A 61,137-nucleotide genomic window follows, 5' to 3' on the forward strand; every position below is an offset into this window, starting at 1 on the left:
ACTCTTAGATCAGATCAAACATCAGCGTCTTCTGCTCTATAATCTCAGCATCTCTTCCTGTAGTTAATGTGGCAAAAGTGAACATCAGCGATCAATCATCAGGGTCATCTACTGTACGCTGACTCGTCATTTGTTCACGCCATCTTTCCTCTCCACTGCCAGATAATCATGTTTGAGCGCAAAATACAAAATTGCAAGTTTATAAACACTTTGTAACAATTATAAATAAGCTTAATGTCAATTTCAGGCTCTTTCATCCTCATCTGTTTAACTTCAAAACAATATTTAGGCCTAAATGTCATATTCTCAGCCATACAACAATGCAATTTGCATTTAAATAAAATCAAATAGATGCATATAGTTAATAATAAACTATGGCATTTTTTTGTGGTTTTGTTTTATTTATGTTTGACTGACAAATATGCATCACATTAAGTTTATTAGGTTTATGTTTAAACTAATCCGGAAGGAAATTTTATATGCAAATCAAATGCATGAATGTCAAATGTGATGCATTTTGCATTTTATCCTTGATAAGCTGGAGAGAGGTGTGTGTGTGTGTGTGTGTGTGTGTGTGTGTGTGTGTGTGTGTGTGTGTGTGTGTGTGTGTGTGCCAGCTATTGATTGCCAAGCTGATATGATGGTGTAAATGTGAGTTTCAGATTCCTAAAACAACGACCAACTGTTATATTTATCATTTTTAGAGTTTGATACTGTTGTTTAGGTTTTTTCAGAGATGGGGTAAGTTATTATATTTTGATTAAAGATTATGACGACCATTTTTTAATAACATGCACTGAATCAGATCGTGTTAAGAAACTCACTAGAGTCAGTTTTGATGAGATTCTGCATCTCAAACGCTTCTTTGGCTCCTTCAGTACATCCATATGCAGGAGTCATAAATCTGTAATAGCCTCTGCCAGAATTACAAGCACATATTTCATTCATTAGCTTCCTCCTTTATGAGTTCTCTCCATCTCTATTTCTGTTTCTCAGGCAGATCGGCCACGTCACACACGCTCTTGTGTCTCACACTGATTCTCCCTGAAAGCAAACGTGAAGCTTCAGGTGTGTTTGCAGGAAATGATGCGTCTCACTCACACACACACACACACACACAATCATGATAGTGTGATAGAGTTCATGATAGAGCTGCGATTAAAGGGTTTAAGCGTTACACCTGACAGAAATACACACATTAATTGCTGAGTGAGTGAGTGGGAGAGAGTGAGAGTGAGTGTGTGTGAGAGTGAGAGTGTGAGAGGGAGAGTGAGTGAGAGTGTGTGACTGTGTGTGTGTGTGTGAGAGTGAGTGTGAGAGTATGTGAGAGTGAATGTGAGAGAAAGTGTGTGTTAGTGAGAGTGAGAGATTTAGAGTGAGTGAGACTGAGTGTGTGTGAGAGTGTGTGTGAGAGTGTGTGAGTGAGTGTGAGAGTGAGTGTGTGTGAGAGTGTGAGTGTGAGAGAATTAGAGTGAGTGAGTGTGTGTCTGTGAGAGTGAGTGAGTGAGTGTGTGTGTGTGAGAGTGAGTGTGAGAGTGAGAGAGTGTGTGTGAGAGTGAGTGAGTGTGTGAGTGCGAGAGTAAGAGTGCGAGAGTGTGTGAGTGAGTGAATGTGAGAGAGAGTGTGTGTTAGTGAGAGTGAGTGTGAGAGTGAGTGTGTGTGTGATGGATGGTTTAGGGGTTGGGTTAGTGCGTGTGTGTGTGTGTGAGTCACCTGTCTGTGGCCGAAGCTGTTGAGTATGTCCTTGATCTTCCTCCTGCTGTGTGTGTGTGTGTGGAGTCTGTCAGGGTTCGGGTCCCTCCAGTCGACGGAGAGCCGGTGGAGCCACATGTGTTCCTCCTGTAGATGAGCTGATCTGAGACTCGGGTCGAAGCAGTGAACCTCACAGCCGGATCCGGCTAGCATCCGCTCCAGCCTGTCGTCATCCACTGCCAGCCTACGCACACACACATTTTTTACATAATTGAAATGGCTCAACACAACAAATGTTTCTAGTGGTTTCCCCAAATTGAACTGAAAATGCAACTTTTAATGACTTCTGCAGTTTCAAAAATGTTCAACCACCTGAACAGAATCCCTCACAACAGCACAAATCTGCAGAACAGGTGTTGTCTTGCTAATCAAGGGCTTCATTAGTTGCACCAGGTGTGCTAGAGCTAGAACACATGAAATATCTGAACTGACTGGGTTTGTTGAGTGTCACGTTTGACTGCATGCTAGAAATATTGTGACGTGCCTCTGGGCCCGTATTATTATAATGAGTGTTGGGGGAGTGTTGAGCTAATTATGTGAAATACCTGCAGAGAATGATAAAAGGTGAGGGATCCCAGACTTCAGCCTTTTTTCATCCCGGACGAGCCCCCATATTTGTCACGGCCGGCTCTGAGCCGCGACAAATGAGGGAGGCCACGAGAACGAAAGCGAATTAAAAATATTTATTTAAACAAACATAACAAAATAAACACCACTACGGAAAACATTCCGTTCAGAAAATCAACACAAATAAAGAACAAACTACATAACTAACACAAGAAATACACTCCAAAAATACAGGCCTGCAAACTACCCAAACTTAAACTAATACATAAAGCAAACGAAGAATAAATAAATAAAGCAGCAACCCAAATACCAGACGACCAAGGGGTAACCAAAAAAAGGCTGAAGTCTGTGATCCCTCACCTTTTATCATTCTCTGCAGGTGTTTCACATAATTAGCTCAACACTCCCCCAACACTCATAATAATACGGGCCCAGAGGCACGTCACAATATGGATAAGTCAAAAGAATGAGTTAAGAGAAGATCTCATCACCCTTCACAAACAAGGAACAGGATACTAAAAGATAGCAAAAGCACTAAATGTTCCTAGAGACACAGTTGGAAGCTCAAAGTTTAAGGAACAGTGGTTTCACTACCTGGACGAGGCAGAAAAAGGAAGCTTTCAACGGATCAGAAAAACCCTCGAGTGACTGCAAAAAACTGAGACACACACTGAGGTTTCAGCTCGAACAATAAGGCTCGTAGTAAACGCATGCCAGAACTCCAAGACTACACCACTACTGACCCAGAAGCACAAGAAAAAGTCAGCTCCAATTTGCTCAAAATCATATAAATAAGCCACAGAAGTTTTGGGATTCTGTTCAGTGGAGCGATGAAACAAAACTGGATATTTCCGGCCCTCTGGATCAGCGGTGTGTCTGGAGGATGAAGAATGAAGCATCAGCTGTGAGGAACTCTGTCTACAGTTCAGCATGGTGGATCAGGGATGCTCTGCGGCTGATTTATATCCTCTGGAGAACTGCAGTGTGAGGAAGGAGAGATGGTTCACTGAAGTATCAGGAAATCCTAGGAGAAAACGCCATGCCGTCAGTGAGGAAGCTGAAGCTTGGACCTTCAACAGGACAGTGATCACAAACAAACCTCAGATTCCACCAAGGCTTGGTTTCAGGGATTTGAAGGCGGTTGCAGAAGCAAACTCAGGAATATTCCTGAACTGGAGGCCGTTGCTCATGAGGAACGGCTCAGATTCCTCAGAAACAGAAGCTGAGTCTGCTTATACATCTCGTTTACAGCAGATCATACAGCAAAAGGATGAGTACTAAAGATGCTTGAATAATTTTGAGACTGCAGAAGTCATTAAAAGTTGCATTTTCAGCTGAATTTGTGGAAACCACTAGAAACACTTGTTGTGTTGAGCTATTTCAATTACTTTTGTTTGATTTGTTCATTGCAAACAGCTGAAAGTCTGTAAAGTTTGCCAATAAACCTGATTTGCAATAGGGGTTGAATAATTTCATATATATATATATATATATATATATATATATATATATATAATTTAAATTATTCTTTTAATTCAGTTTTAGTTGTAGTTATTTTAGTATATGACTTTAACCTAATAAAATGATAAATGTTTGCCTGCCAGCTATAGCTGAAATAAAATTAAGTTTTTTTTTATGTATTATTTTATTTCAGTTAAAGATCAAATAACTTTTTTTATTAGTTTTTTTTGTTAACTTTTTTAAAAAAAAAAAAAGCAAAATATATTTTTATATGATAATAATTATAAAAAATATGTTTGGCAAATTATCCTAATAGAGTTTGATTATATAGCGACTTGATGCATTAATACATATAGACATATTCAAAATAGAATACTAGCATACAGCATAGAGTATACTAAACACTAGCTGCTATTTTTAATAGTATGTATAGATAATGATTATCATTTCAAACAGTCATCTCGAAAATAAAGCTGCAGGTATTTCCATCCTATAATCCTTACTTTCTCTAAAAACGTCTTAAATTCGGACAATCGGATCTGTGAATTCAGCAACAGTTTACTCTGCGTGCATATTTTGTGCAAATGTAGTCTTATATGAATGCACAAAATTTGCACACTATGTTGATTATATATATATACTGTATATTACAAAAAGAGTAAGAGTAGGAGGTTGCATGCTATTGTGAATTTATTTGATGTGCATAATGACTATTTAATCAGGTTTTATAAATCATGTTAAAGAGCACTGGAGTGTTTGGAGAAGAGCGTCAGACTCACACTGAATTAAACAGCATAAGATCTGGAGTGTGTTTTAGCTGGAGGATCGTTCAGACGTGCCTGAGCAGCGACTCCTGCGTTCATGAGCGAGTGCTTTAACTCGCTGACCGTAATGAGGAGTGAGGGATGTTTGATGTCTCAGACTCTCCAGGAGTGGCTTTGGATGTTCAATTCATGCCTTTATTGAGATCCGGACCAAATTATGAACCCATTAAAAAGTGTCTGCTAAATGAATCTCACTCAGGGTCATATTTCATTTCAAAATCATAAAGAAAATTTTTATAAGGAAAATTAAGCCTTTGTACATCCTTTAATTAATTGTGTGTATATGTATGTATACACACACACACACACACACACATATATATATATATATATATATATATATATATATATATATATATATATATATATGAATATATAAAGGCTTGTCATGTCAGAAGTGTTTGCAGCCACTGGTCCGTATAAACGACTTTTGCTAATGAAGTTTGACTGTGTTATGAGGAGAAGCTGCAGGGCAGGAGTTTCACACGCATGGATTATAATGTTAGCGTTTTAGTTTGCAGAGCATCACACACACACACACACACAAACACTGAAATGTATATGTAGGCCTATAAATGCACAGAAAATACTCAGCAATGGTGTCGACTTATGAACTTACACATGGTTTGTCTTAAAGCAGATTAAAAACACCACATAGACACATAAACAACATTAAAAGCTGGATTTACACCACAGGGGGACTTTAAGAGTTGACAGAAATAGAAGAAGTGTTAGACTGACCTGAGAGAATAAACGCGGCAGTGTTTCGATGCGATTCGCTGGGCCAGACTGAACCTGCGGTCCAAACACAGAACCCACGACCCATGATCCTCTCTGTCGAATACGGGCGGCACTGACGCCGGTCTCTCACAGGACACCTTCAAACACACACTGAAGATACATCATTCATCATCCGGATTCCCTGTCATGTACTGTGTAAAAGAGCTGCAAAGTTTCAAAGTGCAGATAAATTAAGTTATGTTTATGAGTCGTCAGTAATTCAGTCTCACTTCCTGCTGAATCTGTAGTTTTGTAACTAATTTGCATAATGCCAGCCTCTGGTCTTAATTGGCTGAACAGCATCGCTTAGCCCCGCCCTCAAACACTAGTTTATCTGAGACTGGAAGAGTTTGGTTCGTGTTGTTCATGTCGAGAAGACGCTGTTTTCTGCCGACAAAGCAAATCCACTTTGATGAGATTGATACAGTAAAACCATAGACTGTATATAATATGGGCGTAGTGTTCGTGACGTCACCCGTAGTGTTTCTGAAGAGCATTTTTCAAATGCATCAAAGTGGGCGGAGCCGGCCGTCGCCATCTTGGCAGCGTCACTCCCAGATAACCGTAAAAGTGCAGCGAGGCGGATTAGCTGAGGTGACGTGATGCTAACACACAGCAGACAAACGGCTAGTAGTGACATCAGCAGCAATCCACCTGTCACTCAAGTGGCCACGCCCTTAATTATGCACAACTTTAAGGCTTAATATAATTTAAACAGATGAGTTATAAAAATATTCCTCCCGCTCACAGTCGTCATGAAGGGCAAAATTAGCCATATAGACCAAAACAACTTTTTGCACCAGACTCTAAACATGTTTTATTCTGCTGTAAAGTTGGGCATTTTAACATGGGGCTCTATGGGATTGAGTCTCTTCTGCAGCCGGCCTCTAGTGGCCAGTGGATGAACTGCAGTTTAACTCACTTCAGTGTTGGATTCACGAGAGAGACGGGGAGGTTGACATTTGGGCAAAACCCACACCATCTTTCCTGCTGAGATTCAGATATGATAATGAGTGTTTGATTTCTGACCAATCACAACAGACTGGGTGGAGTTTAGAGAGACTGAATCTTCGAACAAACCATTTTAGACACAGTGATGCTGCAATGTATATTATGAGTAAATTAAAGTGTTTTTTGATCTTGGATGAACGTAAACCTTAAAATAGCATAGGCTACAGTAATAGGGCACTTTAAATCCGGTACTGAGAACAGCTTGAAGTGTAGGGTTGCACCAACCCGATCTCATGGCAATGCATACGAATTTTACGAGGTGGCTAATTCGTACGAATTCATACGACCTCACTTGTACGTTTTTTGCTAAATCGTACATATTTTACGAGTTGCCAAATTCGTATGAATTCGTACGAATGACCTACAGCTGACCCCTCCCCTAAACCTACCCGTCACGTGGGTTTAGAGAAATTGTACGAGTGAGGACGTACAAATTAGCCACCTTTTAATCACTTGTACGAATACATGCGAATTGGTCGTGAGACAGCGTGAGCTTGTACCTGTGGTGTGGAGATGTATCTGAGGAACCGACGGGCTTCCTCCTGTAAACCGCGAGTCTCGGCGGCCCACGGCTCAAGGTCGATCTTCCATCGGGGAATCTGCACGGAGATAAACACAGAGAAACTGGTGAAAAGCCCTCAGCTTCCTCAGGTCGACCGCAGTGAAGACGAGCGCACAGACGTCTCTGAACACCGCGGTAATGAGGTCTGCTCTTATCTGAGATTCTGGAGCTCATTAATGTGTCCTGACACCTTTCTGTGAAGTGGAAGATTCATTAGTGAAGATCTGGAACTCGTTTATGACTGTCTGAGAGCTCAGCATTGTATTTTGTTTTAATTATAGGGTTTATTTTAATTGTACATTTTTATTACTTTTCTTTTTTTTTTTCTTTTTCTTTTTAGTTGTCTGTTTAGCTTGAATTCATTTTTTGTTTCAGTTTTAGTTTTTGTAATTTTAGTATTTTAACTTAAACATTTATTTATTTATTTCAAGTTTTAATATCTAATAGGCCGGGAGCCAGGTCTACTCCTCAGGATGTTTTTGCTACCTTTTTTTCACTATTATTTCCTATTATCTTATACCTAAATATAATATTTATATTTTATTTCAGCTTTATTTCAATCACCAAAAACTTTTTTTTTTTTTTTTTTAAATAACAACACCGGTCTTAAAACACTGTATAAAATATTGAACTAAACAGTTGAACTTTAATAATTTTATTGAGTAGATTTTTTTTCATGTTTCCAGTGCTGGACTAACTTACAAAGAAACACTAATTTATTCATTTGTTTATTTATTTATTCATATTAATAGATTAATTAATTAGATTAATGCATCCACTATAAAAGTTTAGAAATATATATATATATATATATACACACAAACTTTTATGTTGGATGCGATTAATCAGTTTGACCGCACTATTAATAATTAATTGTCATGAACAACTTTCATTTAGTTTAACTTGATGTAATATAACTAAAACTAAAGTAAAATTTATAAAAACTATATAGACAGCAAAAAACCTAGCTAATATAAATTATAAAAATACACAACAAAATTATTAAAACAAACTTGTATGTTAGAAGTGATTAATTGCGATTAATCGATTTGACAGGACTATATTCACTAGTTCGCCTGTCCGCTCAACCTCGAGGTTTATTGTAAACTAACTTGGCTTGTCCTTGGAGGAGGCTTGAATTCATTTTCATGAAAATAGTGTCATGAATTTGTCAAGATCCATGTTTCCAGGTGCTGCTCAAAAACTCTCAAATAAATAACTTATTTTAAATAATTTAAAAAGTTAATTTTAATCTTTATCTAACTGAAACCAAAACTGTTGTCTTGAGAATTTTGCTCAGATTGATAATCAGTTTACAATATCACTTTCCACAGCCAGTTCCTCAATGACATCATCATCCGCCAGGAAGTGACGTCGTTTTGGCGGGAAAACAGCAGCACAAACATCATATAAGCATCTGTTATCAATATTATCACAGATCTGTGATGCTGGTGTGTTTCACTGTAAATCGTCCCGCAAACTCTGTTAGAGATGCTCATGTTTTTTAGAGTTGGAAGGACAAGTTATTATACTTGTTTATTTCTATTTTTAGAGTTCGACTCTCTACAGCTGCATTTTTCCGTCCCTCTTAGGAATGCCAGAGTTCAGCATGAGTGCAACATCAGAAGAGGGTCACGTCTCCATCTTCATCATCTTCATCATCCTCTCAGGCTACTTCCTAAACATTAGTAAATATTTTCTCTCTTGTTCTTCTCTGTCTACCATGCCTTAAGGAGCAATTATATATATATATATATGATTTCAGTTAAAGTTCTAGTAATTCTTTTGTGTTATTGTCATTTTTATTAGTTATGTTTGAAAAATGTCTATAGTTTTATTAATTATTATTTTAGTTTTAGTTATTTTAGTACATCGAGTTAAATTAAATGAAAACAAGAAACACAGCTGAAATAAAATAAGTTGTTGTTTAAATGAAATTAATTTTTTTTTTATTTAACCTTTATTTCAAGCAGGGTTATTCTAAAAATGAAACTAAAACCATGAAAAAAATAAACAAAATAAACGTTAACTGAGATAAAATATTCTCAGTTGGTATTTGCCAAAGCAACATTTCTCATTTTAATTTAATTTCACTTTATACACTAAAATAACTAAAACTGAATTTTGTTTTATAAAAAAACCTATATATTAGACATATTTAAAAAAAAACGATTAAAAAAGACAAAAACATGCAAAATTAGTAAAACTACAATTGAAATGAAAATATAAAAATAAAAACAGAGTCAAAATATTAACTATAATAGTATCTCAATTATACTAAAGTAACACTGATTTTAAGTAACGGAAATGTATTTTATGGTTTTTAACCATAATGAAATGTATTAAAATCAATTTTAATGAAATTGACAATGAATAAACATTAACTGAAAAAAAAAAAATAGATTTAATAATTAATCATTTTTAATTTCAGCTAATTTTCATTTAGTTTAACGATGTAAAAATAACTAAAATAAAGTAAAAATTAATAAAAACTAATGTAGACATTAAAAAACCTAACTAACACATGACAAAAACACAACAAATCAAAATGAAATATATATATATATAATATAAAATTAGTATCTCAGTTTACTCTAATGATCCCGAACAGAACGCGCTCTTAGAGGGCCGACGGAGATCATGTGGATCCATGAACGTGTGTTTCTTGGCAGGATCTGGATCTGGATCTGCTCTGTTTGCACATCTGGATCCCATCAGTTCCTGAAGTCCTTCCTGCCCTGTGTCCTCGAGTTAGACAAACACTCGCTGGGAAACACACAAACTCATTCACTGCTGCTTTACATTTTTAAATGAAGAGTTTGATATCGTAGAGGAGAAGTGGGACAAGCCTGAGATATGAGGGAATATCATTCACCCAAATATCTCGCCTGGAAAAGATGATGATGCATTTCCATTCTGTTGCATGAGAAGTTCATCCAGCTCTGTTTGGGCTCTATGCATGCGCAAATTTGATCATAAATACAGTAAAAAATTCTAAATATTTTTACAATTTAAAGTAACTGTTGTCTATGTGAATATATAGTAAAGTGTAATTTATTCCTGTGATCAAAGCTGTATTTTCAGCATCATTACTCCAGTCTTCAGTGTCACATGATCCTTCAGAAATCACTCTAATATGATGGTCTGATGATTATCATCAGTGTTCACATTTTTGTGTAAACTATGATACATTTTATTTCTCAGGATCCTTTGATGAATAAAAGTTCTAAAAGAACAGCATTTATTTGAAATAGAATCTTTTGCAACATTATAAATGCCTTTAATGTCACTTTTGATCAATTTATTGCGTCCTTGATCATTTATTCTATAGTCTGATGATGGAATGTTTCTAAAAACGATTCTCTGAATCTGTTACTAATACCAACCAAAAACTCTGAACAGTGAGCTAGTTGTGAATATTTCCATTCTGTCTCAGTTATGTGTGTCACACCCTTCATATGGTCCCAATCCAGACTATAAACCCTTCCTTCAGAGTTATTTTCTACCTCAGTAATGTCAGATTAACGATCAGATGCAATGCATTATCATTTTCAACGAGTAAATGCAGGCGGTCATATGTTAATGAGCTCATGATTGTAACATTATAATCATGCATATTTATAGTGCAATGAAGGGGATCTGTGTGTGGTGTTAGACTCAGAGGTCAGAGGTCAGGCCCTGGATCTCTCTCTCTCTCTCTCTCTCTCTCTCTCTCTCTCTGAGTGTGAAAGTCTTCAGAAGAGCATGAATGCGCTTTTGTTCGCGAGTCTTCCTGACATGCACAGTCAGCAACATAAACAGGATACCAGGCAAAAATGGAGAACAGAAGCGCCTGAATATGAATCTGTGCATCTAAAGTTGCTTCATCTGAGAGTCTGATCGTGTTTTCTTTACGTAGATCAGTGCTTCTCCAATGAGAGGCTGCGAGAGTAATCAATATGTTAATAAATATATTAATACAAAAAAGAAACTTCTAGACCTGGAAAAGTCATGGAAATCAATAAAATCTTAAAAAGCCAATGGAATTTTTATAATAGTTTTTTTTGTGTGTGTTTGTTATATCATATCAAATTGCTATTTGTGAGTAAAAATAATTGTATTAAAAAATTAATAAAGTTGTGCAACTTCATCAGTAATAAATAGTGCAAACCCTGATGAACATTCAATAACTCAAACTTAAGGGATTTAATTATTTTAGTTATTTTATAAATTAATTATTTCATTATTTATAATTATTCTAGCTATTTTTTTAATTACTTATAATTATTTATAATTTAATTATTTTAATATAGTGTCACTCCTAGTTTATGAAAATAAAAAGTATAATTATTTTATTTGAATTAATTTAATCATTTAAAATTGCTTTATTTAAATATTTTAATATAATGCCACTCCTAGTTTATGTAAATAAAAAGTATTATTATTTTATTTGAATTAATTTAATTATTTATAATTGCTTTACTAAATTATTTTAATATAGTGCCACTCCTAGTTCATGTAAATAAAAAGTATAATTATTTTATTCTAATTAATTAAATTATAACTGTTTTAATTATTTTAATATAGTGCCATAAAAAAAGTTTTATTTAATTATTTTATTTGAATTCACTTAATTATGTATAATTGTTTTAAATGTTACTATCACTAATATGAGTTTCCTCACCCGTCTGTGATGCTTGAGCGTGGATGCAGCATCTGTTGCCATGGCAACGGCCTGTTTCTGGAGTCGAACCGGTGGAGTCAGACTCGAGCCCTTGAGCTCCACGTAGACACGAGCGCAGACACACAGCAGAGACAGCAGGAGACTCACGCGCAGCAGCAAACACCTGTTCATCCTCTACCTGTGGGTTCATACATACTGAGTCTGCTATACATTCTGGACTGGGTTACATATTCATGCAGCAGAAAGCACTGACTTATAATATTAAAGGGGTCATGGCATGGCATTATTCTTGAGGTTCACATGATTAATGGCATCCAAAATAAAATGTTGTATTTACATAATATATATGTGTGTTTACTTTGTATATTACATACACATGCATATATATTTTTAAGAAAGATTTGTTATTTATATAAAATATTTATATTTATATCTAATATAAATTGTATAAATATACATACAGTAAGTATACATGCAAATATTACTTAAATATATACATGCATATGTGTGTATTTATATTATACAAAATAATTATTGCTGTCAGATTCAATACAGTCGATGCTTCATCTGTCGACAAAAGTTTCTTTGTGAACTCTCTCCATTACAAAACAATCTGCAGTCAAACGATCAGTCAAAAACAAACATATAATCCTCAGACGTGATCAACTGTATCAGTGTATCAGCGTCAGTGATTATAATGACTTCTTTATGCCAGCCCTGACTGAACGCCGGTGGGCGGGGCCTATAATGACAGTGGGCGTGGCCTATGACGCGATGATGTATAACTATTGGTCGATGTCTTGCTCTGGAGGTCGGAATATGCAAATATATAGCCCGTGTGACATCATCACAGATCACCCAATATCAAAACAAGCTGTTTTTTGAGCTCTTATATGTCAAAAGATCAAGGCAAATTTAATTTCTCATGTCATGACCTCTTTAACACGTGATAGCGGCAAAGAACACGGAGTAAACTCAAAAATGTCAACTTTTGGTATTAACTGTTGCATGATGTGCATTTCAAGTGTGTTTATCAGAATCAGAGTCTAAACCGTTCAAATATGAGTTCATTTTTCATAATCTGAATCTATTATTACACAGATTCATTTATTTGATATGAATCATCTAATATTTTGATTCGATTCCATCAAGATCCAAAAAAAATAAAGTTAGATAAAGTACTTTTGTACAGTCTATCATTCTCTGGATTTACAAAAATAGACATTAATATGTTGAATAAATTGATTGTAAAATGTTAAATATTGTGACACACACACACACACACACACACCCCATTCCTGTGATCTAAAACTAAATGGAAACATTTTACAATAAGGTTTTATTAGTTAAAATCAGTTACCTTCATTAATTAACATAAACTAACAATAAAAATACTTCCAAAGCATTTATTAATCTTAGTTGATATTATCGCATCTGTTAATATTAGACTATTTAAGGGAGTATGATAACATGAACTAACAGTGGTTGTATTTGTATGAACTAATAGATCGCGCTCACCTGTTTTCTCTTCCTGGTCTTCTGTTCTTCATGTCTGAGCGGTTGTTTCATTCACTTCTGTCGTTCAGACGCTCAGAATGTCTTCGTCTGCAGACTCCAGTGTTGGTGAACATCTTCTTCTTCTTCAGCTGAGAGTGTGTGAGAGCAGAAGAGCTGGAGAAACTGAAGTCGTCACTCGAGGTCTGGAACTCCCCCTTTAGACCCGCCTCCCATAAACACACACACACACACACACACACACATACACACAAACACACACACACACACACACACACACACACACACACACACACACACACACATGTTTCAAGAGTCTCTCTCCACCCACATGCCTCTGGAACTCTAGACAAAGGCACACACACACACACACACACACACACATACACACACAATGTCGTATGTTCTTCCCAGTAGAGACACTGATTGTTTTCTCTTTCTAGGGATCTTGGAGATCAGTGAATCTCAACCTGCCTCACAAGAGACTTAAAGCTTTAAAATCAGCCAATAACCAATATGTAAGCTGACATCATAATTCTTATTTTAATTTATTCCCTTAACAACTTTTTTGTTTTGTTGTTGTTGTTGTAGTTTCATCACTTTCTAGGCATACTCCTATCTGGATTTCTGCTCAAGACTGACACTTGCTGGTGCCTTTAGGAATTAGATTTCAGGTAAAGTGCCATATATCCCAATCATATTAAATTATTATTATACATATTATTATTAAATAATGTCCTCTTTTTTATTTCCTCCTCTAATTCCTTCACTTTATTCTTATCCGTTTATCGCTGTCTCATGCTTTCTGGTTTGCTTTTTATCGCTCTAAATCTTTTTACTTTCAGAATGATGTCCTGTAAGCTCTGATGTGACCTGTGTTGAGAAGTACAGAAATACAGGCTTTATTTCTTCTCTGGAAAACCAAGTAAAGATGTTTATTAGGGCTACATGGTAAATGGATGGTAATTTACACTGAAGAGTAACAAAAAAGACCCCAAAAAAGCACCATAAAAATATAATAACAGTAATCCACATGACTTTTGCACTCCATAAAAGACCAAAAAGTTACTATCATCTGCTGCTCTCAGACCTGTTAAAAAACCATAGTTGTAACTTATTTCTCATAATTTAAAGTAAATATATTACCAGAGGGTAAAAGCTCGAATTCTAATATATATATATATATTAGAATTCGAGCTTTTACCCTCTGGCAGAAGATTCAGAGTTCCTAAATGCAGGCTAAACCGATACAAGCACTCATTTTTGCCTATGTCCATTAAAGGGATAGTTCACTTTGAAATTAAATTTTGGTATGTTTTAGCTTACCTGAAGGGCATCCAAGATGTAGGTGTCTTTTTTTCCGCAGTAGTTTCAATTTTTATATTTTTAGGTCAAACCATTCTTGTCTGTCAGTCATTTCATGCAGGTCTATGGTCACTGTCTCAAAGAGCATGCACAGAGTCCAAATTAAACAATTCCCCATCGTAAGTACACATTGATGGCCTAAGACACGAAACGAGCGGTTTGTGTGAGAAAACGAACAGTATTTATATCGTTGTTACCTCTTGAACACAACCACGTCCAAATGATCTGAGGGTGCGGGCGGGTATAGATATATACACTAGATGTCGCCTTGGCTACTGCAGTTCATTGGAACGAAACCGTAGCCAAGGCGACATCTAGTGTATATATATCTATGCACCAGTCTGCGTACACGTCACACAGCAGGAAGCGCCCGCGCCCTCAGATCACTTGGACGTGGTTGTGTTAAAAGAGGTAACAACGATATAAATACTGTTCGTTTTCTCACACAAACCGCTCGTTTCGTGTCTTAGGCCATCAGTGTGTACTTACGATGGGGAATTGTTTAATTTGGACGATGGGGAATTGTTTAATTTGGACGCTGGGGAATTGTTTAATTTGGACGCTGGGGAATTGTTTAATTTGGACGATGGGGAATTGTTTTATTTTGGACTTTGTGCATGCTCTTTGAGACAGTATCCATATACCTGCATGAAATGACTAACAGACAAGAACGGTTTGACCTAAAAATATCAAAATTGAAACTACTGCGGAAAAAAAGACACCTACATCTTGGATGCCCTTGAGGTAAGCTAAAACATACCAAAATTTTATTTCAAAGTGAACTATCCCTTTAAGCTTATTAATACTTATATGTAGGCTATGTCATCATGCAATACATAGGTTATTGGGGTAATGTAATATGTTAAGGGTGAATGCATGGGCTGTTGGATTGTTCATTATGTCATTATGTAATGTTTAGGTTGTGAAATGTGTCATCTGTGCAATTTGTAGGCTATTGGGGTGTGCAATATGTCAGTTGTGCAATCTGTAGGCCATTTGGGGAGCTGTGCATTAGGTCATTTGTGCAATATGTCTACCATCGGGGTTGTGCAATATGTATACCATCGGGGTTGTGGAATATGGGAGCTGTAATCAATAACGGTTGTAATTTTTAAAGGAACACTCCACCGTTTTTTCATATTTATCTACAACCCCAAATCAGAAAAAGTTGGGACACTGTACAAATTGTGAGTAAAAAAGGAATGGAATAATTTACAAATCTCATAAACTTATATTTTATTCACAATAGAATATAGATAAATCAAATGTTGAAAGTGAGACATTTTGAAATGTCATGCCAAATATTGGCTCATTTTGGATTTCATGAGAGCTACACATTCCAAAAAAGTTGGGACAGGTAGCAATAAGAGGCCGGAAAAGTTAAATGTACATATAAGGAACAGCTGGAGGACCAATTTGCAACTTATTAGGTCAATTGGCAACATGACTGGGTATAAAAAGAGCCTCTCAGAGTGGCAGTGTCTCTCAGAAGTCAAGATGGGCAGAGGATCACCAATTCCCCCAATGCTGCGGTGAAAAATAGTGGAGCAATATCAGAAAGGAGTTTCTCAGAGAAAAATTGCAAAGAGTTTGAAGTTATCATCATCTACAGTGCATAATATCATCCAAAGATTCAGAGAATCTGGAACAATCTCTGTGCGTAAGGGTCAAGGCCGGAAAACCATACTGGATGCCCGTGATCTTCAGGCCCTTAGATGGCACTGCATCACATACAGGAATGCTACTGTAATGGAAATCACAACATGGGCTCTGGATTACTTCCAGAAAACATTGTCGGTGAACACAATCCACCGTGCCATTCGCCGTTGCCAGCTAAAACTCTATGGGTCAAAAAAGAAGCCATATCTAAACAGGATCCAGAAGCGCAGGCGTTTTCTCTGGGCCAAGGCTCATTAAAAATGGACTGTGGCAAAGTGGAAAACTGTTCTGTGGTCAGACGAATCAAAATTTGAAGTTCTTTTTGGAAAACTGGGATGCCATGTCATCCGGACTAAAGAGGACAAGGACAACCCAAGTTGTTATCAGCGCTCAGTTCAGAAGCCTGCATCTCTGATGGTATGGGGTTGCATGAGTGTATGTGGCATGGGCACATCTGGAAAGGCATCATCAATGCTGAAACGTATATCCAAGTTCTAGAACAACATATGCGCCCATCCAGACGTCGTGTCTTTCAGGGAAGACCTTGCATTTTCCAACATGACAATGCCAGACCACATACTGCATCAATTACAATATCATGGCTGCGTAGAAGAAGGATCCAGGTACTGAAATGGCCAGCCTGCAGTCCAGATCTTTCACCTATAGAAACATTTGGTGCATCATAAAGAGTTATGATCTGCATCATAGTTGAGCAACTAGAAGCCTGTATTAGACAAGAATGGGACAACATTCCTATTCCTAAACTTGAGCAACTTGTCTCCTCAGTCCCCAGACGTTTGCAGACTGATATAAAAGAAGAGGGGACGCCACACAGTGGCAAACATGGCCTTGTCCCAACTTTTTTGAGATGTGTTGATGCCATGAAATTTAAAATCAACTTATTTTTCCCTTAAAATGATTTGTACAGTTGTACTTGGTCGTGTAACTACTCGTGTAACTATTTAAATAGGGAAAACGTGGAGGTGTTTGGTCGCTTCTAACTTCATCTCTGTTTGGTCCCTAATGAATGAACTGGGCTAGTATATTTTTTTCCTACTATGGAAGTCAATGGGACCCAGAAACTGTCTATATATAATAAAAGGTGACTTTTTTAAAGATGTACCAAAACAGAAGCTCAAATACTCTACACCAGAAATCAATATCAGTGTGTAGAAGTGTATTTTTGTGTCTAAAGTTCAGCGTACTGTAATTCATTGTCATTCAAAATTAGTTCAGGTCAGTGTTAAGAGTTCAGAGTCTATAATTGTGTCTCCTAAAATATAATCCATATCCACATTGAAGGAGTTATATGTAAAAATGTTCATTTCATGTTCAGCCAGATCTGTAGTCTATAGTCTCAAATAGACTTTAATCAAGTACTAATTATCAACCAGACTGTCAGAACAGTGTACATGTAAAGGGGTCCTATTATGCCCTTTTACAAAGTCTTGATTTTGTTTTTGGGGTGTACTAGAATAGGTTCTCATATGTTTTCATGCTTGCTTGATTGATTAAAAAAACTATAATTTTACATTATTACAGCTCCTCTCTCCCCAGTCAGGTTGAACGATGAAGCATCGTTTTCGATGAAGCTCCTCCTTCCGAAATATGAAATGTGCTGTGATTGGATAGCTGGCCCAGTGTGTTGTGATTGACAGCGGGAAATGTCCCGCCCCTTCATAACCGCAAGCTCTACTCTGATTTAAATATTAACTGTGGTGTCTATTTCAAACCATTTCGAGCCCGATTCAGACCCTGACAATGTTAACGAACAAGAGGATTGTGCTGAACGGATTTCAAGGACTGACTTTGCAAGCACTGATTTCACAGGACGTTTCAGAGTGGTATGTTTTTTTTCTCTTATGCTTTTTATACATGACGTAATAAACCATTTAATCATTGTACTTGTCGGAAAACGATGGTAATACAAACAGTAATCGATCACAAAACGATGGTTTATTTTCCTAAGGGGCGATGAACATTCTAACAAAATCAAGAGCTTACAAAAGCTACAGTGAAGACTACATCAATACTGTAATGTTAGTTAGCAGGCTAGCGGAGGCAAAGCTTTACATCATAGCTATCATAGCAAATACATTAAGCTTATAATTGGACCTGTTAATAGAAAACACAACTACAAATAATAATTGACGTTTATGTTTAGGAACAGTGTGAAAAATAAATTTTAACCTCTCTAAGTTTGTCAGCATTAGGACAAACTTTTTCGGGGGTGTAAAGTCAAAGACAACTCTTCCTCTTCTCTAAAGCAGCCCAACATGGCTTCACCCCCTTTGTTGCTGTTCCCGGGGGCGGGGTTTATGTTAATTTGTGGGTTTGTGATGTCACCAACCCGGGAAGAAGCTCATTGTAGTCCCTACCAGTCGTTTGTTGTAGTCCTTAAAAACTATTTCTGTAAAAGAAAATATCTCCTTTTGCATTGAACTTTGAGTGTCGTAACTTTGCAGATTTTGTTTATGCTCAGACAGCAACAGTACACACTAACTAAAGTAAAAAAAGTTAAATCATAATCAACCACCCCTTTAATGACCTCATCTGTCGACATGATGAATCGCAGAGCTGGTGCAAACATATCCGTCGCTCTCTGCAGCGTAGACGGCATCGGGATGTTCGTTTACAGTATATCACTGCAACGGTATTTTCAACTTTTTTTTACTTCTAAGAACAAAAATATGTGAGTATATTGGGGTTTTGAATCATGTTCATTATCATGTTCATTTATATGTGCACGAGTGTGAGCACGAGCAATAAGCTGCTACTGCAGTTCACTTAACGGCCACCGGTGTCACTTATAACAAGGGTTTCTGAATTCTAAATAGACTCTTTAATTTTTTTCCTGCAGCAGAATTTTCCTTGCATTAGTTCAGATCAGAATATGCACATCAGGAGTTTCTGTTTGTCACAAAGTCCTTGTTTATTTAAAACAAATTTTGCTGATCTAAACATGAACATATATATAGATTAAGCAAGACTGAGAAGTTGCACACACTGTGTAATTACATTTTTTTTTTTTTTTTTTTTTTTGTCCTCCGATTGTGTCAGTGCACTTAAATCGATACTGAAACAACAAACTGAGCAAATAAAAGGCAAGCCAAATATTTAGTAAACTATGTCTGTTTGTGCTCTTGGTCCCTTTGAGAAATCAATCTCAAACTTGGCTCGGTTTGAATTTTATTCTGCCACAGCCTATGAATGAACTTTGGAGTAAGGGCTGAAATGAACAAACACTCATTGCACACATGAGTTTGTTTTGCTATAAATGTTCTGAAAACTGAGGCTGTGAAGAGAAGAAATGTTCTGAAGTCATCATGGTCGACAATAAGTTCAGTCTTCTGCTGCTTTTGACCATCGCCATGTCCAGTAAGTATCTCTCCTGCCGCTCATTCTGAGTAGCACAAATCGAAATTTCACAATTAGTGATTTTCTTTCTCTGTATTATTTCCAGTACAAGTAATAAAATACATTTACTAAAGATGCAAAATTACATGTATATTAAAATTAAGTGAGGTTTGTCCTTAAAACACAAAAACTATGGTTTTGAGATTGAAAAGTAAAAATCATGACATAAAAAGTTGAAATTGACATAAGTCATAATAATAATTATACAGAATAATTATGCAAGTCATAATTATAAGAGAAAAGTTAATTTATCTAGTAATTATGTAAATTATGACCCAAGTCGAAGTTAGAACATAAAAAGTCGAAATTGACGTCATTATTATGAGATAAAAAAAAAAGAAAGAATAATTATGATGTGCTAAGCACTACGATCAGAACGTTTGAATTCATTTGACTTTTTTCACTTCATTGGCAGGTATTTCTTGTTTTTGAATGTCATTGCAATAAAGAACTTTACATTTACATTTAATCATTTAGCAGACGCTTTTAACCGAAGCATCTTATAAATGAGGAGAATAATAGAATCAATCAAGCAGCGATTGACCACCAGTGCAAATTCACGAGGAGAGGAGTTACGTGCGTCTCTTCGGCGCGATAAAGACACTCTTCTGGATTCTGGATCAGTTGCAGAGGTTTGACAGTGAAGCTGGAAGGAGAGAGCATTACAATAGTCCAGTCTGGAGAGAACAACAGCTTGGACCAGGAGTTGTATAGCTCCGATATGAAGGACCTGATCCTCCTCATGTTGTATAAGGCAAATCTTCAGGACAGAGCAGTTCTAGCAATGTGGTCTGTAAAGTTCAACTGATCATCAATCACAACTCCAAGGTTCCTGGCTGTCCTGAGAGGAGTTAAGGTTGATGAGCCTATAGCTGAATGGAGAAGTTGTGCTGAAGTGTTGGGTTGGCCGAGACTACTAGTAATTCTGTCTTCACAAGGTTGAGTTGAAGCTGGTGGTCCTTCATCCAGCAAGAAATGTCCGTCAGATCCTCTGGTTGGAATGAGAGAAAGAGTTGTGTGTTGTCAGCATAGTAGTGATGGGAAAAACCATGTTTCTGAATGAAAGATCCCAGTGATGACATGTAGATGCAGAAGAGAAGCGGTCCCAGCACTGAGCCCTGAGGCACCTCACCCCTCCACGACACCCTGAAGGACTCCTGAGTTCTGCGGTTCCTGAGATGCCCTTTATCCTGAGGATTGACTGGAGGATCTGGTTGTTTACCGTGTCAAAAGCAGCAGACAGATCCAGAAAGATGAGTACTAAGGATTTGGAAGCTACTCTTGCCAGTCTCAGAGCTTCAATAACTGAGAGCAGGGCAGACTCAGTTGAGTGTCCGCTTTTGAAATTAGACTTGTTGTTGTCCAAGCTCATTCAAATGACTTAGCAATGAATGGAAAAGCGTATACCAGTCTGTAGTTTTCTAGAAGTGCTGTATTTAGACTACTAAAGGATTACACATACATTCAAGTTGGTGTTTTTGAACATTTTCATCCCTGACTACAGATGTAACCACAGTGCAAACGCTCGAGTTTTATTTCAATCTAGTAATGTGCATTTGTTTTGTATATTGCAGAAGCTCAGGACGAAGAAGCGCCATGCTTGAGTATGTCTCAATTATTCTGCAGAATCTACTGTACATGCAAAACCTACAGTTGCAATGATCTTTGATTCAATATTAAATGTCAGCATGTATTCCTGCAGTTTCTCACTTGTGGATAATGTGTATTAAATGAGATGCTCTGCTTTGTCTAGTGGCCAAAAGATACAAGCCCTTCAACAAGTATGAATACTTCTATGAGACAGAGTCCTTGAATGCTTTGAACGGGGCTGTCAACGGTCCCAAGGCCAGCTGCAAGGTACAGTACGAGTTCATTTCACCACATCAAACTCTAAAGATACTACTGTTTTTTCAGCAACGCAGTGTGAATATCGTATTAGGTTGAGATTGCAGCTCCTGGTACATGCAGCTACATTGTGCGCACCACCGACTGCACACTGAGTGAAGTGATTGACGTCGATGCAGATGGAAAGCCTGTGTTTGGAGCAGCTGCTGGTGCGGAGGACTTCAAAACTGCCATGGAGAGGTAAAGGACTGTTCACACTTGTTAGGTTTATGAGTTAGTTTTGGCATCTAGAGGCCCTCATTGTGTTTCATTTCAGTTTCTCACCATTTGATCATGTGCTATTGTTCTCACCTGTGCCTCATTTCCTGTGAGTGTATTTAAGTTGCTCTGTTCCTCTGTTTAGTGTGTGTTATGTTGAGACCAACCTCTCCAGTCTTTTGGTAAATTCCTCTTGTGATTTTCTCTGGATTTATTTGCTCAGTTTGATTATCTGACTTTTTCATTTTGTTGTCCTTATTTTTTTCCCATTGAAGGTTTGGGATTTTTTTTATGAACTTTTTTGGGAAACATCATTTACCCTTTGATGTTTCTAGAATCTCTTTTGGATTTTTTTGTACCAACTCCTTGGGACAATTTGGAGTTTTTGTTTGGAATTACTTTATCATCTTTGTATTGACTCCTTGGAACATTTGGAGATTATGTTTTGGAATTACATTAAGGAGACATTAAGTATACTCTCTGACTGAGCTCTCGTTTCTGCAACTGGGTCCTCTACTTTCTCCTTCATTCAGCCCTCACAGATTTGTTCAAACCTTGGATCTGACAACACTAACAATAACTAGGGTGCATCTCAATCAGCACCCTAGGGCTTATAATTCAGTCACTGGTATCAGATGGTCATATTCAGCAGACTCGTCTCTCTTTGTTCAGACGCCCTCTGAAGTTCACCGTTGAGGGAGACGATGACATCAAGCTTTTCCCTGAGGAAGACGAGCTGATAAACATCCTCAACATCAAGAGGGGAATCATTTCTGCTCTTGCTGTCCCAGTGCTTGAGGAGGACAGGAACAAAGACATGGTTCGTTGCAGGGCTGCACGATTTATCAAAATGAAATCGGTATTGTGATATGGCTTATTGCGTTTGTCAAATCACACAGGCTGCAATTTAATTACGGTAAATATATAAATATGTGTTACTGGTTTCAGAGTGAAGTACGTAATCTACACCTGATCTCATGGGTTACAAGCATGTGAATGAACCAAATGCTGAGTTTCAATCTGAAACCAGAGGCGCATATTTTTATTTGCTCGTCAAAAAAAAAAAACCTTGGTGGGTGACTGTTTAAAAATGAAGAAATTAAGATGTAAATATTTGAATTTTAAATTGTATTAGTTGATTTTTATTTTATTTTACATTAGTTTTATCAATATATTTCTTATTGAAACACTGGGAATGTGGTCTATGAAAACTCAAGTAGAGAGATTTCTATTTTTGAGCACTTTTAAAAATATATATATATTTTTAACAGTGTAGAATTTACTTTGAAACAATTTTCACTCAGTAAATTTCACAAATAATAACAAAGAAACGTCTCGGTTACATATGGTAACCCTCGTTCCCTGAGGGAGGGAACGGAGACGTACGTCGTCTGGTGAAGGACGAATTGGAATCTCGCTAGAGAGGCCAATCTACTTCGAGTGAAACAAAAAAAAGCCAATACACATTGGCGTGCAATCATTTGCATTAGCTGTGCAGCCTCGCAGCGCGGGTAAAATAAGCAGCTGGTGATGATTGCACTTCAGTTTTTTGCTGAGGAGCCAAGCCTGAAAAGCTGGTCGCCCCGGCGGGCAGCAGCAGATGTGGCGACGGGACGTACGTCTCCGTTCCCTCCCTCAGGGAACGAGGATTACCATATTTAACCGAGACGTTCCCTATCGTCTGGTCACTACAACGTACGTCGTCTGGTGACGGACGAATAGGAATCCCTACCCTACCTGTGTAAGCCTCCATACCTTCTTGCCTGGAAGGATGATAGGAGAGGGCTTACACCGAGAGTATCTGACACTGTTGTTCCGTGATAACCCATACAGTGAGATTATTGGATAACACTGGGAAAGCGTGCCCGATCTGAGGGAGGGGAACGCTGTGGGAGCCACATTCTTAAAGAGAGTTATGTGGGAATATACATATGGACTAACCCGAGGGTTGTACTGCATATGAATAGTGGGTGACTTAGCCCAAGGGAAGACATGGGCTTCCATTAGGACCAGCCGTGGAGAATATACACACATGGGATCCCCATAGGGTCAACCATGTGGGACCCAGCCTAGACCCGGTTCTCAAGGATTCAGCGGATAAAGGCCTGGCACCGGACGCTCCGCCATGTCCGGGCCGAGGGTGATGGAGGACTCAACAGGTTTGACTCTGGAGCAATAAGGATGCACAGTAGGGTGCAGCAAGCCAACAAAGCTGGTACTCACAGTGCCTCTGCCCGTTTAGGGTGAGAACATGGGAGGACACGGGCTCTACACCTAGGCTATAGTATCTAGCGAACGTGTTAGGTGTCGCCCAGCCCGCAGCTCTACAGATATCTGTTAGTGAGGAGCCACGTGCCAGCACCCAGGAGGATGCAACGCCTCTCGTGGAGTGTGAACCTTGGGCACATAGCCAGGCCGGGGTCTCAGTACAACATGGTTGTCACCCGACCTGAACTGTAGGCACGATTCGTCGACCGAAAATGCTTGCAGGTCCCCTACCCTCTTGATCGAGGCCAGTGCAATCAGCAGCAAAGTCTTCAAGGAGAGAAGCTTTAAGTCTGCTGACTGCAAAGTCTCAAAGGGAGCATCCTGAAGTGCTCGAAGCACCAGGGAAAGGTCCCAAGAGGGTATGGAGGGGGGACGAGGAGGATTTAAACGTCTCGCCCCCCCAAGGAACCTGACGACCAGGTCGTGTTTTCCAGCTGTTTTGCCATCTATGTGGTCATGATATGCTGAAATAGCGGCAGCATGTACTTTGAGGGTGGAGGGAGACAGCCTTCGCTCCAACCCTTGCTGCAAGAAGGAAAGCACTGACCCTATCGGACATCTTCGGGGTCCTCTCTGCGAGAGGAACACCACTCGACGAACAGGTTCCACTTCAAGGTGTACGCACGTCTCGTAGACAGCGCTTGCGCAGAAGTGATGATGTTAACCCCCTGAGGTCGACGGTATCGCCGGCGATACCAGCTCGCTTTTTTTCAGTTCAGTTCAAAAGAAATTAATTTTGCTCTGTGGACTTTGATATTACAAGCAAGTTTCATACATCAATCGATTCTGTTAAATGTGTATTATTTTTGTGTATACTCACAATAAAAACAAAGTGTTGTGCTTTTTGCCAAATAAAGAAAAATAAACGTGATGCGAGTTCTGCCTTCTATCTGTCAGTGAAGACCATTCTGAAACGCGTCCGAAAATGAACAATAACTCAGCGAATACTCAGTCAAACAGGCAAACAGACATACAGGCATGAAGCTTGAATTCTCTTCTCTTAAATGAAGTAATTTATATAAAAAACAAATATTCTCATCTTGTGAAATCTGTATTAAAAGAGAGCGATTCCAGTCGACCTCATTACAACTAATTCAAATGTAATGTGACTCCGCCTACGGAGAGCGCGCGCTATTCAAACGCAAATGAATGAGGCAATCCCCGCAATCCTGTGAACGCCCCCATCAGCTCGAGAAAACATACAAGTTTATCAGATCATTACATGTTTACACCGTCTCGTAGCGCTGTGAGGAATAACAATAATGAAAAAAGTACCTCAGAAGTGCGGGTATATCGAGGAGCGAGCTGAGGAATACTGTAAGTTTTTTTTTCTTCTCACGTGAATCGGGTTTCTGTTTATGAATGAATGAACGGCAGAGATGCGCGCTGTTTACCACAGCTCGCAAAAAGACAGTTTAAATTTAAATTGCGTCTCTGTGTGAATGAATGATGATGTTTTAGCAAACTGTATTGCCGTACTGAGTTGAGTAAAAATCGACAGAAATATGTTGAAATAAAATGTAGGCTATTTGTATAAGCAACGTTTTAAACTGAAAATTAACATTTATATGCCCTAATATTTCATAAAAACAACTTACAGTCAGGCGTTTCTGTTTGTGTATGCATGTTTCGGTTTTAGCAAACTGTATTGCTATACTGAGTAAAAATCGACTGAAATATGTTGAAATAAAATGTATTTGTATAAGCAACGTATTAAACTGCAAATTAACATTTATATTTCTTATAATAAAAATGAAAGACCTATGTTACAGACATATGAAAGACAACATTTCGTTGATTAGTTTTGGATAGATTATACATTTTTAATGTAAAATATCTGCCACCTCAAATAAGCTTTCAAATAAGTTTGTTAAATATAATATGTTTTGTCAAAAATAAAGTTATCAAATAATCAATCAAATCCTTAACTTTGAAATATGTATGATAAAATGTATACTTTAGTTTTTACAAAGAAAGATTACACTTGAATTGTTGTAATTGTAACCTTTTTAATAAAAAAATATATTTACAAGGTAGATGTAAACAAACTATTAAAAGGTAAATATAAGCCTTTTCTTTAAATAACTTTTATTGTGTTTTATTATTGACAAATTTGGGGAGAGGATAAATATTCCAAAACTGAAAATACAGTATGAGAATTAACTGCACAATTACTAGACATGTTTTCCTTGGATATTATAGGCCAAATTGCAAGCACAATATGTGGAAAAATAAAAAAGAATTGAGATGCTTCCAACTGTTGCTCTTGCATTCTTGTGGCTCAGTGACTCACCTGAATGAATGGCTAATTAAGTATGCGGGCCCCATTGTCTCCTCAGGTGTGAACCACTATATATACATGACCGTTGACGCCCACTCCGCATATGGCCTTTCCAAACAGAAAGTGCTTTGCAAAATTCAAATCAATGTATTGTGTTATGTGAATGATAAGGCAGGGTGATTTTCACTTCATTTTGAAGAAAAAACACTAGGCAATGACATATTTTAGACAAAAGTCTTATTGGCACATATTTAGAATGTGTTTTATGGCCTTATTTCAGAAACTTTAGTTTTTAGTTTTTTCAATAACCACGCATAAACATTATTCTCTCAAAAATGCAGACATGTACATTCTTGTTGCTCACATTTCATGGTAGCCCTGTTTGTGCTAAATAGTGTGTAATTTTTTTTTGACATTAATATGTTTATAAGCAACTGAAAAAAGCAAAAATGTCAGGGCATGTCAGAACATCTCAAGGACCCCAAAAACACCTTAGACCCCAGAGGGTTAAGTACCTCTGGGGGTAAGTCACCTAGAACCTCCGCGTCCCGTCCAGGGACCAGATATGGAGTTTCCAGCGGTCCGGACACGGGTCTGTGCAAGTAGGCTCACTGGGGGAAATGCATATTTGCGGAGGCCCCGGGGCCAGCTGTGTGCCAGTGCGTCCATGCCGAGTGTTCCCTTGGTCAGGGAGTAAAACAACTGGCAGTCTACCTGAGCCTCCCCGAACCCTCTCCAGATCAGCTGAACCGCCTGGGGGTGGAGTCGCCATTCTCCCGGGAGCACAGCTCGTGACAGCTCGTTACTGCTGCTGCCGCTTCCATATGCCCCAGGAGCCTCTGAAAGAATTTCAGTGAGACCGCCGTCCTGCCCTTGAACATGTTCAAGCAGTTCAGCACCGACTGAGCGCGTTGCTCTGTGAGGCGCGCTGTCTGTGCGATCGAATCCAACTCCATACTGAGAAAAGAGATCCTCTGCACAGAGGTGACTTTGTTCTTTTCCCAGTTGACCTGAAGGCCCAGCTGGCTGAGGTGATGGTCTGGCACGAGGTCCCTGTGTTCACATAACTGATCTTGAGACAGGGACAGCCCGAAGGGCAGGACCTTGTATTGATATGCTTGACCCTCGAACACAAAGATCAAAAACGGCCTGTGTTGAGGAAGAATCGAGACATGAAAGTACGCGTCCTTCAGGTCGATCACTACAAACCAATCTTGGGGACGGATGCATTCGAAAATGCGCTTCTGCGTGAGCATTTTGAACGGTAGCTTGTGAAGGCTCTGATTCAAAACTCGCAGGTCCAAGATCGGTCGTAACCCACCACCTTTCTTGGGTACAATGAAGTAGGGACTGTAGTGCCCTGACCTCATATCGGCTGGAGGGACCGGTTCTATCGCATCCTTCACCAGTAGGACTGCGATCTCCGCGTGCAAGACATGGGCATCGGCTGCTCTCACTGTAGTGGAGTGGATGGCCCGAAACTGGGGGGGATACTGGGCGAACTGAATCGCATAGCCGAGCCTGATGGTCCGAATGAGCCAGCGAGACGGACTGGGGAGCGCTAACCAGGCTCGCAGAGACCATGCAAGCGGGACCAAAGGGACCGTAGGCGTACCAGGAGTGGGGCAGCGAGGTAGAACACAGGTACTCGACTCTGGAGGCTCTCTCTGGGAGGCGGCCCGTAGCGGAGTCTGAGCTTACCTGGTTCCACGAGGCCGGAGGTGCAGGAGGCGCCTTGGTTGCGTTCTCGAACTGCACACTGCTACCTGCTGGCGATAGAAGAGGCGGATGAGAGTGGTGAGGATTCTCTCCCCCACTGCTCTCTCTCTTCGGACCCAGAGATGGAAGAAACTGCTCTTTTATTGAAAATTTGGGTACCGCTGGTTTTGAGGCCAGCGGCGGAACAAAAACATAAGGAAAATTAAGCTTTTCCTTCTTCATATTCTTCCGGGGGATGGAGCGGGAGGCAGGAGCAGGAGGCCGCCCTCGGCGACGAGCAGACTGAGGAGCCGCAGGCGGTGGGGTGGAGGCAGCAGCTGGCCGTCGCGGCAGGATGTGTCTGATGGCCTCAGTCTGATTTTGTACAGCCGAGAACTGCTGGGCGAAGTTCTCGACCGAATCGCCGAAGAGGCCGGTCTGGGACATGGAGGAGTTAAGGGAATGGAGCTTGTCAGTCTCCCTCATGTCGGCCAGACACAGCCAGAGATGGCGTTCCTGGACCACCAAAGTGGACATCGCATGAACCACTGACCGAGCGGTCAATGCGAGGTTCATCGCGATGCGAAGTTCCTGAAGAACTTGGGGATCTTGACCACCCTCGTGCAGGTCCTTCAGTGCCTTGGCCTGATGGCCTTGCAGCAACGCCATGTCGTGCACGGCAGAGGCAGCTTCCCCACAGGCCTTGTAAGCCTTGCCGGTTAAATCCGACGAGTACTTACAGGCCCGGGAAGGAAGACACGGTTCTCCGCGCCAAGTGGAGTTAGGGCACAGTTGCATAGCAATGGCCCGTTCCACTGGCGGGATACGCGTGTATCCCTAAGCCGCCCAGCCATCAAGGGTGGTGAGGGAGGAGGAGCCACCGGAATGGTTTCTGGCAGTAAAAGGTGCCGTCTACGTCTCCGTAAGCTCCTCATGCAATTCCGGGAAGAAAGGCACTGGGGTGGGTTGCTGTGAACCAGCGCGCGCCACCCCGAGATACCAATCATCCAACCTCGAGGGTTCGGGAAACGGTGAAAAGTTTTTGAGCGCACTGATGGCGCACCTTACCAACTGTTACAACAGCTTCTTTTTTTTTTGCTCAATACACACAAAAAGAAAAAAGAAAGAGACGAGAAAGACTGTTCATGCTGCTGTGCTGTAACACCCGCACCGGGAAGGAGAGATCCAGAAAGGCTCGTTTTCTCTATAAAGTCACACTCTTTGTAGAAGCAACAAAGTGCTTGGCTCCGAAGCAAAAAGGTACTCCAATAACCTTTTATTTATAACTTCAAAATAAATTCCTAAATCATTCAGCATTCAGCAAATTCCTGCATTTTTAAATCGCAATATATATCACAGAAAACCAAAATGTCGCAATGCCAGTTTTCGGGATTGTGTAGCCCTGGTCCTTTGGTAAACTTCATTCTTGAATGGGAAGACGCTCATGTCAAATCCACCTCTAAAATTCAGACCGTTTCTATTCCAGCCCACCATCTATGGTCTGTGTAAGACTGACTATGTCGTGAACACCAGAGAGGACGTCGCCACCGAAGTCACCCTTAGAAGAGACTTGTCCGATTGTGACAAGTTCAGGCCAGTCGAAGACCACACCAGTCCCCTCGCCCTCATCACCGGCATGGTGAGTTCAGAGACCTAGAACTAAAGTGCCCCATTATGCTATTTTTATTTTGTTTTTGGGTTTTACTTTCATCCAATGCTTTGATTGGTCAGATGGCCCAGTCTGCTGTGATTGGTCGGAAACCATTAGCATATCTGAATTTCAGCTCTTTCTCAGCACTTGATACACAGTGATACAAACAGTAACAGTAACGAAGGCCAGCTGCAAACATTTATTTACTGCGTGTCTTGAAAATCATGAAAATGTTTTCTTTTAACACCAAAAGAGAGTTTGCGCTGGCGCAAGCTATTAGTAAATCTGGCCCAATAACTCCATTTATCTGCACTTTGCAGACCTTTTACATTCACAAACAACTATATTACACACTACATATGGATAATATTTTCAAAACATTTACTCACATGCAATAGCGAGTGGGCATTGATACTTTTTCCTATGCAATGATGTTAGCCAATCAGTGGTTCTTTACTGACAAGCCTAAAACTAACTTTTTGCCATACCTGCCAGTGACCGGTGACTTAAGAAAATTTACCAGCCATAAATATATATTCCCCCCACCCGGATTAATCCGTATTAAAGTTACAAAAGTTATTCAGTCATGAGCAGTGATTTTTTTTTCTTTGCCCATTGGAATATAAGGCTACTGTCACTTTCAGACATAATGCACGGATCCAATAAACTGATACTGTACACAAGCATTTTCTTTCTTTACTGTTTAAGTTCACTTAAGACATAACTGATTATGTTTACTTATGATAACTGCTTCCGATGTTTACACTTCCCTCACAGCACGTGAGTAACGAAAGGAGTCCCCTTTTGCTTCTTCTTGTGCCTGAATATTTAATTTGGCAAGGCTTAAACTTTTGTGACAATTAGTTATAGAGGGAACCTCAAGGAACATATTAAAATAATAAATATTAAAATAAATTAAAAAATCCATGTCATGACCCCTTTACCAGTGGAGACAAGTAGGTTGAGATGTCCAATGTTTGTCCTTCTCTCTTCCCAAGAAATATCCTCTTGCTCAGCTGATCAGAAGCAACCAGACCTGCATCTACAAGTTTAATAATGAGCAGCACCACATGACTTCTGGAACTTGTACCGAAAAACATGTTCTTGTGCTCTTTTCACATAAGTAAGTGAAATAATAAATTCCTGTAGCTCATGTAAATGTCTTAACATGAATTTCAGCACGTTACTTCCATTTTTTACATTCAAATAGTGTGAGGTAAGATCTAAGTACCTAAACAATATTCAACAGTGTCTTATCATAGAAATGTTAATAACAGTAAAATCCAGTGGTGCAAACTACTTGAATTCTGCTGTTTTTAATTGAAAATATACTAGTCTGAATCATTTAAGTGATTCATAACTTAATGTCATGAGACAAGAAATATTTAGCTGTTTTGGTTTTTGTCCATGGGGAACTGATTGGATGGTTGTGGTTTGCTATTGGCTGATCTCATGTGAGTGACAGGTTGCCCCGCCCTCGTCATCAGAGAAGAGAAGAGATGTCGCTACAAGAGGGAGAGGAAGTTCTGATTCAAGATTTCGAGGAACATGAATTTAACAAAATAATGATGTGCACAGATAAATCATTTATAATAAATACTGTGATATTCCATGAAAAATAAGAATTGTCCATTTTGACTTTCATGGTGACTTTAAATGCTTTGGATAAAAGCTTCTGCTAAATGTATAAATGTACATTAAGTATCTTGGATGCTCATACACTGATGTTTGTCTCTATGACTTTGACTCAACCAGGGGAGAATATGGAGTGGTCAGTACTGGCAAACAGGCCTTGACCCTTCTGGGAGTTGCTAAGTACAGTGACAGAGTCTTTGACCACAGTAAGAGAACATCTCTTTGGTATGAATGTTCATAATTTGCTTGCATGTCAAACTGAATGCAAAATGCACTGTTATTCCTCCAGATATGGCCAACATGAAACCCCTCCATCCAGACAGCAGTGTTGACATGAGCCCCATCCAGGATAAAGAAGACGCTCTTGTTGTTCTGAGGGAAATTGCTGGGCTTTCTAAGACCAACGATGGACGTAAGAGAGCCCACTTGGCCCACAAGCTCGTAGGCGTGATCCGCAAGATGGAAGCTGAAACCTTGACGGCTGTTGTTCCCGAGGCATTGGAAATCTCTCAGTCTTTGACGTACCAGGCTTTGCTACAGTGCGGTACACCAGAATGCAGCAGTGCTGTCATGCAGATATTCAGGACCTTTGACAAGTTCTCGGGTGAGATTGACGCTGCTGTATATGCCATGGGAATGATCCCCCAGTCCTCCCGCGTCATTGTGAAGGAAATGTTGGCGATGGCAAAGTTCAAGCCAAGCAAACCCATCTACTATGCTCTCAGCAATGCTGTGAGAAGGTGAGGGACTGCTGTAGTAATGTATTCCATTGAAAACTTTAGATTAAGGTAAAAATAAATCGTCAACTAACATATGAGTTGAATTTTACCAATTGGTAGTATTTCTGTCTATCTATCTATCTATTTCTGTAGTATTTTGGTAGAATTTCAAACAGTTAAGAATTGGCCAAGATCTTGGCTTCTATTCCAAGGGAATGGATGCACATTGTTATTATTCCAAAATTTTGATTGGTAATGTTTACCTTGAAATGCAAAATGGCAAATTATTCCAATTGTATAAATATAGTACTTTTTCATTTGCAACCATGTGAAAAGACACTTTCTGACAAATTACAGTTTTGTCTCACTGACTGTTGTCCATGTTTCACGCAAGTGAACTTTTCATCAAAACAACATCTTTATTCTTTGTGTGACCCAAGGCTCTTTGAGACGGATGGAGTCACCAGTGAGATCCAGGCAGTGGCTGATTACGCCCTTGAACAGATCGGTGATTGCACAGGTGACCAGGAACACGTCTTTCTATCCTTGAAGGTATGTTCACACAAATTCCTACATGCTAATAAATTCAACTTCAGACTCTACAACTAAAGCCCTATTCAGATGGTAATTGTTTCTCATGGGGACGCAACATTTATAGGAGTTAGACTGTGATTTTATTGCCGTCTGATTAAAGAATCTCTGTGTTTTTCTCCCACTATCTGCATAAAAATTCCCGGCTAAATTCCTGTCTGTTTTTTTACGAACACCAAGGTCGTTTTGGTAATTTTATTGCATCCTAATCCATAAGAAGGGATCAATCAAAAAGTCGTTCTTTTAATTATTTTCGACCAATGCCACGCACTGTACAGTAACTGTTGTGCTTCAGAGTAATGTAAGCATGCATTTAAGGAAAAACTTTGTAAATTATTTTTGATAGACCAAATCGTACTCATACTGTACAATGTATTAGACACGCCAAAATGAACATTAGGCTATAACTCTCCAATGCTTCAGCATATTGGGACGAAACTTGGTACATGTCATAATCATGACTCGATTGTACTTGCACATTTGTGGCACAACACCACCTACTGGTCAAGAGAAATGAAGAATTGAGTTCCCTTTCGTAGTCACTCCGAGTTACGTCGGATGACGACTGTTGTAAACTCAGAATCGAAGACCAGGAGACTTGGTTGTTTCTTCAGCAGGATTGTTTATTGAAAACACGAGCTGTCGGTAGCTGCAGTCACCAAGTCTGACTAAGTGAATGTTCTCTTACAGTTTATATACATTTAGGGGCAGGAACCAAAACTGTGTGATGAGACAGGTTTCAGAACCTGTTTTAGACTGAGAGTGCTGCCCACCCTAACCCACTCAGCATATCTATTCAAATGCTGAGACCCGAGTACAGGACTGGCAGGACTTTCTTGCTAAAACACAAACTCCAAGAGCCATTAAGAGTTTCAGTAAAACAGGACTGACCGGAGTCTTTTGCTAGAAAACTCTGATAATAATAATTTATACCTAACCTTAACATGCTAAATTCAATGTAAACCTAAATTAAACATTTTAATAAATTTGTAATCCCACACGGCGAATGGGGTTTCGCTTAGAAAGCCTGTCATCTTCGAGTATATAAAACGAGCCAATAGCAATGAAATGCCATGGGTTTGCGTAATTTGCATAGCGTAAGTCCGCCCCACGTCGTGGGTATATAAGGAAGTACGCTGGCAACATGCAGATATGTTTTCGCTTCGGAGCCAAGAGTTTTCTTCACTCCTACAAGCCATTCTGTATCATCTTCACTCTACGAGACGAGCGGCTCTTCAGTGTGTTGGTGTGACGGCGTGTTCCAGCGAGATCGCATTGCCTGCTGCTGATCTGTGCAGTGATCTGCCGACAGTGTGTGTGTTTCTCCCTGGGCGCTTCAGCACTCTGCTGAGCTTTTTTCTCTCTCTAAAAGAGCTGCACGCAGCACGTCTTTTTCAAGACGGCTCGCCCGTGTATTTTCTGGATGTGGGCGCGTGACTCATCTGTCCAACGGTCACGAGCGCTGTTTCGCGTGTTGGGCTTAATCACGCTCGGCAGCGCTCGTGGATGAGTCATGTTTTCATTGCGGGAACATGACCATCGCGATGTTTATAGATCGAGACTCAATGATCTCTGTGTGAGAGTCCCCTCTGCCACACCCCAATCTATCTCTTCCTCGAGAGGGGATACTTTGGCTGGTGGCCAGGGTGATCTGAGGGTTATGGTGTGGCATAATTCCGACGAGCTTTCCTCGGGCCACGCCCCCCTCCACATCGCAAACAGTGGGGCTTCCGTGTGTGCCTGGTTCCTCTCGGGGACCCAGTGTTTTCATTCGGGACTCCAGCAGATGGTGTCATGTCACTCACAGCATCACAAGGCGGGCTTGATTCCTCTGGAAATGAGGATTCGACTGCGTTGCCTTCCTCGGGAGTGTCAGCGTTAGTCGAGTCAGATCCAGAGCTGATGGCCATGCTTTCCCGGCAGCTGAAAGCATCGGTTGGAGTGGCGCTGCCCTCCCCCCTAGCGCTGTAGGCTTACGATTGGTTTCTGGGCGCGTGTTGCTCTACAGCACTCTAGGGCTGAAACGATTAGTCGACATTGTCGACAATGTCGACAATAAAAAATTGTCGACAAATATCTTTGTTGTCGAGTAGTCGTTTGATCCCACGTGACCTAATGTAAGGGCCTGCAATATCGCGATTTGACCGCTACGACGCTGTAGCGCTAGAGTGTAATGCAGCCGTTACAAATGCTATTGCGGTAGATGAAAACACAGCGCGAATTAGTGCAAACGAATCCGAACTAGCAAGGTGTGTGAAAGTTTCACAAAACTTCAAACCAAGAATGCTGTCGTGTGCAATACATGCAAGGCGTAACTTGCTTTTCACGGGAGCACAACATGCATGTTAAAGCACTTAAAGAGGAAACACCCCGGCACGAGACAAGCCGGTGAGAGGTGAATGTTCTCCAGCTGGAGCTAAATAACTAGCAGTAAATCTCTTTATTAGAGAATGCAATACTACTAATAATAGCAATAATATTAACAATAATAATATATTTACAGTAATGTGATGATTTAGTTTTGCATAGAATAAAGCTTGATCGAGCTTAGTAGTCAGGGCTGTTTTTATTATTAGGTATTACAGTCTTATCACTTGCTTGTATTTTGTTCCATATTCATGAAGACTTACAAAAGGAGATGTTATGAAGAATATCATGTCAGTTAATTTTTTATACTGTAAATTAAAAGGTGAATGAGAATGTCTCTGTCAGCTCAATTGTCATGTCAATTTTTTATTTTATTTTTTTATTCTTAACTGTTTGCAGTTTAAGTTTGTCTGTAATGCAGATGATTATTTTTTTGTTTATTTTTTTCTATTGAAAGAGAACAGAATATTTAACCAATGCTTAGAGCATTTGTGTGTGATTTGAGTTGGACAGAAATCTGAAAACTTAAAGAGAATGACCTGTTTAGTTGACTCAAAGATCATTAAAAAAAACATTTTAAAAGCTGAAGTGATTTTCTTTTTTTTTATATTATAGTTAGAATATTTATAACTCAGTGTTTTAACTAATTGAAAAAGCTGAATAATCGTTCCAATCTTACTGATTAGTCGGCGAAATAATCGATGATTAGTCGATTAATCGTTCTAATAATCGTTAGATTAATCGATTATCAAAATAATCGTTTGTTGCAGCCCTACAGCACTCGCTCCCAGTGCCTTTCTCCCGGACGTGCATCAGGACGCCTCCGGCTCGCAAGAGTCCCCGTGACTTATTGCGGCCCGTGGGCGTCCTCCGCCTTCGCTGCACTCGATCGCGTGGCGATCATGGGCTGTATGTTCTCTGTCACTATCGTGGCACTGTGTGTCGCCTTTGCCTTCGAGGCAGTGCTGACAGACCTGGCCCCCGTGGAACGCTGGTCCTTCCCTGGCCAACACTGACAGAATGCGGAAACTCGACCACACCCCCACGCAGGGACGCTATGCCTCCCATGTCCGGGCTGGTCGATCCGCCACGCACACTGCTGACCTTGCTCTACGGGCGACATCGGTACCTGCGTGATCCTGGGCCAGGTGATGTCCACAGGTGTGGTCCAGGAATGGGTTCAGCTAGGTTGATGTGAGGGGGTCTGAGAATTCATTTTCTCGGCTCCCCCATGTCTCAGGCTGGGCTCCTCGGCGGTGTGGTTGAGGACTGTACCCTACAGTCTTCGACCCCCCCTAGAAGCAGACTGAGGCCTTCTGCACCAGCGATCATCCGTCCGTGCGATCTCCTTAGTCTGCTTCCCGCCGAGGCCGCCTCCCTGCGGCCCCTCCCCTCGGGCCTTCACTAGCTCCGAGCAGGAGAGGGTTGCAGGAGGGTGGCACCGCCCGTCTCCGCCCCTTAGCCGGCCAAACGCCAGGCTAAGCAGCACTCTCGAGACGGGCAGCTTGGAGTTAGGGCTCAGTTCTTCTCAGGAGTTGGTAGCAGGGCCACTCCGTCCCCTGGTGGAGGGCCGGGGTAGAATCTCTTGTTTCAAGAACTGATGCCCCTTCCTCCGAGCCCCAAGAGGCTGTGGATGACAGTGCGCGCCGCTCACGAGCCTCGCCACTCTCGTCGTCCTCTGTCGCCAGACCCCTGCCAGAGCACGCCCCCGTGGAACGCTGGTCCTTCCCTGGCCTCCTCTGGCAGGATGCGGTTAATGATCGTGCCCCCACACTGGGCCGCTATGCCACCCACGTCCGGGCCGGTCATTCCGCTTCGCTGCACCACCAGGGTACGTTTGTGGTTCGCTTGACCCCGCTGGTACAGCTTTTGGGAGTCTTCCCAGACTGTCCCGTTGGGTCGCGAGAACCATCAGGCTCGGCTACGCGATTCAGTTCGCGCAATCTCCTCCCCACTTCAGGGGAGTCCGCTTCACTATGGTCAGTGGCTATGCCCCTGTCATGAGAGCGGAGGTCGCCACCCTACTGGCGAAGGGTGCGATCGAGACTGTCCCTCCAGCCGAAATGAAGTCCGGCTTCTACAGCCCCTACTTCATTGTACCGAAGAAATCCGGTGGGTTACGACCGATCCTCGACTTGCGCGTCTTGAACCGCTCCCTTCACAGGATGCCGTTCAAGATGCTCACGGCCAAACGAATTTTCGAGTGCGTGCGGCCACAGGATTGGTTTGCAGCGATCGACCTGAAGGACGGCTACTTCCATGTCTCCATTCTTCCTCGACACAGACCGTTTCTTCGGTTTGCTTTCGAGGGGCAGGCATACCAGTACGCGGTTCTCCCTTTCGGGCTAGCCCTGTCTCCTCGCGTCTTCACGAAGGTTGTCGAGGCAGCCCTTGTTCCTCTACAGGAACACGGGGTTCGCATCCTGAATTATCTCGACGACTGGCTGATCCTAGCTCACTCTCGAGACCAGGTTTGCGAACACAGGGACCTTGTGCTCCGGCACCTAGCTCGTCTGGGCCTTCGGGTCAACTGGGAGAAGAGCAAACTCTGCCCCGTGCAGAGGATCTCTTTTCTCGGTATGGAAATCGACTCGGTCGCCATGTGCGCGCAGCTTACGAGCGAGCGCGGGCAGTCACTGCTGACTTGCCTTCATCAGTTCGAGGGTAAGAGTGCGGTTTAATGCTCCTGGGGCATATGGCATCCGCAGCCGCAGTAACGCCGCTCGGATTGCTTCATATGAGACCGCTTCCGACGTAACTTGGAGTGACTACGAAAGGGAACGTCTCGGTTACGTATGTAACCCTCGTTCCCTGAGTAGGGAACGGAGATGTTACGTCTCCCTGCCACTTCCGCTGTACCGCTGGAACGCCGGAGTTCAGTCTCGGCTCCTCAGCGAAGACTTATCTGCATGTTGCCAGCATACTTCCTTATATACCCACGACGTGGGGCGGACCTACGCTATGCAAATTCCGCAGACCCATGGCATTTCATTGCCATTGGCTCGTTTTATATACTCGAAGATGACAGGCTTTCTAAGCGAAACCCCATTCGTCGTCATCCGACGTAACGTCTCCGTTCCCTACTCAGGGAACGAGGGTTACATACATAACCGAGACGTTTTTGCTTATAACTGCTGAACGGTTTGGCCAAACATCATGAAATTGGTCTCGTTAGATTACCCTAAAAGTCTATTACAGGTCATTGGCAACATGGTGGCTGCACTGGGAGCTGCGCGTCCTGCTTTGCAGTCGTCTGTTATTCAATGCATCAAACAGCCGGCTGCCTCCCCTGCAGTCCAACAGGCCGCGGTCCAGGTCTACAGACAGATTCCTGTACCTGACGAGGTGAGCTGTTAAATAAACCCACAGCTCTTGGTGAGTTTGAAGTCAGTCTAAAATAGGGCTGCACAATATTGGAAAATACTGACATTGCTATATTTTGTGATATATATTGCGATTATATATTGAAAAAAATGCAGGAAGTTTCTATTCTAGTTCTTCTAGTTTTGTTTGTAGAGAATGAATCATTCTAGAATGATTGGGGTTATTTAGTTGGGAAGTTCATCTGCATAGAAAATTTTTAAAAAAAGATTTTGATGGGTTGCTGGCAAATAAATAAATGTGCTGATGGTTTCAGAGTGAAGCACTATGTTCATTTACACGCGTGCAGCTCACAGAGTCTCAGAACAGCTTGATTAATGGTAATTAACTTTGTTTCCATCCAAAGTTGCGAATTTAACTTATGCGGTCAATGTGTGTTAGAAAAAATCGTCACTTCCTGGGAAATTGTAGCAAAATATCTGTAATAAAAAGGCTGCAATTGGGTAAGAACTCTTTTTTCCTACATTATAAATGACTTGATGATATCTTGTTATCTTGCGTTCGGATTCCTTTTGTTTGTGAACTCAATCATGTGAGACGCTTCTTGGGAATTAAACCAAATCATTCTTATAACAGACTTTGGCTCAGGCATTTCAGGTCAAACCAACCTCTGAGACTCTGTGATGCGATTGGTCCACTGGTTAGTACAGTTATCCAATCACATCCCCTGGAGGCAAAGTCACCTGAGTTTTTTTTATTGCGCATAAAGGGATTTATTAGCTAAATGTGTTTCCATCGTAGTTTATGCGCATGTCTTATTATTGGAAAAGAAATTATCCACCTCAATAAGTGCATACGTTTTTTTAATGCTAATTTTTAGAATCTATCTGCATCTTGGCGTTTCCATCCAGTAATATCCCAAACATAGATGGGTAGAAACAGCTAATGAGACTCTGAAACACTGTTTCATGTTGTAAACGTGTGTAAATGACGCACATCACTCTGAAACTGGTTGAACATGTATTTACTTAATTAAATCACAGTATGCACGATTGACAATCGCACTAAAGCCATACCGCGTTATTGATTTTATTCTAATATATGTCACAGCCCTAGCCTAAAGGTCATTTCATGGCTCTTACAGGGCCGAGAGGTGCTCATGCATGCTATTCTGGACAGAACCGCATCCGTACAGAAGCGTGTAGCGACGTATCTCATCTTGATGAAGAACCCCACGCCTGCTGAACTCGCTCAACTGACAGCGGCTCTCCTTGTTGAGGAAAATCCTCAGGTCAAGAGCTTTATCATCTCTCATATCAGCAACATCTTGAGCTCTACAGCACCAGAGACCCTGGAGTAAGTAATAAATGTAATGGGAAGAACCTAATCTAATTTTCAGAAGAAAAGGTAATCTTGTTTTGTTTACTCCCTAGCTTGAGACAGAAGATTCGAGAGGCCTTTCAAGGCAATGAAATTGAAATGCTAATGGAACCAAACGAACTCTCTCGGTACTACAGTCTTGGATCTTTAGAGGGAAACATGATCTTTGAATCTCCTAATGAACTTCCAAGGGAGGTCATGCTGGAGATGACCTTGAATGCTTTTGGATTTGATATGGACTTGTTTGAGGTACAGAGGTCAATAAAAGTCCAACATTTACTTGATTATGGCCCAATGAAATCTGTTTGATTTTTGCCAAATTCTGTTTGCCATAATCAAGCAGCCCTAATGTCTTTGATGCTTGCTTTCAGATTGGCATAGAGGGAAAGGGCTTTGAGCCCATTGTGGAGGCTCTCTTTGGTGACGATGGATTCTTCCCAGATACTATCATGAAGACCACCTTATATGCCACCGACAAGATGCCCGCCGAACTCAATGAGGTCTTAGACAACATGCTGCCGTTCATGGGAAACGATAGGAAGAAGCGACAGGTATTAAATGTAGTGAAAGTTGCAAATGGATGTATTTCTTTACAGCTGTATTCCAATCTCAATCTCTTCTGTGTCCTGTAGGCTTCTCAAAACATAGTCAATGAAATCAGTCATAGTGTCAACAAGCTTATCGAGGACTTAAAGGCCCAAGATGCTCCTGAAGCAATGGTGTACCTCAAGCTTCTGGGTGCTGAACTTGGGTATCTTGATACAAAAGATGGCAAGATGATTCATAATCTCCTTAAGATGATCCCCACTGACGTGAGTACAGCTTTACCAACCACAGCTGTCATCACATGGATTCTGTCATCAGAATTAGTAATGCAAACAAGTTGTTATATCAACTTTTTAATAACACAATTATGTTTCTACTCCAATTTATTGTTGAAATATAAGTAAACTGTAGCTGTACTAAAACTTGTTTTGGTGACAGATTTATTCAAACATACGTTAAATAATGAAGACAACAGGATAAGTAAAAATATAATGAATATGTAATATAGTGGATATATTTATCAAAATGCATTTTTTCTAGCTGACTATCAAGTGTATGGTCATTGAATGGCTTTTCCGAGGTAAATGTAACTACGTGACATTGTTCTTAAACTATTTTATTGATGTTTTTCCATGGTTGGAACACTGATTGATTACATGAGACATGATTGATTTCAATAAGTTATTCATCTTTCAACATTCTTTCTGATGGTCATTGATGTTTATTTGGTAGTAGTAAAGAGGAAGAGATGTTCAGTTCAGCGATCTGTCACAACACAAATCCACATTTTATTGTTTGAATTTTGTGATGAAATTGACAGAATTTGAAAGCTGAGACTTTGTTTCTAAACAAAAGTATCAAAGCACAAAGATTATTTTGATTATTGGATGGGAGGTGCTACAAGAAAATATGTAGTGAAGTTGTCTTCATGCATCAACAGAGAAAAGCATTGACCAAAAGATTGATCGTGAAGTCAATTATTTTATCCTTTTAAACTCATCTTTGATAATCACAATGACATATTTAAAAAAATAAATTCCTGTGAAAATAATTTCTTTATGCCTTAAAAATAGCTTCACTGTAACTCAACACTCTTGCATCATTTAGTATGGAATAATGAATATACAAATTAGTCCCCGCCTCCACACTCACATTAAAAATTTGACAATCCTGATCAGTATTGATTAAAAATGAGAAATCAACATTGTTAATCCAGCACTAGCATCCACACAGCTGACATGTTTACCCATTGTAGTTTATCCACGTTGTGGAACAAAATAGACGCTGAACACGCCATTAAAGAGACGCTAATTAAACGTCACTGTTTGGGTCAATGATTTCTATCCTCCAAAACCATTTGCCCAAAACAACAATTTTCAGTCACCGAAATTTCCTTGCATTACTAATCAGCATTATATTTTTGAAATAGTTCCTCAAAAGACTGCTCTCAAGTGTCGACAACGAGCTTTTCCTTCACTACATCTTCATGGATAATGAGTTTAATCTGCCCACCGGAGCTGGCTTTCCACTGAGAGTGGCTCTGTCTGGTACCTTTACTCCTGGAGTCAAAGGAGGATTGAGTTTTAATCCAGCCAGGGTAAGTCCAACACACTTCAGTCATGCCCGTGTTATTGTCAGCAACAAATTATCTTGCATTTCTACTATTGTGCTCTAAGATGTGTTCATGTAAGCTGTTGTCTACATAAATATATTGTACAATGTAATGTACTCCTGTGATCAAAGCTGAATTTTCAGCATCATTACTCCAGTCATTAGTGTCACATAATCCTTCAGAAATCATTCTAATATGATGATTCGATGCTCAAGCAACATTTCTGATTTCAATGCTGAAAACAGTCATATTTTTGTGGAAACGTGATATATTTGTATTTTTCAGGATTCTTTGATGAATAGAAAGTTCAAAAGAATAGCATTTATATTAAATAGAATCTTTTGTAACATTATAAATGTTTTTTTATGTCAGTTTTGAGCAGATGCCTCTTTGTATAAAAGTATATATATATATATTTTTTTTTTATCTTGACCAAAATTTTTAAATGGTAGTGTTTCACGGTTTCCACAAAAATATGACTGAACACTGATGATAATCAGAAATATTACTTGAGAATCAAATGTTATATTTAATGAGTTCCTCCTCAGAAATACACCATGTCTGGAACAGAAGCAACTTTTGCTCCACTTCTGGCCACAGTACCTCTTGGGGCCTGGGCATGTGCCACACAGGATTCGAACACACGACCTGAAAGGTTCGGAGCTCGTGGCACAGGGTTAAGCAGCTTACAATACTCAGTTGATGCTAACTCACCGAACTGCAGAGGAGAGCCTTCGATGTGAGACTGAGGACACAACAGCATTACTTACCATGTTAACCAGATTAGCATGCTAAGCTAGTTTAATGCTAATGTAACGTATGGTTAACCAGTGCTGCGTTCCAGTCCACTTTTTGACACGCACTTACGAATGGCACCCTTTAGCGTCAATATGAGACGCAGATAGAAATGGGCCAGAAGGCGCCTCCTAGCGGTCTAACCCTAACCCTACACCAGACCTAAACCTACCCATAACCGAACAAAGCTCTGTCCGTGTCATATTGACGCTAAAGGGTGCCATGTGCGTTCGATGTCGACGAAATGTCAAAAGCGCCAGTATATGACGCCCAAGGATGAGAATGCGTTGAAAATGACAAATGAGATATCATCGGAATCGGCAAAACCCAAGGAACATAATGGCATAAATCAAATTTTAAACAATGTTTTTAAAAGTTATAAGTGTTTTTGCAAAAAAAGTATATCTCTGGAACACAAGGTGGCACTGTGTTCAAACTTCTTGGGTACCTTCAGGACATACCCTTGATGATCCCTACCAAATTTAGTGAAGATATGTAAAATTGTAAAAGATATTGCAATTTATGTCAAAATTCAAAATGGTGGACACATGGTTTATCCAATCCTGTCACGACACAAGGAATCCATAGAAACAAAAGATTATGATTTTCTGACAAACTATTCAAAAGTTATGAGCAAAAATAGCCATTTTTCAGATCTCATGACCTGTAGGTGGCACTGTTCCAAAATTTGGATTGGTCCCTCAGAACCAATTTTTGTTTCAATTGATCAAAGTTTAGCCAAGATAAAGCCTCTGAACCAATTTTGAGTCGACCTTAAGTTTCTGACATAACTTTTGAACAAAGTTATCGGCAGAGTCTTAATGTAAGATATTGAATGTGATCTGCATAATGAGAGAAATCAGGTGTACTAAATTTTTCTAGAACAAAAGGTTCAAAAGTTATAACCATTTCATAATAGAATTTTGAACTGGTGGTGGCGCTATAGAGTTGGTCCTAGAGACTCCAAAATTGGTCCAATTACTATTCTTTACCATCCCTACAAGTGTGGCAAATTTCATAGTTTTCCTATGTTCCGTTAATTGGGCTGCCATAGACTCCCATTCGGGAGGAATAAGAAAAATAAAAATGACAATAGGGGCTTGGCCCCTAATTAAAGTTTACTATATATTCACATAGAAAACAGCCGTTTTACATTGTAATATTTTGTACTTTTTTTATTTTTTTATTTAATCAAGTAAATGCTAAAACAATCTTAATCCAAACTTTTGACTGGTAGTATACTAACATGAATTAATGACTACACAACAGAGGGAATTTGCTTTGACCCTGTCTGCTGGCATTGAGTTTGTGACTGAGATTGGGACTCACTTCCCCGACTATGTTCACTGTGGTCTGGAGATGCACACGAACATCTATCATGAGAGCGGTGTTAGAGCAAAGCCCTCTGTGACCGACAGCCAGCTCAAGCTCTCCATTCCAGCTCCTCATGGGCCAACTGAGCTCATTAGCATCACGTAAGTGAAACTGGATTACCAATGCATAAAGGATTTAAAAGCCTTTAACAAAAACAAGTAGGGCTGCACAATGATGGTTAAACTGATAATCATGATTCTCATTTGAGAAAATCTCCTACATTTCATCAGAATTATTGCACTTTTATGTCAGCACAAATCAAAAGAATGTCAACTCATGGGCAGGGTTAGAGAGTCGGAAGGGCAGGGATAAAGTCAGAAAGGAAGGGGATAAAGTCAAGGTCCCAATTACCTTTAGTTTAATTTGCAGAAATAAGTGGTTAAAAAAAAAAGCACCCAGCTACATAAAATAGAGCTATACAGAAGCATTGGGGCCCAGGTTAGTAACTGGAGCTTGGCAAGTAGTTCAGTTAAATGGCTTGTTGTTCAAGTCAAGCACCCCAGTTGGAATAAACGCTATAGCAAAATTGCAACCAGTTTAATAGTGTGGCCCAATAAATAAAACTAAGAATAGTCATGTAATATCCAACTCCAGTTGAAAGTCAATACCAAAGAGACTCTGTTGGGTTTCATGCAATTTATTAAATCGAAATTCACATGACCAGTTTGACTTCCCCACTAGACACCACAGTTTGCCCACTAAAGATGGTCTTGATGGGAGTGTCTCTTCCTGTAAAAGAGATTTGTAGAAGCATGAGCATTTTAAAAACCAAATTCTCATGGTTCCTGAAGTCAGTTTACAGCAAGCACTCACTTTTCCTAGTGCAGCTTTGCTCACAGGAGCCAGAAGAGGGATGGCACACCGCTGTACTACAGTGGATGAAGATCTAACAGAGGGGGAAAGGGTTAAGCTGTAGAATTCACTGTAAAAAGCACTAATATTAAGGGTTGAGGTAAGGCTGCAGAGCATACGGTTTCCTGCAGAGGAGCCAGTGATGCTGGATCAACAAATGTGAACATCTTGACAATAAAGCGCTTGTAGTGGGTCGGGAACTGAAGACCAGATGATCCAGCCACTGGAACCAATGTGGTCAGGTAACGATCATCCTGGTAAGGGCATCTGAAAGGCAAAGAGGCAGTCAGAAATGCCTTACAGCACACTAGATGGATAAAGACTGGCCTTACTCACCCATCAACCAGAAGATCCCATTGGGGTAGACTGAGTGGACTGGGGGTTGATGTTGCCCAGCAATGTCCCAGCATCAGGACAATGTTGGGGTCAGTCCTCTCCAAAATGTGCACCTCAACATACACAGGCTCCCGCAGGACTTTTGTAACTGGATAATCAGCATCACTGTAGTAGGACGTGTACGCCTCGTCCCCTGAGGAAGAATGCAGTGTTTAACTAGAAACTGGAGTTTTAGAAAGGCTTTAGGCATACTTGGGACAAACACTTACCTTCTGCACAGCCTTTGGTGACACATTGACCATTTGCCAGTCTAAGCTCCACCCTGAGGGGTCCAGGAGCAGCTACTGGTGGAGGTGGAGGAACGGTGTTGACCTCCACAACCAGAGCTTCCACAGAGGTACCAGAGTACCTACACTGGAAGAGAAGCCTGGACAACAAACAGTGAGCTTGTAGCATTTGTCAATGATTCACATTTATGATAGAGCATACATCACTTACTCAAAATGGCTGTCCCTTGTAATGGAACCAAGTGGTCCGATACCCATTTCATATGAGGAGGTCATTCTGTTTTCATACACCACATACCCACTGTCCTCCTGCAAATAGTAACATTGTTAGCATCCAATCCATTCTAAGCCATGCAGAACAAAACCACAAGCAGCTACTCACCATCATGCTTGTGCCACACGCAGTGACAGGGAACTGGTATATAGCAAAGAAAGGTGTGGATCCCACGGGACTGCAAGCTGGATCACTTCCACCCAGGAGACGGACTGAATCCAGGCTCAATCGAGGCAGCGTAACATCTCTAGCCACCACTACCACAAACTGACCATCTCTTATACACTGGACAGTCACTGGAACGAGTTACAAGAGCAGGTTATTGCTGAGGATCAGTTTAACATGAATGCCTCTACATTGACTCTACACTCTTACCTGCCTTCCCATAGTAACACTGCTGTCCATTAAAGCAGCAGTTGATAGCAGCACACTCAGCACCACTGATACCAGGTGGTCCACATTGAATCTGCTCATAATCAGCTACAGTACACTTGTCAAGGGGCTCTACCTGTGCTACTGGCTGCTTAGGCTGAAACTGCTGAGCAAACTGTTGACTAGCTTGCTGTTGACCTGACTGAGGAAACGGATGACTAGCTTGCAGTTGAACCTGCTGAGGAAACCATTGACTAGCTTGCTGTTGAACTGACTGAGGAAACTGTTGACTAGCTTGCTGTTGAACTGGCTTTTGAACCTGCTGAGGAAACCATTGACTAGCTTGCTGTTGAACTGACTGAGGAGACCATTGACTAGCTTGCTGTTGAACTGACTGAGGAGACCATTGACTAGCTTGCTGTTGAACCGGCTTTTGAACCTGCTGAGGAAACCATTGACTAGCTTGCTGTTGAACCTGTTGAGAAAACTGTTGACTAGCTTGCTGTTGAACTGGCTTTTGAACCTGCTGAGAAAACCATTGACTAGCTTGCTGTTGAAGTGGCTTTTGAAACCGCTGGTCAGTTTGCTGGAACATCAGAGCTTGAGGATTCTGGGCCAGATCACTCCACTTCGGAACAGCATGACTGAACGCACAGAACCAAACACAAAGTGCCAGAGACTGAACAGCACACCAACTTCCTGCCATTGTTCAACAGCTAGTCACACTGCTGAGGTGCTGCCCTTTGGTCCTTTTGTACTCTACAGACTTTGGCTAATTAATGATAATCCCTCCCTCTTCATTAACAGTCATGATTCTCCAGACTTGCGTGAGTGGGAGTTTATGCAACTGAGTGTTTCCATTTGTTCTTAAGATTAAATATTCCTTGTTTTTCCACCCTTTTTGAACATACATGGAATGCACATATTGAGCTGAATTCAGAATAGTTTACTAGTACTATTTCTGCCGTTCAGAATTCAGCTCGTGTTTTATCAGGTGAATATAATAGTTGATGTTTTGGTAATTCTGGATTGTTTTTTTCCTTCCAATTCTGGCCTGTGTTTTCAGACTGACTCAAGAGTTTAACATGCAGGATTATGTTGTAATGATATGGAAGCCTTTATCAGCAATAGCTGCTGTATTCTTCAATTTTGCATCATTAAAAAGGTCATTTATATAATAAAGGCTTTTAATATCCAGCACACATTGTAAGATCCTTCAGTATACCTCAATATTTTAGGTAGCAAAGTGCAGACTAGACCTAAATTGAAGCAATTATATACCTCAAATTCATTGAAACATGCACATTTATTGTAATATGAGTCTTATCAGAAAAGAACAGGATCTCTTTAAGTCTCTCTTCACCTAAACAATTATTTTGCCTGCGGTCATCACCGTTGTCCCGGGTGGGTAAGAAATGGTTATACAAATAAAACTTGGTTTCATTACCAAAGCATTCATTCTCTAAACTATGCTTGAATTAAATTATTAGAGGACAACTATTACTCAAGACCAAATAACAAGTCTTGTGAAATTGCACACTCTTCAAGAACTCATAAGGACTGTTTCTTGCATGGCCATGTATGCAATGCTCTCAGTAAACAACTAATGTGGGTTACACCAGATTAAGAAAGCACCAGTTCAATAACTGAACTGGTCTGTTCAATAAACACTACTGGGACCACCCTGAAAAAGGTCCTGTCCTTCATCCCAAGTTCTATGTAATGCAGATTGAAATTAATTTTGTTCTAGACAATGCTGTACTGTACATGATAAGTTTTTACTTATAAAAAGTTGCAATTACCTTTTTTATTCCATGGCGGAAACAAACTTCCATAGTTTTTTAGAACATCAGCGTTTTTTTTTTTTCAACCCAAAGCACACGTGAATGCCAGGTTGGGAAAATTAAGTAAAACATTTGTCAGAAAATGTATTGATTTAATAGAAAAGCTCTGATTGGGGGATTTAAACCCTTGACATCTGGCATCTGCAAGCATGAAAGCTCTTCGAGGCTTGTTAACCAGTGCAAGATAATGGAAATAAATGTTTTTAGGATGAATAACCAGCGGGCCAACATCACTGCGTTTATGCTTCATTAATAGAGACTAGCAGAAATTGTGATCACAATTAAAATATGATTAATCGTGCAGCCCTTAAAACAAGTCAAATTATTTTTCATACATTAAATGCTGTTATTTTCCCCCATCTATAGCAATTCTCTGGTGTCTATTGTTGGTGCCAAGGCTAAGCCCATTCCTGCCAAGGGCGAGTATATTAATATGAATAAATGCACTGCTTTTTTCCCTGGACTGAAGTACTGTACAGTCCTGAAGTATCCTGATGCAACGTCAAACGATGCTGCCCCTTACTTTCCTCTCACTGGTGACAGCAAGTAGGTGAAAATCATCTATATACTGATATCGAAATATTCCTTTTTCTCAAACATTTCATCTATACTTCCTTCGTCTGTGTTTAGATTTGCTGTTGAGCTCCATCCATCTGAAGAGGTCACAGAGTATATTGCCAGCATCAGCTATGCCTACGAGGATGAGGCAGACAAAGTCACGTTTAGCCTGAAGGCTGAAGGTTAGAGACGGCTTAACAAAATACCTAACTGGAAAAAAAGAGAAAACATGCACATTTAAAATAACCGTCATTTGTATTTTGCTTTCTAACAGGAACATCCCATGAGGCCAGAAATGTAGTGATATTAAACAGACAGCAGTACAGCATCTCTGCAGAGTTGCTTATCGATTCTCTTCAGCTTGATTCTAAAGTTTCTGCAAAACTGAAGCATGGTGAGAAGTCGACTTTGGAAATTGAGAGTGACCTAAAACTCCCAGAGACGACTTCTGTTCAAACTCTCATCCTGAAATATGGTACATGTCCAGTACAAATGGCCTGTCACGATTATTGATTAATTGTCTGATTGTGGTTATCCGATCAAATTTAGATAACCGAAATAATTGTGCATCTCAGTTTGCCATTCAAATAAGGAAATGTATGATCATGACAGTATAATTCTAGTGAATTATCTCTCTCAAAATATCTATTCTCAGAGAATGAAAAGATTGAGGCTGAATTGAAGTCTGATGTCAGATCTGAGATTCAAAGAATCATTCCCAACATCAATGCTATAGTCAATAGCCTTCTTGATCGCCAGATTGGCCTGAATGAGTTGAAGGTCCGCGATGTTCTGGCAAAGGCAGTTGCGGTAAGAACTTCCCTCAATTTTTTTTATCAGCTTTTGAAAATACCCAAAGAAATAAATGCTTATTAAACTTAAAGGGATTGTTCACCCTAAAATGGACTAAAATTAAGTCATTTACTCACCCTGATGTTGTTCTAATAATGCAGTATACCCTTCTTTGTTTTTCGGACCACAAAAGGAGAACATTTTATTTTCTTTAAATGAAGTGCTTGCTCTTGTCCATATAATGGCAGTGAATAGTGACCAGCATCAAACTTTTTAAAGGACCAAAAAAGTATGCCTTATGACACACGTCACATATTCCAAGTGTTCTGGGGGTTTATGATAGGGTTTGGTGAAAAACAAATCGATATTTAATGTATTATTTAACACAAATCCTGACCTTGGCCGCTGGTCTTCTGTGATCGACTGCATTCAAGAGACTCTAATTAGCGACGCAGTTCACTCCGACTCACCCAGAGAAACACACAAGTTGTGAGAAATCAAAATGAATTAAAACCCAGCATGAAATACAACGCCAATAAATCCCAAAAAGTATCCAAGTACTTTCTTAACTGAATCAAATATACCCTCGATTGGAACTCTGTTTGTCTGATAATAGATAGCAAAAAAGTACATGGATTGTATTTCATGTACTTCATGATTTCATGATTTCTCACAACTTGTATGTTTTCTGGGCGAGTCGGAGTGAACTGCGTCGCTAATAAGAGTCTCATGAACGCATGCAGTTGAGCACAGAGGATAAGCAGCCGAGGTAAGGATTTTCGTTAAATAATACATTAATTTACGGTTTCTTTTCCACCAAGCTCTATCGTAAACCCCAGAACACTTGGAATATATGACATGTGATGCATTGGACCATTCTGTGATATTTTTGCGTCTTTCTATGAAAGTTTGAGGTTGGTCACTATTCACTGCCATTATATGGATAAGCGCGAGCAGGACTTTTTTTATTCTCTATTTTGTGGTCTAAAAAAGAAAGAACGGCATACTGCATTAGAACAACACCAGAGTGAGTAAATGATGACTTAATTTTCATTTAAAAATATATATTTTTTTTTTACCTATGTGCAGAATTTGGGAGTTCACACCGTGCCTGTGATCACTCTTCCTGAAAGATTGTTCCTGAATGTGTGAGTTAGTGTCACCATGTTTGCCAGTATTTCAATTCAATTCACAGTTACCAGTTAAAATGAACACATGCTTTTTTAAACAGAGAGGCTGCTGTTAAATATCACTTTGGCCAGCATTACTATACCATCACTCTTCCCTTGCCCTTGGGTGGAAAATCCACTAGGGATCTGAACTTTCCCACAACCCTCTCCACACCAAACCTGATTGTACCTCATCTTGGTCTGGAATTTGAATCTGCTAGCGTTAACCTTCCAGAGTTCTTCATTCCTGGGAGTGTGTCGCTGTCTGTGCCGACTCTCGGATTGGTAGAGTTGTCCGGAAAACTAAACAGCAACTATTACATCTTAGAAGCAGCTGTGTCTGCAGCCAGAGATCCTGCTGAAAGTTATTCTGCTAAGTTTGAAGTCACTGGCACAAGTCCTGTTGACCTCCTCTCCCTAAAGGTCGGAGGTAAACCTATAAATGAAGTACAGTACCACATGCACTGTATGCATGCACTTGTTTTGGATGGTTGCTTATTGATTGATTTATTTCACAGGATCTGCTCTAGTTGAGACCGCACCTGGCGATTCTCTGAAGGCTAACGTAAAGGCCGTGCTTCGCCACAAGATTATCAATGCCACGATAGGTGTTGAGGAGGAAGTGGAATTTGCTGAAAAACTCAGTGTAAAATCCAAAAGCAAGCTTGAAGTAACTAGCCGTGTTGGAGTGCAAATTTCGCTGGAGCACAATGCACAGTTTGGCGTTGATGCCGAGGAGATCTCTGGAGATGGAAATCTGGAAGGATTCTTCAAGGCTGGTTCAGTCCATGGTTCAGGAAACCTTTTGCAATCAGTCTCAGTCCTCCCACTCAGACAAGAGGCAAAGATTAATTCTTCACTGAAAGTAGATTCAAAACTTCTTCAGGCTCAGAACTCCTTCGCTGTAGCCTTTGCCAATGGAGAGCTGATAATTCTGTCCAACAACACAGCATTTGACAACCTTCTAACATTGCTAAATATTGCTAAAATAACCTTCAAGGAATCCCGGCTTGATCTAAATTCTCATACAAAAGCACAGGTTCTTGGCCTGAAGATCCAAAACGTGGTTGAGACCAGAGCTGATGCTGAAGCAGTTAGCATTAAGATTGAGACCTCAACTTACAGCATTGAAGAACGTATCCATTCCCTGGTCACAGGAGCACTGGACATCAGTGGTCTAGCTATTCACAGTGACGCCTCTGTTAAACTCATTGGACACCAAGCTGTCCACAAAGCCATTCTGAACTTCAATAAAGATGGCCTGAGAACCAATGGCACAACCTCACTGCAAAGCCTCTTGAGTCTGCAGGAGCTTAAGCACACCTTCGAGATCACCTACAAAAACAAAACTGCCACTGCTCAGTGCAAAACCATTGGAGAAATCATGGGAAGTCGCATTAACCACAACACTGACCTAGAGATTGCTGGAGTTTCTGGCAAAATCAAAAATCATATACAGTTCAAGTCCAGATCATTTAATTTTGACACCAACACTGATGGTACAACTATTCCATTCAGGTTCAGTTTTGATGCCAGTGTTAAAGGTAATGATAACACACACTTCCTGTATGGACATGCAAGGCATGATTTTAGCGCAAAAGTCTTTCTAAAAGCAGAACCACAATCCATAGCTCACTCTCATGAATGCACAATCTCATCCAGCCTTAACCTAGACAACGGTGTCTACATTAAATCACAGTTTGAAAGCATGTCTGACACTCTGCTGATCCCCTCTGAACAAAAGACTAAATTGACGGTTAAGGCTGAAGTGAACGACTATGCCATAGAACAGGAAATCAGCGCTTACAACAGTCCAGCGCGGCTTGGGCTGGAAGGGTCTGGAAAAGTGCGCACCAATCTGTTCAAAACTGCTAACACTTCTTATCAGGACTTTGCAGTATCTGGCTTCCTAAAGTATGATAAAAGCACTGATACACAATCAATTAGATTGCCTTTTATTGAAAGTTTTTCTCGAGTCCCTGACAACATCAGAATAACGCTTGTGAGCATGGGCGAGACCCTGAGGAAATACATCAACCGAGAGGGGATTGCTTCTAAAATTCAGAACATACCTCATCATGTAAGTGACTTTGTGTCTAATTTGAACTTTGAGAGAAGAGCTGTGCAGCTGAAACATGTCTTTAAAGCTCTGTACCAAGAAAATGCATTAAAGCTGAAAGGTCTGATCAGTGCATTTGAGAAATTAGTGAGTGATATGTTCAACCGTTTCAGTGAGGCATTGGATATTTTGGGGGAACTGATTGTGATGGGTATGCATATTGACAAAGTTGTTGAAATCCTACCAAAGTACATCAAGGTTTTGATATTTTCCATCATTGAGGATGTAAAAAATATTCTTAGCTTGATCAACACCCAAGGTTACACAAAGCTGAATGAAATCTTCCATCCTGCCAGTGCTGAGAACAAGCTTGACAGTCAGATTCCTGCAATTTCGACATCTCTTCTAGTGCCATCTTTTGGAAAACTGTATGGCGAATTCATAATCAGCAGCCCTCTCTACAACGCCAGAACCTCTGCAGAGTTCAAGAACGCCTCAAAGAGATACCCTTTTTTCACAGCTTGCATTAACTCTAAAGGAACCTCTGCAAACCTCAACGTTCTGAGTTACGATCTAGAATCCACAGCACAGATATCGATCCCCGAGACGAGTCCTGTAATAGTGTCTGAAACTTTCAAGTTAACACACATTGAATTGACTTTAGACCAACAGGCATTGTTGACTCTGAATGGATCTGTCTCTAACAATACTTTCTTTCTTGAATCTTCATACAAGAACCAGGTTAACATCCCCTCGCACTCACTGTCTGGTGAAGTCATCCTGATTCAGAAGGCTGTAGCTTGCCAGGATGATGCTGCATTCACACTGACAGTTAAAAATGAAGGAACCGGCAGATTTGCTCTTCAAGACTTCTCTGAGGAAGGCACCCATAAGAGTGACCTGCATTTGAACATGGGCCTTGGCGCCGCCAAGCTGTCTTTTACTGGCCATACCGATAGCGATGCTTTGCAGATCAAGATGAAGATGAAAGTGAATGCTGATGCTGTTGCTCTAAGCCACCTTGAATTCAATGCTAGTGTTGAAACTGAGTCTCCATTTATCAATAACAGTTTGCTGGTTGCTTCTGGGAAGGCTCACTTGGGCGATATGATGGTGGAAATCAAGGCATCCCATGTCACATCGGTTGTCGGAGCTGTCAACGGTGTCCTCTCTAATGCCGCCAACATCATGACCTGTCCTAGTGAGGTTGCTATTGACTTTCAGAACAGGGGTATTGCCAAGATCAACCTCTTTGAGTCTTTTTCAGCCAATGTTGATGTCCAGAAAGACTACGCTGTTACCTTCAACTCTGACATACAAGAAATCAGAAGTCTGGCAGTCGCCTACTTAAACAATTACAACTACAGCCATAACTTCACAGCCAGCAATAACAAAGCTGAGATGGCTATGTACGCTGTTGTAAATAGTGTGACTAGCTTTGGGTACTTAAATGCTGTAGAAATGTTTGTGCCAGCCATTTTCAAGATTCCAGCAATTAGAGAGCTGAACTTGAATGATAATACTGGCCTATGGTATGACTTTACCACAAATGACCAGCCCGTTAATCTAACTGCCAAACTTGTCTACCAGAAGAGCTGGTTTGCTCCCATTATTGATTTGGGTCTCATTGTTCCTTCATTTGGTAACTTAGTCTCTGAGGTGTCTTTCAAGTCCTCTATTCTTAACCTCAATGCTAATGCAGGTATTTATTTGAAGGATTACAGGATGCGTGTAAGTGCCACAACTGCCTCCGTGTTTCGGGGATTGAAGGCCAAGCTTGATGGAACCACTAGCCTGACCACAAAAAGTGGATTGAAACTGGCCTCTTCTTTGTCTTTGGAGAATGCCCACATTGGCGGTAATCATGAGAGTACCTTGACTCTGGAAGACATCTATGAGGCTGTATTGTCTGTGGACACAGTTGCTAAGATTAATCTGACAAGCTTCACTATTGATGCCACTCATCAACTTTCTGCGGACACCAACGCCCATCCAAAGGCAGCATCAAACTTAAAGATCAAGTACACTTTTGATCGTCCAGATTCAGAGGCTGCTGGACATGGAGATGCTGAGAATACCTTGAAGCTCGATGCAACTCTTTCCTTTATCTCTATTGAGTCTGCAACCCAAGTAACCACAGATTCTACATTGCCTGAGTCTACTGAACTTAAGGGAAAAATGGATAATCAAGCTAACATCTATGTGAACTCTGATGGTCTGAAATCCAATCTGAAGACTACTGGAAATGGTTACATTGATAATAAATATTCCAAGTTTGGGTTTGACATTAGTGACCAGCTGACCTTGGAGGGAGATCTTGGCCGTATGTATTCTTTGCTAGAAATTGATTCAAACTATACAGTTATCAATTACAGATATACTGAAGTTGCAATAAACCACACTGCTCTTGGTAAAGTTGAACTTGTTCCCCTGAGCACCATCTTGGCTGCTGTAGACATGTTCTTGACTCAGCCAATGTATAGTGATTTTGATGTAAGAGAGACAGGAAGTATTTTTTCATCGGATGGGTTTTCTCTCAAAATAGAGATTTTCTCCCGTTGGTTCAATTCAAGTACAGAATTAGATTATAGTAATTTACCTGTCCTAAAGGTGTTTGGGTGCTCTTCTAATCTCACATCTCCATCTACACTTCTGGAGTATCAGGGTGAATTAAGTGTAATCCGCACTTATCTCAACTAACATTATTTTTTGTTGAATACACACCAGAGGAAATATTTCATCAAGGGATTGATTTCAACTATTCATTGGGCTTTATTTGCTGTGTGCTTGCTCACCTCAGGCCTCATAATCACTGACATGAACAGATCCAGAATAACTTTAAAAGTCACAATGATGTAAACATGTTTGTCATCCTCCCGCTGAGGATAAAATTAGTGTTGAAACCCTGAAATATTGCTTGTCCCATTTAAACACTATATGCAATAAATGGATAATTTTACTATAAGTATAGACTTGACTCTTCTTATTGTTCTACTTCATTGACAATTTTAGATTAAATTGTACATTTTGTGATGTTCATTGTTTATTTAATTGATATATTTAATATACACTAAATTGCCAAAAGTTTTGGGACATCTGCCTTTACATGCACATGAACTTTAATGACACCCCATTCTTAATCTTTAGGGTTTAATATGGAGTTGGCCCACTCTTTGCAGCAATAACACAATAACAGCTTCAACTCTTCTGGGAAGGCTCTCCACAAGGTTTAGCAGTGTGTTTATGGGAATTTTTGATCATTCTTCTAGAAGCGCATTTGTGAGGTCAGGCACTGATGTTGGACGAGAAGGCTTGGCTCACAGTCTCTGCTCTAATTCATCCCAAAGGTGTTCTGTCGGGTTGAGGTTGAGACTCTGTGCAGCCCAGTCAAGTTCCTCCACACCGAACTCGGGAAGGGGCCATCGCCAAACTGTTCCCATAAAGTTGAGAGCAATTGTCCAAAATGTGTTTATATGCTGAAGGATTAATAGTTCCTTTCACTGGAACTAAAGGGCGAAGCCAAGCCCAACCCCTGAAAAACAACCCCATAATCACCCCTCCACCAAACTTTACACTTTGCACAATGCAGTCAGACAAGCACTGTTCTCCTGGCAACCGCCAAACCCAGACTCATCCATCGGATTGGCAGACAGAGAAGCGTGATTCGTCATTCCAGAGAACACATCTCCACTGCTCTTGAGTCCAGTGGTGGCGTGCTTTACACCACTGCATCAGACTCTTTGCATTGCATTTGGTGATGTAAGGCTTGGTTGCAGCTGCTCGGCCATGGAAAGCCATTCCAAGAAGCTCTCTATGTACTTCTTGAGCTAATCTGAAGGCCACACGAAGTTTGGAGGTCTGCAGCTATGTACTCTGCAGAAAGTTGGCGACTTCTGGGCACTGTGAGCCTCAGCATGCGCTGACCCCACTCTTTTTTTACGTGGCCTACCACTTCGTGGCTGAGTTGCTGTTGTTCCCAATTGCTTCCACTTTGTTATAATACCACCAACAGTTGAGCGTGGAATAGTTAGTAGTGAGGAAAATTCACGAATCCACTTATTGCACAGGTGGCAACCTTTCACAGTACTATGCTTGAATTCACTGAGCTCCTGAGAGTGACCCATTCTCTCACAAATGTTTGTAGAAGCGTCTGCATGCCTAGGTGATTTTATACAACCGTGGCCATGGAAGTGATTGGAACACCTGAATTCAATGATTTGGAGGGGTGATTTACTTTATTATTTATAATGTTTTCATTAAATTATTTTAATATAGTGCCTCTGCTAATTTATGTAAATAAAAAGTTAATTTACTTTATTTTGATTCATTAATTTAATTACTTAGAATTATTTTAATTAATTACTTTATTATTGTGCTACTCCTAGTATATGTAAATAAAAGTGTAATTTAATTATTTTATTTGAATTAATTTTATTACTTATAATTATTTTATTGAACTATTATGACAGCAGAAGTATCAGAAATATTATGGAGGGCCTTCAAAAGTTGTCTTTGACATTGGTGGGCCTTGAAGCGCTGAGTTTCGAGATGTTCTGCAGTCATTTACACTAATATCAGTTTCCTCACCCGTTTGTGATGCTTCAGCGGCCGGCAGCACGTGGATGCAGCATCAGCCGCAGCATCAGCCAAAGCGTCTCTTGCCCTGATGCCTGAGATTCGAGCTCTGTTTCTGGAGTCGAACCGGCGGCGTCAGACACAAGCCCTTGAGCTCCACTTAGACGCGAGCGCAGACACACAGCAGAGACAGCAGGAGACTCACGCGCAGCAAAAACACCTGTTCATCCTCTACCTGTGGGTTCCTCCCGTCTCACTCTTCAGTCTATACAGATCAGAGGAAATCTGTATTTCTGCTCAAGACTGACACTTGCTGGTGCCTTTAGGAATTAGATTTCAGGTAAAGTGCCATATATCCCAATCATATTTTGCCCAAAATTATAGTATTATTAAATAATGTCCTCTTTTTTATTTCCTCCTCTAATTCCTTCACTTAATTCTTATCTGTTTATCGCTGTCTCATGCTTTCTGGTTTGCTTTTTATCGCTCTAAATCTTTTTACTTTCAGAATGATGTCCTGTAAGCTCTGATGTGACCTGTGTTGAGAAGTACAGAAATACAGGCTTTATTTCTTCTCTGGAAAACCAAATACAGATGTTTATTAGGGCTACATGGTAAATGGATGGTAATTTACACTGAAGAGTAACAAAAAAGACCCCAAAAAAGCACCATAAAAATATAATAACAGTAATCCACATGACTTTTGCACTCCATAAAAGACCAAAAATTTACTATCATCTGCTGCTCTCAGACCTGTTAAAATCTATAAAAACGTATGCAAGAAAATTAAACCATAGTTGTGACTTATTTCTCCTAATTTAAAGTAAATATATTATTAATAATATATATTATTATATATATACACACTCACCTAAAGGATTATTAGGAACACCTGTTCAATTTCTCATTAATGCAATTATCTAATCAACCAATCACATGGCAGTTGCTTCAATGCATTTAGGGGTGTGGTCCTGGTCAAGACAATCTCCTGAACTCCAAACTGAATGTCAGAATGGGAAAGAAAGGTGATTTAAGCAATTTTGAGCGTGGCATGGTTGTTGGTGCCAGACGGGCCGGTCTGAGTATTTCACAATCTGCTCAGTTACTGGGATTTTCACGCACAACCATTTCTAGGGTTTACAAAGAATGGTGTGAAAAGGGAAAAACATCCAGTATGCGGCAGTCCTGTGGGCGAAAATGCCTTGTTGATGCTAGAGGTCAGAGGAGAATGGGCCGACTGATTCAAGCTGATAGAAGAGCAACTTTGACTGAAATAACCACTCGTTACAACCGAGGTATGCAGCAAAGCATTTGTGAAGCCACAACACGCACAACCTTGAGGCAGATGGGCTACAACAGCAGAAGACCCCACCGGGTACCACTCATCTCCACTACAAATAGGAAAAAGAGGCTACAATTTGCACGAGCTCACCAAAATTGGACAGTTGAAGACTGGAAAATGTTGCCTGGTCTGATGAGTCTCGATTTCTGTTGAGACATTCAGATGGTAGAGTCAGAATTTGGCGTAAACAGAATGAGAACATGGATCCATCATGCCTTGTTACCACTGTGCAGGCTGGTGGTGGTGGTGTAATGGTGTGGGGGATGTTTTCTTGGCACACTTTAGGCCCCTTAGTGCCAATTGGACATTGTTTAAATGCCACGGCCTACCTGAGCATTGTTTCTGACCATGTCCATCCCTTTATGACCACCATGTACCCATCCTCTGATGGCTACTTCCAGCAGGATAATGCACCATGTCACAAAGCTCGAATCATTTCAAACTGGTTTCTTGAACATGACAATGAGTTCACTGTACTAAAATGGCCCCCACAGTCACCAGATCTCAACCCAATAGAGCATCTTTGGGATGCGGTGGAACGGGAGCTTCATGCCCTGGATGTGCATCCCACAAATCTCCATCAACTGCAAGATGCTATCCTATCAATATGGGCTAACATTTCTAAAGAATGCTTTCAGCACCTTGTTGAATCAATGCCACGTAGAATTAAGGCAGTTCTGAAGGCGAAAGGGGGTCAAACACAGTATTAGTATGGTGTTCCTAATAATCCTTTAGGTGAGTGTATATATATATATATATATATATTTATGTGTGTGTTTGTGTGTGTGTGTGTAATAAAAGGTGACTTTTTTAAAGATGTACCAAAACAGAAGCTCAAATACTCTACACCAGAAATCAATATCAGTGTGTAGAAGTGTATTTTTGTGTCTAAAGTTCAGCGTACTGTAGTTCATTGTCATTCAAAATTAATTCAGGTCAGTGTGAAGAGTTCAGAGTCTATAATTGTGTCTCCTAAAATATAATCCATATCCACTTTGAAGGAGTTATATGTAAAAATGTTAATTTCATGTTCAGCCAAATCTATAGTCTATAGTCTCAAATATACTTTAATCAAGTATTAATTATCAATCAGACTGTCAGAACAGTGTACATGTAAAGGGGTCCTATTATGCCCTTTTACGAAGTCTGGATTTTGTTTTTGGGGTGTACTAGAATATGTTCTCATATGTTTTCATGCTTGCTTGATTGATTAAAAAAACTGTAATTTTACATTATTACAGCTCCTCTCTCCCCAGTCTGGTTGAACGCGACGTTTTCGATGAAGCTCCTCCTTCCGAAATACGAAATGTGCTGTGATTGGATAGCTGGCCCAGTGTGTTGTGATTGACAGCGGGAAATGTCCCACCCCTCCTCAGCCGCAAGCTCTACTCCGATGTAAATATTAACTGTGGCGTCTATTTCAAACCATTTACAGCCCGATTCAGACCCTGACAATGTTAACGAACAAGAGGATTGTGCTGAACAGATTTCAAGGACTGACTTTGCAAGCACTGATTTCACAGGACGTTTCAGAGTGGTATGTTTTTTTTCTCTTATACTTTTTATACATGATGTAATACACCATTTAGCCATGGTACTTGTCGGAAAACGATGGTAATACAAACAGTAATCGATCACAAAACGATGGTTTATTTTCCTAAGGGGCGATGAACAGTCTAACAAAATCAAGAGCTTACAAAAGCTACAGTGAAGACTACATCAATACTGTAATGTTAGTTAGCAGGCTAGCGGAGACAAAGCTTTACATCATAGCTATCATAGCAAATACATTAAGCTTATAATTGGACCTGTTAATAGAAAACACAACTACAAATAATAATTGACGTTAATGTTTAGGAACAGTGTGAAAAATTAATTTTAACCTCTCTAAGTTTGTCAGCATTAGGACAAACTTTTTCGGGGGTGTAAAGTCAAAGACAACTCTTCCTCTTCTCTAAAGCAGCCCAACATGGCTTCACCCCCTTTGTTGCTGTTCCCGGGGGCGGGGTTTATGTTAATTTGTGGGTTTGTGATGTCACCAACCCGGGAAGAAGCTCATTGTAGTCCCTACCAGTCGTTTGTTGTAGTCCTTAAAAACTATTTCTGTAAAAGAAAATATCTCCTTTTGCATTGAACTTTGAGTGTCGTAACTTTGCAGATTTTGTTTATGCTCAGACAGCAACAGTACACACTAACTAAAGTAAAAAAAGTTAAATCATAATCAACCACCCCTTTAATGACCTCATCTGTCGACATGATGAATCGCAGAGCTGGTGCAAACATATCCGTCGCTCTCTGCAGCGTAGACGGCATCGGGATGTTCGTTTACAGTATATCACTGCAACGGTATTTTCAACTTTTTTTTACTTCTAAGAACAAAAATATGTGAGTATATTGGGGTTTTGAATCATGTTCATTATCATGTTCATTTACGAGTGCACGAGTGTGAGCACGAGCAATAAGCTGCTACTGCAGTTCACTTAACGGCCACCGGTGTCACTTATAACAAGGGTGTCTGAATTCTAAATAGACTCTTTAATTTCTTTCCTGCAGCAGAATTTTCCTTGCATTAGTTCAGATCAGAATATGCACATCAGGAGTTTCTGTTTGTCACAAAGTCCTTGTTTATTTAAAACTAATTTTGCTGATCTAAACATGAACATATATATATATATATATATATATATATATATATATATATATATATATATATATATATATAGATTAAGCAAGACTGAGAAGTTGCACACACTGTGTAAC

General features: G+C 40.3%; 3 protein-coding genes across 4 annotated transcripts in view; 1 reads left to right on the forward strand and 2 right to left on the reverse strand.

The window, feature by feature from the left end:
- The window catches only part of mettl24 (methyltransferase like 24), a 15,831-nt gene extending 2,509 nt beyond the window's left edge, over positions 1 to 13,322 (reverse strand). The window contains exons 1-5 of one of the 2 annotated variants that reach the window (XM_079888858.1): positions 13,139 to 13,322; positions 11,621 to 11,798; positions 6,896 to 6,994; positions 5,346 to 5,482; positions 1,714 to 1,936 (exon numbers count right to left, since the gene is read on the reverse strand). In XM_079888858.1, coding sequence (XP_079744984.1) covers positions 1,714 to 1,936; positions 5,346 to 5,482; positions 6,896 to 6,994; positions 11,621 to 11,791 — 630 coding nt within the window. In that variant the 5' untranslated portion in view covers positions 11,792 to 11,798; positions 13,139 to 13,322. The remainder of the gene's footprint in view (positions 1 to 1,713; positions 1,937 to 5,345; positions 5,483 to 6,895; positions 6,995 to 11,620; positions 11,799 to 13,138) is intronic. The other variant, XM_079888859.1, reaches the window with a different exon arrangement.
- Positions 13,323 to 19,463: 6,141 nt separating this feature from the next.
- On the forward strand, positions 19,464 to 55,418 carry apobb.2 (apolipoprotein Bb, tandem duplicate 2). The gene is made up of 24 exons (XM_079888975.1): positions 19,464 to 19,537; positions 21,151 to 21,180; positions 21,330 to 21,433; positions 21,516 to 21,661; positions 22,352 to 22,499; positions 29,413 to 29,565; positions 30,576 to 30,700; positions 31,333 to 31,418; positions 31,502 to 31,952; positions 32,372 to 32,483; positions 38,088 to 38,234; positions 39,355 to 39,566; positions 39,644 to 39,839; positions 39,962 to 40,141; positions 40,223 to 40,402; positions 41,566 to 41,733; positions 43,813 to 44,018; positions 48,249 to 48,428; positions 48,513 to 48,622; positions 48,715 to 48,915; positions 49,096 to 49,250; positions 50,322 to 50,380; positions 50,464 to 50,831; positions 50,920 to 55,418. Exons 1-24 carry the CDS (start codon positions 19,486 to 19,488, stop codon positions 55,158 to 55,160), a joined length of 8,010 nt encoding a protein of 2,669 aa, XP_079745101.1. The 5' UTR covers positions 19,464 to 19,485; the 3' UTR covers positions 55,161 to 55,418.
- On the reverse strand, positions 45,074 to 45,561 carry LOC307168590 (zona pellucida sperm-binding protein 4-like; the record flags this gene model as incomplete). Its single annotated transcript, XM_079888706.1, has 2 exons — positions 45,074 to 45,298; positions 45,375 to 45,561. 2 exons carry the CDS (start codon positions 45,559 to 45,561, stop codon positions 45,102 to 45,104), a joined length of 384 nt encoding a protein of 127 aa, XP_079744832.1. The 3' UTR covers positions 45,074 to 45,101.
- Positions 55,419 to 61,137: the final 5,719 nt, after the last annotated feature.

This window comes from Squalius cephalus, assembly GCF_949319135.1.
Source record: "Squalius cephalus genome assembly, chromosome: 12".
NCBI classification, from domain to species: Eukaryota; Metazoa; Chordata; class Actinopteri; order Cypriniformes; family Leuciscidae; genus Squalius; species Squalius cephalus.

Bases quoted from the DNA above. Each gene is read 5' to 3' on its own strand.
- apobb.2 (XM_079888975.1), top strand. From the start codon at position 19,486: ATGGTCGACAATAAGTTCAGTCTTCTGCTGCTTTTGACCATCGCCATG. The intron at 21,434-21,515 runs GTACAGTACGAG...ATATCGTATTAG, and splicing joins GTCCCAAGGCCAGCTGCAAG to GTTGAGATTGCAGCTCCTGG. The intron at 40,142-40,222 runs GTATTAAATGTA...TGTGTCCTGTAG, and splicing joins ACGATAGGAAGAAGCGACAG to GCTTCTCAAAACATAGTCAA.